Genomic DNA, 60,948 nt, shown 5'->3' with positions numbered 1-60,948 from the left:
ACTCAGGACTCAGGACACAGGATCAAGGAGCAACGCCCTCAGGCTCTTTCATTAATTAAGTTCAGATTTTTTCCTCCTTTTTCTGCGTTTGCTGGACGAGCAGAGTGCGTGGTCAATGGACAGTGGTGGGGAAAATATTTAATAAGGGGATCGAAAACTATGTAGAGATATCAGCATTACCAGCTAAAGCTTTAAAGAAATATAGGGATCTATATTATAATGTCAGCCGAATAACAGAAATATTATTAAATTTGTTATTTGGCATATAACATAGTCATATGCGTTTTAGATATTGACTTATATTTATATAATTATATATTATTTTATAGTTTTCTGTTAACATATTAAGTGTTATAAATTAAGCAATACAAAGTAATTAAAATTCCACCAAATTAATATCAAATGTATTACAAACCTTTGAAACCTATTTGGACATCTCTACAAAGGTTTACTATTATATTAAATCAGACCCCTTTCAATCACGTCTCTGTTCGAAAAGCAGGATAGCAGCGATGACGATGCCGATGACAGCGAAACACGAGCCACTCAATCTTGTTGAGTAAGCGCCACTAATTTGTTTTTAAGGTCAGCATGGTCACCATGATCCACCTTCTCCACCCACCAATGAACTGCCACCACTTTGCATACTTTATTGACCGCATCGAGAGTATGTGTGTGTGTGTGTGTATGTGTGTGGCGGCCAGGAGCACAACCACAAATACGCTTTTAAGAGGCATTTCCAGGACGAAGGCAGCTGCGACCTGGTCTTGCTCTTGCAATTTGGCTATTAAAAATCATTAGCAGTGGGGAATTTCCTACCCTTTGATCCAAATTTGAGGTGTGTGCCCTCTGACGAGCAGAATCTCCGGTGCATGCCACATTGTTGCAGCTGCATACTTTGTGGCACTCTGAACAGGTATTTTCATTAAAACGCCAAAGGCGAAAATGACAAAATTGGAAACAAAGATCTTAACATCTCTGTCATAAGATATTTGTTCTTGCTTCTGGCGATTAAAAAAATGGAGTAACATTTTTGAGGGGACGTTAAAAAACCTCTCTTGTCAACTTCAATTACATTATATTTTTGTATATATTTGATTAAGAGACTAAACAAGAAAGGAAACAAACTTCAGCAAGTCGAAGTTTATATACATAATTAAATATTAAATACTTGCATGTCGATATTTTTACTTTTTTTCAAAAACTTTTTGTTTACTTAGTTTTAAGATCGAAAATGTTACACACATAAAGTTTTTCTATCAAAGTAGACTATTTCTTTATCGTTCCCATCAACTATACTACATTTTTACACATATTACACAGAACATTAACTCAGCCAGCTGCAAAAACTATAAGAAACCATGGACTGCAAGGCTCCCGGATTGCCAGAAAGTGTAAGTGGCTCGGAGGTGACCCACTGCAGCATCTCCGCGTTGGATGACATCCCGGTGCAATACGAGGGCACTTCCTCCGAATTAGAACTGCCGAAGGCCTTCGAGAAACTGGAGAAGATGAAGCAGCGGGTGCTGCATTTGCGAGGTCTACTAATTCGCCCATTGCAGTCGAATAAAACCGATTGTGCCCCAGACTTCGACCACATGCAGCTGGATATCGAGAAGACCGGCTCGAATAATGTTAAATTAAGGTCTATTCAGCAGGAAACTGCTAAGGCCTACGAACAGATCGCCGAAGTGAGTCGGCGACTCAAGGAGTCCAAAGTATTTCTAACCAGACTGGACAAAAAGGTCCAGCGAAACATTCAATGCACCAGGAAATTGTCGAAGAAGCTGCTCGAGGTGCCCAAATGGCAGGAGGAGCTAAAGCACAACACTGGATTGTGCCTGGAGCGATACCACGACCTGGACATTTCCAGGGGCAACTATCTCGAGTACAGCGACAATTACGTGCGACCCACTCAAACCAACTTAAAAGTCAGTTTTGCCTCCAAGGTTGGTTTTTAAATTGTTGAACACCTTTTAAAAATAGATAGGAAATAATAGGAAATAATATATTGATACCTCTTTTCATGTTTTTGGATTCCAATACTAGTTTATTAATATATACTGATACTATTTTGATATTTTTGGGTTTAAATACTAGTTTTATTGGTATACTTTACATAGTCAATAGATAAAAGAGACTTTATCGGTCATATAAACTTCATTCACATATTTTTTTGAATTTATAGTTCTAGCTGATAAAAAATCTATCAGGGACCATAAGGGACTTCTGTGAATTTAATTTATAAGACTGACAAAGTCTCAAATACCTATTTTTGTTCGTCCTTTCAAAACTCTTACTTGCAGTTTTAGATCGAAAAAAAATATTTTTCAAATTTGTATAGCCATGCTGCATAAGTTTAAACTTAATTAATTAAACCAAATATTGCTAAAACTGGTTTGTAAATAAAATATGTTTCTAGGAACTAAACCATTTGGATGCTTATTTCGTGTGTAATGTTTTTTTTTAATTTTCAACAATTTTTTTCAAAGGTTCCCATTATTTGCTACAGGCAAGATCACATCGAACTGTCCAGCGCGTTGAGTAGAGCGCGGAAGCTGCTCCTCAAGTGCTACGACCACCTGATGAAGTTCACCCAGAACCTGGACGACGCCCTAAATCCGGAATACGATAACACCAAACTACTGCCATCGGTCTCGGAGCTTTCGCTGATTGTCCAGCAGAACAACAATCTGCCCAAGACCAGGAGATCCAGCATAAAGATGCGGCGATCCTTCAAGTTCGCCTGGGCTGCTCCTTTGCCCAAGCAGGAGAAGCACTGGCTCTACGTCCCGGATTCCGATGATGATAATTGAAAGTGCAGGCGACCGCAAAAACATAGCATATATTGTGTAATTTGAAGTCCCGTCCAGTTCCGATGGTTTGCGGGGCAATAATGCGCATAATGAATATGCACACGGACAGGCGGAATAAAACACACACTGACTGGGGCTAATTGTGCAAAAATGTTTTAGCAAATATTTTGTTAACAAATTTTGTGGCCATTTAAGCCACAGAAATGCAATTAGCCGTGAACGTAATTAACCAAACAAAATGTGAATGCGAGTGCACTCCGAAAACCGACAGTAAAAAATTAGAAATTGGAAATGGGAAAACCAGCTGACGGGCGGATGTGCACAAAATTAGAATTTGAGTTTGAATTTGAATTTATTTTAGAGAATATTACGCAGCCGACAGGGGTTGCGATCTGTGGGAAATTGATGGCCGGCATGTCTTTGACACCTCGGCGGAGCTTCATTTCAGGTTGACGAGGGTTCAGTGGGTTCGGTGGGGATTTCCCCGGGGAGGAGCAACAGGTTTGTCATGTCCTGGCGTAGAGTAGAACGGAACTCCGGCCATTTCGGTTATCAAATTGAGCAAACAACGGCACGACCGACCAAAGTTTCTTGCCAAATTAATTGAACGGACTCTGTCCGCAGGAATCGCAAGGCAACCTTTCACCTTTCACCTTTTGGCAGAACACTTAATTTATCGGGCGAATGCGAAACCGAAAATTTAATTTAATTAGTGGTCTCGGAGTATTCGAGTCGCTTTAAGGCCTCCTCGGAGTAAAACTTTTATGGCAGCTGTTGAGCAAGGATGTGCCGTGTTCGGCCCTTTATGCCTGTAATTGCGCATTGACTGCACATGTCCTGGTTGCCAACTTCCCGGGTCCATTGTCCTTTTGTGCGAATACCTGGAATACTTGTGCCCGACTTGCTCTGACCCTGCCACCCATTCATATAGTTTAATTTGCATTCATGTGCCAAGTGGGGGGCAACCGAAGTCTAAGGAAACTTGTTCCGTTTTAATGGGAAAAGCTAAGCGTTCTCAGATGGGAAACTTACCCATTCATAACTCGCCCATCATTCCCATTTCCTGATTGAGAACTGCGCCAAACTTCTACTATTTCTAATATCCATCCATCAATCAATCAGTCAACTCATTGCGGCTGCTAAAAAGTTTATCTGCAAACAAATTGAAAATTTTAATAAAAATTCTTACGCTAAATTACGCTCAACAATCAAGTCCCCACCTTCCCCTATTGGAATTCCCAATCCTCAGTCATTGTCATTGTCCAACTGTTCGCTTAAGTGGTGTTAAGTATTTGAAAATCTCTGCTTCGGTTTTCCGCCCCAGTCACCCCCATTCCCGCTCGCATGCCTTCCGTTTTATTGTTTTACGACAGTTGGCCAAATACTTTGGCTAGCTGAAAGTTTTGCCCTCATGGTCATCCAATTGTCTGTGATTTACGGAGGCTTCTTCTCCAAGGATCCTGCGGCGGACGTCCAGTCAGTCAACGGAGCGAAGCGGAACCCACAACAGAAACTGGAGACCAGCATTAATGGATATTGATTTATTGCTCCTCAACTGGCGAGACAAGTGGGTTCCAAACTATGTACTGTTATTTTTATATGGGAAAATTCGATTTAAGTAAGAATGTAAAATATATATTTCACAACTTTTAAAATAGGTTTAAAAAAATATCGACTCAACTTGTAAGCACGATCCTAAAATAACCATTATTTAAGACTTTAATTTTTAAAAGATTGTTTTGTTTGTTTTTTTCAAACATGTCTTTTTGTACACCTTGAGGGCAATATTATATTTGTGACGTTTATAAATGAAAATGTCAGGAGACATTAAAAAAAGCATAAGCTAATTGTTATTAAGACAAGTTTTTTAAAAATATCGAATCTAAATTATATTTCATTCAGAATTAAATTTGATATTAATTTTGTTTTTTTAAAAGTGTCCTCTTAGGAAACTTTCTAAAAACAGAAACCAAGGTGGCTTCAGAATAAAATATGTAATAAGGTGATATGTATATATGAAGTCTATATTTTCTCGTAGCTGTCGACGATTCCTTGTGCCCTCACGTCATCGAGGACCCGCAGGCACTTTTCCATGTTCGTCACCACGCAGAGGGGCTTCCTTCCACTGAAATAGGCACTGCTTGGTCGGGCGTAGCCCACCTGATGTCCATGCAACCATGTGGTGATCTCGTCCAGACACAAACACTGCCACGGATTTCCCTCCAGACTGATGTGTCCCAATTTCTGAAGACCTTCCGATGACTTTAAGTCCGGCAAATAAGTAAGACGATTGTTGTTTATTTCCAGGTGGGTGAGGCCTTTAAAGGTATTTAGAATCTCCGCCTCAATCTCCTCCAGCCGATTTTCACCAATCGTCAGCAACTGTAATCGTCTCAGGGGTGCAAACATGCGAAGATCCAGGCTGACTAATTTATTTCTCCTCAATCTAAGTTCCTTGATAAAAGGCAGTGAAGAAAGCGACAAAGGATGCAGCTCCGCAATATAGTTGTTGCTCAAATCCAAGTATGTCAGATTACGGAGAATAGTGTTCCCAAACACACTAATACCCAGCTTTTTGATATTATTCCTACTTAAATCCAATTTTTTCAAGGCCGTGAGATTGGCGAACACTTGCTCGGGAAGAATCGAGATTTTGTTGCCCTGCAGTTGAAGGGATTCCAAGGAACTCAGGCCAATAAAAGCCCTCGGATGGATCCTGTTGATCTGATTGAGCCATAGATTTAGGGTTCTCAGCTTGTTGAGTTTGCAGAATACCAAATCCTCTAGAACTTTTACATTATTTGAACTATAATCAAGCAGATCCAGAGGTGCTTCTTCGCCTGGACCCAAAAAAAGAGTTCGCTTGATCTCGTAAAGATTATTGTTGGAAACATTTAAGACTCTCAATTTCGGCAAGGCATAAAATATACCCATTTCCAGGTTCTCCAGCCAATTGCTGTGCAAGTGCAGTTCCTCCAACTTGGGTAATCCTCGCAGGCGACACCATTGGAACTGAGGGATTATATAAGGTTATATCATGTTTCATATAGTGGCATATGGATTACTTACATCCCTCACATTGTTGTTACTTATAGACAGGTATCGCAGGTTGGCATTCTCGCCCAGAGTCACATTCTCCTGTTCATTGGTGGTTAGATCCAGGAATCTCAGTTTCTTCAGATCCTTAAAGGCATCGGGCTCTATCTCGGCAATTAAATTGTTGGAAAAGTTGGCGTACTCCAAGTTGGCCAATCCACTCATCAGTTTGCCAGTGATAATCTGTATGTCATTATAGCTCACATCCAGACTGATCAATTGCGAGTTGTTGGGAAAGTTCTGCGCCTGCAGCTCTTCTAACTGACAATGGGTAAGATTCAGATCTTGGAGAGCCTCAAAGTCCTGTAATCCTCTGTCGCCCAGAGTCACTCCACCGGATTCAGATAAATCCAAGTGTAAAAGTTTGGACAGGCCTGGCAACTTCCCATCCTCCGCATTTTCGATGCCCGTGTGCTCATTTACAACCTTAACGCTTTGCCAGTTTTCCCCGATATATCGATTTAGTTGCTCGAAGCTTTCTATTTCCCGACAAAGGTGACTACCCTTTCCCAGATCCTCGCACTCCTGCAGATCCTTTCCGAACACTCCGCATACAAGCAGACCGATCAGAACTCGCAAAGCCTGCATTTTTGCAACTGAACTGAGCATCAACTTGCGCCAAGTGCATTGCCTTAACTTGTGTTTATTTTTAATCAGAATAAACTCGTTTCAGTTCTCTTGAGGAGCCGGTTTCAAGTCGAATTTAACGAGATCAGCTGATGAGTTAGTGATGGTCTCAGTCCAATCGAAAGAACATCTTTTCCCAGCCCAGTAGTAATTTAATAAGTTTCCAGAGATAATCACACTATTATAACAATATTCAAAAAAAATATTTACAAAAATTCGTCAGAATGTACAGTACAAAAGCTCCAAAGCCCATTTACAATACCTGAAAAACCTTAGTTAATAACCCTGATAAAAAATCTTTTGTCTGAGTTTGCCTCAGTTGATGTACGAACGAGTCAAAGTCTTCTAAGCCAAAAATTTAGCTGTAAACTCAGAGGAATTATATCCAGTTATATTTTATCACTTCTATAGCTGTCAAGTGCTAATTCTGGACTCTCTTTTTCATTTCGTTATTGAAAAAAAAAATAGAACATAAATCTTAAATGTTGTCATAAATGAATTAAATATTTTGTGACTTGGTACAGAGCATTGTGAAACTAACTGTTAACCTTTTTTTTTTAACTTTTTCATATATTTTTAAAATAAAGTATAATCAGAACCAAACAGTTGTTTAAAATAAAATCACAAACCAGAGTCTGCATGAATATGCGACATTTAAACTAATATCGGACACGATAATATAATTTTCAAGATTTATTTGACCATTATACATAAAAAGAAAACATAGATTTCGTCTATTATAAATTTCCTGACAGCTTAACAATAAACACTGGTATATATATGTTTCTATATATAAGAAAATACAGTTTAAAGTACATGGTTTAATAACGAGCAATCCGTTAGTTAGTTTTTGCTTCAGTGTGCATCGTTGTAAATTCATGAGTGAATCAGATTTGTCGTTGAATACAATTCGTTGATGAGGCGAAATAGCAAAAATGCTTAATAACTTAACAATATACTGGCGATGTCCTATAAAGGAAGCCTGAGTTGAATAGGTTTGATTATCAAAAATAACAAAGGGTTCAATAAGCATTTGGTACAGAAGACTAGTTCGCGACAGTTCACAGGGAAGATATTTGGATAAAGCGGCAAATCAAAAAAAAGGCACAACATTTAGTCCTCCGTACAGCACCCGGCTTCGCAAAGAAGGCCAGCCACCTCGCATAAACATTCGCAGAACAAGCCACCACAAGATTCCTAGAGCATTCCGGGTCTATCGGTCTCCCTGTTGCCGGACTTCTCAAAGAACATGGCATCCTGTGGATCAAAAGGAAAGCACTTAATTAGTCGGATTTAATTTAACAGATGTAGGAACTATAGCATGGCTAGCCTACTCAAACTAAGCTGGAGGATTTGATGGGCTGGGGGATAATATGTTACCTCAGCACCAACGAAATCTGCGCTGCAGACGCCTCAACAGCTTGAATCGATAGAAATGAACGCTATACAACTGATTGGCAGGGGCCAACGTTGGGTTACTAGATAAATCTAAGCGAAGGGAAGCACTTACAATGAGGAATGTGGCACCCAGCAAAACGGCCTTCATGCGCACATCCAGGTCCATTGGGAAACTTATGCCGAAGAAGTCCGCATCCGTGAAAATCTCTCGCGCCAGTCCAGACCATTGCTTCGAGATCTTGCCGACCTTCTCGCCAGTAAGCGACACAACCTGGATAACAAAAGATATTATTAAAAGAGTGTAATAAATATATAACAAATGCAAGACATACATTGAACTCAACGTCGCCGCAGAGCGAAAAGGTGCAGAAGGGTCCTTCGATGCGCATCACCGTGTCGCCGAGGTGATTGAGGATCCGGAACGAGGGCGAGCAGATGGACCACTCCTGCTCGATGGAGCCGATGACGTTGCCGGGCGGTGCCGAGACCTCGATGCTCTGCAGGCAGCAGGGGAACAGACAGGAGGAGCAGGCCAGCGGCCGGTGCATGTGGATCACTTCCTGCTGGAAGTTGTCGAAGATCCGCATGTCGAAAGGACGCGAAGGACCGCAAATGTTGCGCGTACAGCAATCGTTATCCTCCGCCGCGAAATAGACCTTCTGGCCCAGAGCGTTCTTGATCGAGAACTTGTTGTTGGTCTCGAAACCGGTGAAGGCCTCGAGCAGCTCGACCTTCTGCTTAACTAAAAGCTGGTCGATAGTCGTAAGGTACTCCAATCCGCGCGGACAGTTCGGAATTCCGCTGGGTATACTCATCCAGTCTCCTGCAAAAATAAAAGTTATTAGCTATCATAACAATTTAACAATAATTTTAAAGTATATTTTAGATAAGAAAACTTCACAAGAATGTGATGTTCTTTTCTATTAGTCTTCGTGTAATCTTGATGGATAAATTCAATTAGTCCGCACAAAAGGGCATCTTTTTCTGCTCGTTTAGTGGGCAGTGTGTCAATTGGTCAATGTCGCCGGCACAATTGCTCGGTCGCTCTAATTGGGGGCATTACAGTGGAGCACACCCCTCCTGAATATCCCATAGACAACCCCCCAGCCACAAGCTATTATGCTAGCTAATGCATCTCGGTTCTTGTATCTAATCTAAGCGATTAAGATGGACTTTATTGCCGGCTGTAAAGATCCCAATAAATCTTTAATTTCACAACGTAAGGCAACCTTGAAATGATTTCCATAATTGGGATATTTTTAGATAACAACAGATTGGACTTAAATTTTTCGCACCTAACTACAGTGGATATTGTTTATCTGAGTCTTTAACAATAAAAAAAGTTTACTGGCTCTGCAATAATAATGATTTGACTGTATTATTTTGTTTTTCCTATGAAATTCAATAATGACGTAATTTTATTTGAATAGCTCTTGAAACACCTATTGTCTGAATTTTAACGAGATCCCTTTATATTTTTGATACAATTTCTAAACAAATTACTTTATACTTTGATTCATTAACATGATTACATTCGTTAGGGTAATTTTACGGTTCTTTTAGCTAATTATAAAATGCTGTATCAAATTGAAAGAATATCGCAGAGAACGTGGAGAAATAGATATAAAAAATTTCTGGCCATTCAACATTATAAGCTAATACAGAAACATTCTTTTCTCTTGTCCTGATTTTTAATGGAATTGGTTAAAAGCAGGAAGTTGTCACTAGATCAATTAAGTTCCTAACCAAGACTTCATTCTAACCTCCTACCGTCACCATTTTTTTTAATATGTCACTACTTAAATCCCTTGTTTAAAATAGGATCCTGTCTCTATATCTATATAGTTCCTAGACGAGACCTCCTCACCTCTTGTCCTCGTCGCTGATGTAGAACTCGTAGCCCTTTCGCTTGGCCGACTTGTTCAGCCTCATGGAATGTCGTAATTTCTTGGGCAGCGGTTTGTTGGCCTCTCGGCAGACCAGTTGCCTCAGAGTCTGTGACCTCGAGCAGAGCTGATTGTACTGGCTGTATAGCGAGTGCCAGATGAAACGCAACACTTTCGAGCCGCTCTTGACACCTCTGCCGTGGGACTCCTCCGAGTTGCCCCGATTCTCGGCATTTAGGTCCAGCATGGAAACACCATTGCAGCCGCCACTTAGTGGATTTTCAGTGGACATTTTCTAGACTTTGAGACACGACCGCCTGCTCAGCTGCACAGAGATGAACTAACTGGAGCGCAGCTCTTGGTCGTCGGGGAAAAATCAACGCCATCCATGACGACGGACGTTTTAAATGGCGCTTTGTATTATTTTATTGGTTCAATTAAGGCAGACGCTCCGCTTTCCGATAAGCGCCAAAGATCTGACGGGGTTTTGGCACGTGTAAACAAAAACACAGATAATAACAGACGGTCTAAAACCTCGAAATCTCTAACACTCTCCGAAGTGCCTAGATAAATGTGTGCACCCCACTTTGCTTTTGGGTTCTATGTTCTAGGCGAGCAAAACGTATTCGGAATGATGGGTTCAGTGTTTGCACTCCTGGAACTCTTAAGACAACTGATTGGACATTATCTCAGGCGCAGGGCAATGACACGTCGAGCACACAGAGATGCGCTTTTGTTTTGATTCGATGAACCAAACTGAATATAACGTCACTAGATTATATAAGAAGTAAAGCCAGATATGATTATCATGGATATCTTTGAAGGCAACAAAATTCGAACGCGGAAGCCGAAAATATAAAAGGTTTCCCTTGATAGATAAGAAAATTTTGAAGAAAATGTCTTAATAAGTCTAAATAAAAATGTTAAAACAAATTTAAATCCAAAAAATAAAAACATACGTTTAGGTATAATGACCTAAAAAACAAAGTACAAGGTACTACTATAATGTCTTTACTTATTTTGTAGGTTATTCCCCCTAGAATTCATGAGCTTTTATCATTTTGCCTAAAATGTAGGTTATTTTGCTTTGTGGGTATTTCAACAATATTTTTTTTAAGTTTTTGTGGAAACTAATAAAATGGAACTGAGACGCCAACAATTTTTGAACTGAATTATGTATTTTAAAATTAATTGTTCCCTTTTTTTGACTTTCAAGTAATCTAATCTAATCAAAAACAACTATATTTTTTGTCTTCCGTGTTTAGATTAGTAAAAATTCTGTTTTTATATGTCCAGAATAATTCTAAAAACTTAGGTTTTAAATATAGTTTTTGATAACTTGCCTGCTGGTCCGCCTGGTGCCACTCCAGGTTGCATTCCGGGACCCATTCCCGGACCCATTCCTGGACCCATTCCCGGCTGCGTGATAATGGGCTGTTGCGGCTGTCCCGGTGGATATCCTCCGAATGCGTGACCAGGTCCTGCCGGTCCAGGGGGATATCCTCCGAAAGCCTGCGGAGGTGGTCCGCCGTAGGGCGGTTGACCACCTCCACCACCCACGTAAGGTGGTTGACCTCCTCCACCACCTACGTAGGGTGGTTGACCTCCTCCCCCACCCACATAAGGTGGTTGTCCGGCTCCATAAGGCGGTGTCTCTCCGTACGGCGGCATCTGAGGAACTGGAGCGTAACCGGCTTGCTGGGGACCTGGCGAAAAGCCCTGAAACGATCGAGTGTTGAGTGGTAAATGAGTAATGTACTTGTGTATTTATCGGGGGCGTTGTGGTGATGTGGACTTTTAAATGCTCTACTTATCAACAAAATTGCTCCCAAGGGAGTTCTAAGTGGTTTTTAGATATATAAAGCACAAAGGCAGACCACATTTCATTATACGCACAGTTTCATTTATTCTCACCAGGGCTTTTGTAAATATTTTTTAAAAATTCGATCTTGTACTCAGAAAAAACAAAATTACGTTGATAATTCAATATGTAATTGTGTTAGAAAAAACCATATTGTTAAAAAAAAAAATTGTTTATAAATAATAATACAAAAAATAAAAAACGTAAATTTTTAAAGAAAATAAAAATGTTGAGCCTGCTCTTAAAACATTTTACTATCATTTTAGGTAATGTTTATATATAGTTTTGCTGTGAGAGGCGGATAAAAAATTGTCGGAGTTTCAGAGTCAAACGGATATGACTGTTAAAGCAGATAAATAATTTATATATATTTAAATGGATTTCTTATTTAAAACCCCCTATTTGCTTAGCGAGTAAAGTAGCATACAAATATTGAACTTTGATAATAGGTAAAAAGCGTATTTATTTACGAAGAGCATTAAAGTTGTTACTTGCTTATGTATCCTGCATTACTGGTTTTAAAATACATTGTTTGCACGATTGTTTTGCCCGGGCAAAAAAAAAACATTTGTTGATATTTGCATGTGTATCTGTTCGGTGATTCCGCGAAATCGCGTGTAAATCGAATGAATCTCTTCTGTTATGTGGATATGGTTTAAAAATAAGCAAATACGAACTGGCATGACGTCATGGTTGTTGGGGTGCGTGTATAAGGAGCGCCCTATGGCACATCGCCCACTTCCCTCCCACTTATATGAATCGCGGGGAAAGTGACACTTTTGGAACTCACGTAATTCACGGGCGGCGGCTGCTGTTGGTGACCCGAAACCGGAGGATAGGGAACGGAGTGGATGCCACTGGGCGTCGGTGGGTATCCGAATCCCTCGGCGGGCGGAGCATTTGGCTGATATCCGGATCCAAAGCCGGGTGGGGCGTAACCGCCCTGGTTAACGTTGCTCTTCATTTCGTTCGATTTTCCTGGCTTTTCCCACTTTTCCTCTTCTTTGGCTGATCTCCGAGTGCTGCGTTGTTGTTGCACTGTAGCGGAGTTGTTGCGGCCACGCCCCCAACGAAATCGCAACAATGTTGTTTATATTTTGGACCCACTATCTTTTAAATAGTTTTGGAAGAGTGAATTTCGCTCAATCAGGTGGCTTTTAAAGTGTTACCCTTCGCTTGACAGCAAAAAAATACCATACCTTCACTAAAATATACTTCTTAAATATTTTTTTGTAAAATGAGGATATTCCTGAAAATGTTTATACAACATTTTTGTTTTTCCTTAAATTTTAATTTATAGTTTAGAAATAATAAGTTAATAATAATATTAACGCAGTTTATTTGTACCACGAATTTTTACAGGGCTATGTATAACAGTATGTAAACTTTTTTGACATACAGATGGCGCCTCAATTTATTATAACAGCTTTCAAACTAACATAGGAAAAACCATGTACTGCCTAAATAATATTCAAATTTAAATTGAAAATAAAAACGCAAACAAATTAAAAATTGGAATTAATCGTTTTAGAGGATTGGAATTAATCGTTTTAGAGGATAAATAAACTAAATATGTGAGAGCAGCACCAAATCTAATTTTAAACAGAGCTCTGTTATTAGCAGAGAACCAAAACCCGAGACCCCTTCCTTGGCAGAGACCTAAAAGCAAAGACACACACCACAGCTGTGCTTCATGGTATCAGAGTTTTAGTACATTTTTAAATAAAATTTGACTTTTGGCCGTTGTTAAATATTATAAACTGTTGCGAATCGTATTTCTTTTTGTGATTGGTGGAATGCTTATCTTTCAGTTTTAAAATATTTGTATGCAATGCATTAAAAAATATTAACTTCACCAATATAGTTTATCATCATCAACGAGTTATGGTTAATTGCATGACCATATCGTTTTTAACGAGTATAGTAAATTGTTTATACAAGCTTTAAAATCTTTTATGCTGAATATAATTTTAATTCGAATCGAAAGTAAAATGTCTGAGGTGACCACAATTTGGTTTAAAAAGGCAAATTTGTATTGGATTTCTGTAAGCAAGATATCAATTAATGTAACTGGTAAATATATTATGTTTAGTTTTGGTACACCACTATTGACCATTATTAAACAGAATTAATATAAGAAAATAATACAAAAATCTTAAAAAACCATTTTGTATGCCACAAACCTATAGACACACACACACACACACCACTACCACAGAGCACAGCCCACATTTTTTTCTAATGCGCAAATTTCCATTGTGAGGGTGCGTCTCCCTTACACTTACAAAGTGCGACAGAGAGGGGTTGCGAGGGAGGGAGGGAGAGAGGGATAGAGAGGGCGGCGTAGTTAGCGCGCATAAAAAATGGCGGTTTCCGACGCAAGCAAAACGCAAAAAACAAATGAGAAAAAATGAGAAAAAAAAAACGTAGGCAGGGTGAGGTTTTGTCGTTGGAGCGAAAGAGACAGACTGCTGAACTGCTGGAAAAAAACGCTAAAAACTGTGTATATAGAAAAAAACTGCGAGCAGAATTCCACCCCATGACCACCGACATTCAGGACATCCAGCAGACGTCCCTCACTCACACACACCACTGTAATTACCCATACAAATGCAGCGGGAAATGGAGGAATCGTCATCAACATCATCGTCCTGGAGGGAGGACCTTCCGCCCATACACAGAACAAAATCACAAATATATCCTTGATATCCCGAAAAAACACCTAGCTCAGAAATATAATTTTTAAAATATAAAAAAGTAAATATCTTTAATATTTATATTGCTAAAAAGAAAAATATAAGATTTAGTTTGTTAATTATTAAAATAAAATTCAATATTTTATTATATTTATTTATTTTATAATATTAAAATTATTTCATGACTTAACGATATTAAAATCAACTTAACATTCATAATGGGTTAGTATTAGTCGAGCTGTACATAATTATAATAAAATTCAAAAGTTGTTACTTTAATTGTTATTAATAAAACACATTTACTATATTAAAATCGATAGGTTTTTAAAGTGACGATATTAAGTCTTGCTGTGACTTATTAATATGTCATTAATTTCTATTTCTTATTACACTCTAAAAGATGTATTGAGATTCTTTATAATGACTTAAAACATCAGTCAACAATAAAAACTGGTGAAATAGTTAACAATGTATTCGCCTGCAATTTATTAAAATTACACCCTTAAATTGATTAAAAATAATTGAGCAGGCCCTAAAAAATGTAGTTTCTTTCCGTGTAGTGCGGGTTCGGTGGATCTAGAGGGGTCCTGCAGATGGATTCATCAGGGTCAGGGAAGAAATCCAGAAATGAGCGCTTAATGCGCCATATAACGCGATATTTGTGCCTGTGTGGGTGAGTTTAGCACATTCAATTAGTTGACTTTGCAATGGCAGCAAATGCAGAATGCGAAAATAAAACAACCGACTGAGAATGGGAATGGGAATAAGAATGGGAAACGGGAACGAGAACATATTTGCGGTTGGCAACCGACCAAAGGCACAAAAGCCTGGCTCAGCAGTGCCGCAATTGTTGCTAAGCCACCGCCCCCCCTTGTCGCCACCCACCCACCACCCCCTGGGGGCCCCACCCATGACCTTTGGCAGGGACGCCGTCGGTGAACGGTTCAGTGCAGGAGAGGCTCTCAAAAAATCAGGCAAGCGGCAAGCAGCGAGCATAATGCAACGGTAAACAGCAATGCGGGTCCCTGCCCTTGGCCCCTACACTGATAAAAATAGTACAAATAAACAAAAGTACAGTAAATAAAAATAAAATTAGTTCCTCTTCATTAACCAATTATTTGAGCAAATACTAAACTGAACAAATGTAATCAAACCCATTTAAATTGATATTTGTGATACCCCGTGAAGGATTTCGCTGGTTATAAAATAAAGACGATAAAATAAATATAAAATAAATTATTAAAGAAACATTTTAGTTACTTAAGCTAAGAAACTTAACTATAACTTTATTTTATAAATAACCCTACGCTTCTATTTGATTCACTGCAAAGTGACTTGCAATATATATGTGAAAATAATATTCGTTTGACACAAACACAAAACGTGTACCATCTGGATATTGAATAATATAATAATACAAATTTTAAATCCCATAAAAAAAGAATATTTTTCACTGTGCAGCAAAAACCCCTCAAAGTCCTGAATCGGGTTTCGTTTGTGCCTTGCAAAGCCTCATTAGCCGTCGCTTCGTCCTTAAAGCTGCTGGAAAGGAACAAATTCCGGCTTTAGTCTGGTCGACTATCACAAATGCGATCTAATTTATGGCCCTGTCCCTCGCAAGAAATCGAAAGGATCGGAGCCTGCGACCATAAATCAAGTTTCAGAGATGCGATCAACTGGACTTCTAATGTCCCGATCGATCAAAGCTCCTTTTGTCACGAGGCCAAAAATAAGAGACCAAATGCAGCTGCTGCCGAGGAACCAATCAATCAATCATTGTTTATAAGAAGATGAGGAAGATTAAAATTAATACAAATTGTATAAAGCGATTATCTTGTGAATAAGATAGATAGAATGGAATTAAATTACATACAATTCGTTAAGTTAATTAAAATGCAATAAAATCTTATTTATATATATGATACAAATATCCAAAATAAATAAAGAAAATAAAAGTACATTTAAAAGACATAACAATAAATATAAATTCATCTTTATTTTAAGAATTGAGTTATATTTAAATGTTAATAAAATGTATTTAGCTAACTTACCAGATTTATGCTTTCATTGCTTCGCCTTATTGATTTAACAGGAAATAAATACAAAATACGTAAACAATATTGCTTTACAAATTGTATTCCTTTTTCTAAACAACATAGTCAAAACTACAATTTATTTCCTTTAATATTATAAAATAAAAACCACAACCTGGTTAAAAATGAGCATGCAGTGATCTAGAAAAATATATGGTTTCCGAAATCCGGCAGATCTTGACCATTTAACAGAATCCACATTGCGTTGGGTCAGTGAAGCGTGGGAACACACACATCACCATCACGAGAAATGAAACGAAAAAATGTGTCAATGCCGCGAAGGGGGAATTGCAACTGCCACTGCCACTGCCACCGCCGCTGCATTTGGCCAATGGCCAGTTGTTGGCCGTCCTTTTGGCCAGCTGCATCATCGAGTCCACATGTGCATATGCCAAATGCAATCACGATGTCGCGATTTCCAAAACGAATGACAGGAAGTGCAGAGCCGCAGATACAAAAGAGTTAAAAGAGTTGAAAGGATGGGGAGAGAGTGGGGCCTTCACCTTTACACACCTGGCCCAAAGCACTTCACCTTGCCGTGGGTCAGTTAACAATTTCACAAATGGAATGGCAAAAAGGGCGAAAGTGTTGCCCAGCTAATTGCTTAATTACGATCCACGGACAAGAAGGTCAGCCGACTGGCTGGCTGAGGAAAACTGGGTCAGGAAAGCCGGCGGAAAAAAGGGTTGTGCGGAAATCTTAATGAGTTTTCATTCTGGCCGCGCCCCGCCTTCGGAATGTTTTCCAATTAAAAGCACAATGACCCTTTTTCCCCACGGCCCTATGCTAATGAGCCAGGCACGCACTTTACTTTTAGCCCGGTCCTGGCAAATTAATTACCCAGCGTTGAACTTGAACTTGTCTGTCCGTTTTTAAAGCTGGCTAAAAATCAATAAAAAGATTTTTAGCAGCCAGCAGTAGAAGCAGCAGAAATACTTTAATGGAGGAAAGGGTTGCAGGGTGGACCTTGTCTGGTCGCCACATGTCATGGCCAAAGATTTAAATCAGAGCCGACAGCCGGGCGAACTGTGTGTTTTTTGCCCGATTTTTCTTCCCCTTTTTTGAACCCTTTTCTACGGCGCTTTGTCCTGGCCGAGTGGCTCAACCCTTTCTGCTTTTTTTTTTTGTTTTTTGATATTTTTTCGGCAGGACGCTGGGCAGGACTTTGACAGGATGCTGGTCGCTGGCACACGGTAATTGCTTATTTAAGCGCGCGCCTTTATCCTTCAACGGGATGGCGGGATATGCAAACACAGGGGCAGCGGCGAGGAGCGGAAAATAAATTTGAAAAAAAGCGGAACGCGAAACAAAGGCCAAGTAAATGCCCCGTGTAATTACAGGCCCGGGGAAAGGCGGGGGGCGGGGCAGCTGTCTAGCCGGACCATCCAGAAATATCCTGGATTCAGGACTCTGCTTCCAGGAGCATCTCGAAATGAACTGCGAATCAAGCTCGAGGGTAGCGGCAAGCCACGGGTCACCGTGCGTGCATATTAAAAATGCTTTGGAATGATTTTTCGGCTGCCTGTTTGCGGCGATGAGGTAGAGGGACACACTCAGAAAATTAAGGTAGTACTACACATTGAAAGTGAAAATTAGACGAAAGAATCACTTGCCTTTCTCTATTTTCTATATAGCACAAAATATATAGAACAATCTATATGTTTTGGTTATTTACAAATATTTCTTAATATAAATTTAAGATTGGTATGTTAATCTGTAATTACATATTATTTGATCTTTTAATTATTTGATCTATTTTTTTACTGGCAAATTCTTTAATTCAAGAACTATTATTTTTTTGGTGTAAAACGTTGAAAATTGTATGTTTACGAAGTCCTAAGAGCTTATATCTAATTAAATATAATCCGACCCTTAACAAAATTAAAAAAAATTTCTGGAGAACATAAATTGTTTAATTTATTTGCCAAAACTCGTGAAAATATAATATATTGGGGACTTTAATAATAGTTTTGGCTTGACAACTTGTATTTTATTATTCCGCTGCTTATGTTATATGAAGTTCTCTTTAAATAGGTATAATAAATACAAATAAAATCAGCGTTAAATATTGTGATCATAACCTAGAGATCACTGGTTCTTCTCAGTGTAAAAAAGGATTAGGACCCACTCGCGGGCAGCTTTCGTTGTGCAGTCGAGTGTGAGGTCCTAACTTGCCTCACTCCCGATATTGAGCAGCTGTCGCTATCTATTCAGGCCTATCGCCATCTAGAAATCTGAACGGGTCAGGGGTCAACCGGAATTCAAGGGGTGGCTGCGATCGATCTGCCTGCCCTTCTGGGGTTTTCACAGACTATCGCGCTTCGGACTTCGATGCTAGATTAGATGGATAAATGGAGAGGTACAAACAAACCAGCAGACGGACAGCTGTTCCGCAATCGTAACAACTTTTGTTAACAACTCAATAAGCATGGTAACAATTGCAGAAAAAGCTGACACAAGACTGTCTGTCCATAAATTATATCAAGTTGTCTTTGATTGCTGAACATGAAAAAACACATTCAACTACTTTGGCCTTAGCTTGTCAAACTTTACTAAAATAAAAGAGTGATCAAATTTGGTATAAATACAAATCACTAATTTGAAATCAAAACTTTAGATATTAAAAATAATTATAGTCATTTTACAAATACAATTTTGATTAATAGAGAAAAATTCTTAATTTATTTGATATTTGTTCACAGTGTAATTATCTTGATTGGCTAGGGACCAGCAAGAAAACCTGCATGTTGGGGCATTTTTTAGCCTTAATGACACTAAACGAAGGTGGACGACGACATGAACTGAATATATATATTTATTTATATCTATATATAACCTGATGGCCAGAGAAGGAAAATCTCCATACGACACAAGAAATAACTGAAATTATTGTCAATTAATTACAAGCGACTGGGGCTGGTCTTTGACGCGTTTGACAGACGGTAGGAGTTGTCCATAAAAAGCAGGCGTGCGACGTTCTTTTTGCGGTTCTCAGGTGCTGATTTTGTCATGGGAGTAGATTTTGGGGGGCTTAAAGTTTAAGATTAAATTTAAGATTTTTTAATACATTTTAAATTATTTAAATATGATATTTGGTGACCAGCTTTTTTATTAAGAATTAAATGGTCAACTTATAACAACAATAAAGACAAGGGTAATTTGAATAGTTTTCGGGCTTGTAATATTTTGTTTTAATATTTATTTTTTAAATATAGTCCTATTATCTATTTAAAAAAATGTACCTATATAAATATTTTAAATTTATTAATATAACCAAAGCGATTGTGTATTTATATAAGTAATGGCATACATGTACATATTTCTGTTTTATAATTTGATGTGTTTGCTATGTAAAAATATATTTTATTAGGTAATAAAAAAACTTTAGCTTCCTCCTTTTGATCTGCCTAAATCCCCTTGAAGGCACTGCCTCTGGTTTTTCTGCACTTGATTCTGCCTGTGGCCTTTACCAATGTGGCTAAGCTGCCTAAATGGCTAAAAGCGATTTCGCCAGGCATTTGCATAGACCAAGAGCCGCTTTCCAGCCACAACAAATGCTGGCATGTGAGCGGCGATTGAAGTAATAAACGTGTGTAATAATAATGAATTTTAATGTCGCGCATTAACAATTCTTGCATTTTAATTGGTCCACCCAAACGATAGCGACTGGCTCTCAGTCTGGATCCCAATCCGAATCGGAGTCTGTATCTGAATCCAAAGCCGTGTGGGCTGGCATAAATTGTGGCTGTTGATATGATTTAGTGACATGGAACAATGCACTGGAATTTATGGCAAAAGCTCTCCAATGCATTTAAGCGGATTATGTCAGAGTTCTGCGGTTTGGCGTGTAAATAAAGTTCAGCTGTAATTTGTCAGCAAACATGACAAAATCGGCTAACTCATTTTTTTTTTAGCTTGCCGCGGCCATTCGAATGTTCGCAAAATGTTAATGAATGCACAAATCATTTGAGAATGTTGCTCTCCGAATGAAAAAAAAAGGGGGCGTATCCACACCAATCGATAAGCAACAAACTGGGGGCGTTTCGGATCGCAATGTGAGGGGATTTATGTAAGAGATCTATAAAATAGGTCCAAGGCGGTGGCCAGCACTTCCATTAGGGAATCTGCTCAATCAGTGTCAACGATAAACTAATTTTTATTGCCTCACAGTGGGCCGATCTGAATTGGAATACTCTTTGGTGGAGTTCTATTGAAAAACTATTTATTTTATCATTAATTTTGTAACATCAAACAACAAAAACCTTGACCAGCAAATTAAAGAACCTAAGTATTAAAATTGCAACCTTTTCTCTCTAAATAAATACCTGAGGCTAAATGTGTATATTTTTATAATTTTGGATTTAATTAAATGTAAATTCTGTTAGGTATTCCTTCGAAAAGTCGTAAGATTGAATCATTCATCAAGTTTAGTGTTAAAATAAATGTTATTTTAAATTATGATCACGAGCGAAGATAAAAAATTAACTATTTAGTACTTTAGTTCCTTTTTATTGGTTGGAACAGTAAGGCAGTGTATTTTAAAGGTGTTTTTCATTAAAGCCAATACCACATGCTTTTGCATCGCCCTCGATTTTGCAATCCTTTGCCTTGTGGCCAGGTCGTAAAAGTTTTTTATTTGTGATGGCGCTTCAAGCAATGGGTGGATCTTCATTAGCGCTAAAATGGTTTTCCAATTTGTACCCACCGGCATAACTTACGTACACCTAGCACCGCCCAAACCACTGGTCTCTCGACCACCACCACCGACCACCGGCTTTGCTTTAGCACCACTGCAAAAATAGAGATGCCTAAGGTAGCTTAATTATGCAAATGTAAAAAAGTTAACAATAATATGGAGATTTTATTGACAATCAAAAGTCTTATAATCTGCTTGCATTTCTGCCATACAATAACAGATTATATAATTGTGCTTTGTATAGAGTTTTTTAAATAAAAAAGTATACAATAAAATATTTTAAAACATTAATAAGTTTTTATAAATCCTTTTAATATATATTAAATATTAAAAAATATTAAAATGTGTGAGAGCTCTTGCTAACATATTAAAATTTTTAAATTAGCTCTTAATCTTTTTAAATAGCAAATTCTCAGTAATAAATACATGAATATAATAAAGTGAAATTGGGAACTATTGATTGTTAAAATTTAATAAATTTAGAAAAACATTAAATGTTAATTCTTTTTATTTAAAAACCGACCAATAGCCAGAAAATAGCTGGGCAGTTGTCACTACTGGCAATCTTCAATGGAATTATGGACTTCAGGGCGATCGCCCTGGCCGGACTTGGTTTATGAAGTCGTAAAGAGCACTCCCCTGCTGCTTTTCCCCAGGTTTTTCCCCCGCAGGTAAGACGAGGCCTTCGTTGAGCGGCAAGTGCATCAGCATCTGTCACATGCAATTAGAAGTGCGCACCACACACTAATTAACTGCAAGGCGGCCTCCGCTCACCTTTTGAAGTGGAAGTCCCCCCGCTTTTAAGCATCCTTATAATGTCGCAGCGCCACTCGAGGATTTCCCCGAGGCAGGGACACAGCAGTTTGTCAACAGGAGACACGCGAAATGAAAAGAAATTGCCACTGTCTGCCGCTGGTTTGCTTTTTACGCCTGGCAGCGGCATCAACGGAAAATAACCGGGGAAAAAAGGGGCAGAAATTGCGAGGGAAAATGGAGAAAAAGAAACGCCAAGGAAACGCAGCCATCTGCACGAATTGTAATTGAAAAGATTTCCCTTGAAGGAATTACAAGAGCGTGGCGAGGATCCCTCCCGGTTTTTCCTGCCATTCGCTCCTCCTTTTTTCCCCGGCAAAAGCTACGAATTTAATAAGGACACCCGCGGCGAGTTTATATTGTACTTTGTGTGAAAAATAATAGTTTTGCTAACCAGACGGAATTGGCCAGCGGCGATAGGAGAATTTTTGGCGGTGGGTTGCCCAAGTTAGCATGGAAATAATTTTATTAACCGGAAAATATTCACCAAGGCGGCGGCCCGAAATGCCCTCAAATATGCGGCTTAATGAAGAAATATCAGTGAGCCAAAGCCAAATGGAATTTAACATCCCAGCTTAAAGGCATTTTCATTTGGCCCTTTCCCACCCACAGACTCCATTTTCCCGTTCGCTTCGCCTTTCTCTGACTTAATGCGGTTTGCAAATGTGGCAATGGCAAATGGAAAAGCTGAGGCATTTTTTAATGAAATCCCTGAAGGGGAGTCAGCCACAAGAACTCTCAGATGAGCTGCAAGTGAAATTGATGGCCAAGGAGAGGTGCAAAAAGTGCAGTTTTTAGGAATCTGCCACACTGATAAAAAGATATGCCCATAACTAATAGTTTAATTTCTATTTAATATTGTGATAATTTGTACTATAAAGTAAATTTCTACTTAGTAAGTTAGTAAGTTAAACAATTTAAATTATACATCACTTTTTAATAAAGTATCATGACTTTTAATCCTGAATTCTTAAAGGCAATATTTGTTTTTGGTGATTTACTTATCTACACAAATTAATTCTTTTGAATCTTGTTTGCTTATACTTATTTAGTTATATCTTTTCTCCATTTAATTTATAATATTAAACTATGAGCACATTTATAAAAAGGGTATGAAAATTAATTAAAAATGTATCCTTTTTCTCTTTCCACAAAGGATGTATTTATACTGTTATTAATAAAAGACAATCAAAACAAAATATTATGGTCAAATACATTTGATTTTTTAATAAGCAAATGCAACAGTATTTCAAATGTCATAAAAGTCAAGAATTAATTTGGTAATTTTAGTAGATTTCTCGGGAAATTAAAAGAAGGGGTCGACTGACTGTACATTTATTTCTATTTCTGCCGGTTTTCCCGGTTGAGCTTTTTGGCTGAAACGAACTTCTTCTGGTTGGTTTGGCTGCGTCTGCGGCATTTCCATTTGGCATCCGTGCCTCGGGAGGCGGAGACACACAAAAGGGTCAGCAGGGGTGGTGGGAAAACCCTCGGGAGGCGCCAATGAACTCAGGTGGCAAATTAAAGTATTAAAATAATTACTTGGCCGCCACAGACAATGCAATTATGAGCAGCAAATTGTGGCGATAGGCGGGGAAAGCCCTAGGGGTGTTAATTTCCCTAAACCCCAGCCCTTTTTCGTCCTAATGAGAGTATCAACAATCAATACAATCGATATTCCAATCAATGAGAACCGCACAATCGATCAGTGCAACAACAGTAGCCGAAATGTCAGCAGCAACAACAGCAGCTAAGTGAGCATTGATCGAACCCCGAACTGTGACCCCTGAACCCTTAACCCTTACTTTTGTGCGAGGGGTGAGATTCAGCAGGGGTGCAACCCCTGACGTTTTTTTTCCATTTTTGGCGGAGGAGAAAAAGGTTAATAGGCTTACTTTTTTGTCGTCCACTTTTGTTTATTGTGAAATTTGCTCAAGCACTTGAAACTGACAATTTTGTGACTCTGCTTTATTGACTTGCTGGCGGTACCGTCAAAATCCCATTTGTTTGTCAATAAAGTTGCAAAAAAAAAGAGCACATGAATATTTGTGAAACGAGAGGGAGGGAAAAAGATATAGATGCCATCCTCCTGTTGCTATTTTTCCGTTTTTTTCCCACTCTGGTTGATTGATGTTCTCACATTGCAAAACAGATTAATGTGGTTTCAAGTTAGTGGAAGGTTTTGATGGATGCTGATGAAGTTGTCTAAGCGAGGAAATCTACCGGAAAATGTACTCCTAATTGGAGGATAGTTGATGGCTGCCAGGGTCTATTAATCAAAGGAATTGAGAGACAGATAAATGAGGTCTACGTTTTTGTAGATGAAGATGAACATTAAATTATTTATATATTTATTAGTAAACTCTTAGTTAATTATTTTGTTGGGGATTTTATACTTTATAAAAATGTGGTTTTAAATAATGTTATATTCAAATATGAACTGACAGATTGGTTTCATGACAGAGTAAGCCCAAATAAGTATTTAGATTTAAAGTCTGCAATTAAAAAAATTACGTTTACGGCAAACTGACAATCCCACAATAATTCAAAATAAACACTACTAATAGTTATCTTTCCTAGAATACTTTCTATCATAAGTTTTTTTATATCATATGAAACATAACTTGACTGTCGTTTCCCAGATTTATATTACATGTTCTATATGCTTAGTCTGATATATAAAAATCCTTTAAGGTTTGTTTCTTTAATTTAATGTAAAAATTAGGTTATTGGCAAACTGACAAGTCCACAATAAACCAAAATAAACATTACTAATAGTTGTTTTTCTAGAATAAATTCAATTATATGTCTTTTATATTTACAATTTATTTTCTTTTAAAACATAACATGACCATCGTTTCCTATCCTTGAGATTTATATTATCGGTGCTTTGCTATATCCTTAACCAGCTTTTATTCTAACTATAAAACATTTTCTCTTTTCGCCTTTAATCTAACTTGATCCCTGAGCATTCAACCAAATTCGATTCGCCTGATTTGGAATTCCACTCGACAAGAGCGGGCATTAAAATCCGATATTTTGCCTGCTGCTTTGAGTCAAAATTTATAACACTAAATGCAGTCGACAGCTTGTCAGTGGCAATGCGCTTTTAAGCTAACAAGCGTGAGCAAAGCGAAACAACACAGACAACAACAGCCCAAAATCCATTTACATTAAAATTTATAGAGCATAAAGTGAGCGCTTTTTTATTTTAATTTCATTTCCAGTGAACAGGGCACCCCATAAGGAGGACACAAAAAATTGTTACAGTTTGACTATAAAATTACAAATTTTCTGTTTTTTTTTTTGCTTCCTTTTCGGGTCCTTTATTGTTAAAAGAGAATATGTCAGCATGTGATTCCAAAGAGGAAAAAAAAACAAATGACAAAAAAAAATGTGAAAAAAAAGATTTTAATAAAAACCGACCGGAAATTATGTGCGTTAGGAAGAGGGAGGGGGTGAAGGGGAGGAAACCGTTGCCATGAGGTACATATATACACCTATATAGACCATAAGTACGCAGCACAATATTGTTGTCAGGGAGAACGGAATTTTTTTTTTCCGAATTTTCTCTTGTTTTTTTTGTATTTTTGTATGGTGTTGTGTTCCGCACTATTTTAATTTTTCCGCGTCCCTTTCTGTGCGGCACGAACAATTGAATTATTTCAGTACGTGGAAGCTGCGAGGGGTGGGCATTTGGCCATTAGCCGAGTGCCACCCCACAATCATCGGCAGAATCCAGGAGGTATTCCCCGTCCTCATCAACGCCTCACCGAAAACGAAAAAAAATCCTCAAAAAAATATGAATAAACGGATTCTGGAAAAAAATTTGTAGCAAAAGTTGTACGACGTGACTGTTGGCAAGTTTCTCGTTTTTTTTCCCTACATTCTATTATAATCTTTTTTTTTAATTTTTAGACGACTTGATTGGAATGTCAGATAAAGTCAAATGGATTTCAGCGTAAATTAAGCTGCCACAAAAATGGAGGATTTCACCCAGCTGGCATAGAAAAAAAGTTTACTTGATTTTTGTGACGCAGACATGTAACAGCAAAAATAACAAATTAAATAGATTTAGTAATTCATTTTAATAAAAATGAAGAATTAAAATATGGCTTAGCATAAGCTTAAAATAGGCTTTATTCAAACTTTTCTACTTTGATAACTTAAAAAATGATTTTATTATTGTTTGGTGACTGCACAACTATTATTATAGGAATGCAAAAAAAATAGTACCTTCTTAAAACCATTCCCTTACAGAATTCGGTTTCTTTTATTTGGTAATTTTATCACAATACTTTTAAGAAAAATATAAAACAACAAAATTCAACGAAGGTCCTTCTTTTAATCCTTGATCCTTTACCTTTAAGCTTTAACTTTGTTTATGTGTATGGATGCTTGCACAAAAAAGGATAACAGTAAATGATATGTAACCGGTTCGACCGGTTTCCTTGACGAATTATTGTGGTATTTTTTATGAAAATATTTGAGCCATTTCGCATATGAATATCCCGCGAGTAGGAATAAATTAAACCCCTTTTCGGTATGCAGCTGGACATGTTTCGGGTGAATTCAGGTAGGAATTCAATTAAAATTGGTAGGGAAGTAGGGGAAGTAGAGCAGCATCCTCTGGACCCTTGACACAATCGCAATCGCAGTCCCAAACAGGGAAAAAATAGAAAACATAGATGATCGCCACATTGTGAGAACACAATCGGCGAACGCCAGTCACCAAACTCCGATCTGCGATCTCCATTCATTACGCGGCATTCATCTTTCACCTTTATGTTTCACCCTTTCACCGAACCGCGTTGACAAAACTGTTGCCTTAGTTCCTAATGCCGCATTATCCTTCGGCTCGGATTGTGTCCTGTGAAGTGACATTCCATCTAATTTGAATATTTTACCGCCGTCGTCGTCGTCGTCGTTTCCCACGATTTATGCTTATGATTTGCCAGCGGTCCTTTTCTTGGGCCTCTCCACTCGACAATCCTTAACCCTGCTCATTCTATGCTAATGCAGTTGCCATAAATTCGCTTCCTTCGGTGGTCCTGGCTACAGGTTCGCCTTTCTTGCGAGTGTGTGTGTGTTCCCCTCGAAACCCATATTCGAATGAAGTCCTTTGTCTGGCCCGTAATTGTCGCTGAAATTATTTACACATTTTTAATTGGCACTCAAGTGGTCGGGCACCTCCTGCTGATATTTCTCGTTTTCTTCTCAAATCGATTGCCTAGACTTCCTCATTAGTGACAAAAGCATGTGGAGGTTGTTTCATTATTCTATTCTTTAGGATGCTTGAAAGGGAAATATTTAAGTAACATTTAAAAGCTTTCAACAATAAAGCACTTTCTTCAATTAGTTTTGTTTTTAATCATTTAATTAATTTGTATTATTTAGTTATTCAGGGCTTATTTAGCTTTAAGTTTTGAGAGATTAATCACTATCATAGCTAAGTTAAAAGATGTTCTACACATTGCATCTCAGTTTAATGATTATTTTAAAAATTTATATAAAATAGAAATGTTAATTGAACTATATTTTTCAAATATATGAACAAGAAAGTCCACAAAAAAATAGAAACAATATTTTTAAGACAGTTTATAATCAGTTTTGAATAGTTACTTTCATAAATCGAACCACTATCTGTCACTAAGTAAAAATCAAGCAATAGAGACTACGAGTTAGAATAAACTTGTCGAGATTTTATATCCGACTTCGAGTTAGGGAAGTTAGAGATACGAAACTAATCTTTAAAAATAGAACAGAATATCCTAGCCTCATAATTATTACTTTGCTGTGACACTGAAATGATCTGCCTTTGATTCCTTTGAGTGCCACTTTGAGGCGGCACTTTTGACCTAGTCCTTTAATTTGGAACCGCCTCCGATTGATTGTCCCGTCATTCGAGGGGCACTTGTGGGGTCTGAGGTGGCCCAGAGGAAACCCTATAGAGTATCATTTGCTTTGCTGACTCGAGGGAAGCGAGTGCAAAAACGTTAAAAAAAAAGTAATTATGCCGACTAAGAGCTTCATCAGACATCCCATTATGCGGCCTGCACTCGACACAAACACACATGCCACCGTGGTGGAAACAAAAGCTGGGCGGGCTACCTTTGTGCCAGCCACAGTGGCCTCGCCCCCTCAACGCCCATCGCCCATCGCCCCACGCCCACAGCTCACCGCCCAACGCCCAACGCCCCTTTTCAACGTCATCATAAATGTTTGCATATGAAGTGCAGGGCGACGGAAAAGGGGGTGTGGCATGCACTTGAGTTGAGGCATTGAAAAGAGGAGAAAAACCTTGCGTTGGGATTAAAAATGCAGCGCATTGAATTTGCACAGCCTTCGCAACACCCTTTCCCCTTTTCTTTTTTTCCACCGCCAGCCTCCATTTGCAACAAATAATGATGCACTTGAAAAACCCTGTGTGTGTGTGTGTGTGTGTGCAAAACAACAGCGGTAGAAGTTGCAAAAAAAAGAAAAAATATATCATTAAAAGCTTTCCCTGCTCTATGCTGAATCCCTCGCTCCTTCGTCCTGGAACATCGCTTTATTAGAGCCAAAGAACCGAGCCGCTACTTGCCGACATCCATGCCATTAATATTTCATTTAACGCTGCAATTGTCCCAAGAGCAATACCGCCCCCTCCCCACTCCCCGCTCCATGGACCACGCCCCCTGCTTACACCTACCTACGCCCCTAAATAGCCTTAAAATGTTTAATTCATTTTATGCGATTTCATTCAGCTCGGGTTTTAATTATGAGCAGAGACCAGTGCTGACGCCGCCTCGAGTGGATAGTCAGCCGCAGAGGGAGCCGAGTTCAGCGGGGAGGTGCACTGAGAAAAATGGCATCTTTATTCACTAAAATAATAAATAAAAGGCTGGGATATCAAACACCATTTTATATAATAAGAGTTAGATGTAGAGGTCTACACCAACCTTAAAATAAAGAAGGAAAACTTCGTTTTGACACAAGAAAAATGTTGATGGCTAGTTTATAAATTATACCCATATTTTAAAACTAATCAAATGAAACTTTCCTAATTTTATATTACTTGAAAGTAAGAATTTAGAGTTCATTATTATATTTAAAATATGTTGTTAATTTATTTTTTTTGCTTTACTTATTACTATTATGTTTAGTTAAAGTGCAAAAAAGATAAGATAAGATAAGTAACTGAAATATAGTTTAACAACATATTAAAATACAATTTTGATTTTTAATGAATAAAAGTAACAATTTAGAAATAAGTAGAAATACATGGACAGTAGTCATTTTAAGATGTCATATTAATAACCATTATAAATTAAAAAAATGTTAATTCATCTGCAAAGAAACCGTACCAATGCGTATATAAATTTTTTTTCAGTGCAATTGTGTAGATGCCAGTCAACTGACTTGTGTAATTTGTGCATAAGTTTCATTTACTTTGGGGGCGACATAATCTTCAGTTGCTTACTCCGCCCCACGGCTAATGTCAGCCATGGTTGCTGCTCCTCCTCCAGCTCCTTCTGATCCTGCGACTACTCCTGGTCCTGCTGCTCCTTCTGCCCCCTCCTCCTGACCCCCCCCCTCTCCATCACCATCTGCGTCGCCAGCTCCTTGGGCATCCACTTTTCCAGGCTGTGTCAGCCGCATGGGGCGTTGGCAACTCTTGGCGCTCGAAAAAAATTGTCTCAATGGCCTTGCCCGGTCTGGTTTGGTCTGTGATTATGCACTTGATGTGATGTGCATAAAGCTGAATTTTAATTACGAGTAAATATTTAAACCATTAAGCTCGAAAAGTATGCTGCAGGCTAGGCAGTAGACTTTGGTGTGCCAGAATGAGGAGGAGGTGTCCAAGTGGATGTCGTTGGCTTTTCGCAAGCAGTTATGTTACAACCAAGAAAATTAGAACGCACTTGAGGACAAGTAACAAGAAGCCAAAAAACTTAATTATTTCCCTAATGACAGGTGGAAAACTGTTCAGTAAGGCATGAGATTTAAATAAATAAATTCCCTAATTGGGTTCAAATTAAAGAAATTAAAATGTTTTAAAGATTAATCAAATGTTGCCTTCTTTTGAATAGTATTCTTCTTATTGCAAATTTTGTTTCTTTACGTATACATTTTTTTTAATTTAGAAACTAAAATTTTTACAGGTCTGCTTAATCTTTAGCAATAAATGAAATACGAAGGATCGGCCGAATATATCCTATAGCTGCAATATCCGCTTTTCTCGCCAATATTCTCTTACCTGGGAGATAAGAACTCGTTACCTACCGATAAGCTGGAATCAGTTAATATGTAATCATGTAACAACTGTAAGTGCCCAACTGTCCGGTCATCGTTATCAGACCTTGTCGAGTGACTAAGGCACCTCATCATTCCCCCTAACCACTGGAAATAATACCTATAAACTCTGATTTATGGAGCCCCGAACTTCCAGTTGGGTTCGAGTGAGAAGTGTTTTCTTTCGCCGTATCCAGTGTTCAACGCGTTGCTGGGTGGTGAGGTTGGGTCGGTTGATTATTTACTGGTACTATGAAGATACATGTGGCTATCCTGCTCGCCATCACCATGGTCGTCCAAATATTCAGATTGATGTTGTTCCCGGCTGGGGTGGCGCATATTATCCTCCGCCGCCTGCGCCTCGGCCCGCGGAGGTAGTCTACATGACGCGGAACTCAGGTGATGATGCCGCAGCCCGATGGCGGAATCAAGGTGGCCACCAACCGATATTAACCCCAACAGCAGCCGGGATACGAATATCAGTTCCAGTACCAGTATCAGCAGCCCTACAACAATCCACCCTATCCAGGGATATAGTCGGCCGATCCTTATGAAATTTGGTAGGTCGAATTGATTGTCCAAAAATAATACTCATAAAAAATCCCAACTTCCGAACTTATTATCGCATTTTCGATCAATCAGTTATTTTTATTTTTTTTTTTTTCGCGCGGAGTCCCACGGCCCACTTAACCGCCCAACCGACCGAGGGGCGCAGCCGTGTATCGTACGGCACGATTCGCGATAGGATAGACGCGAGATAGGAAAATAAAGGTAAAGGTCCGGGGAAAAAAGTAATAGTTAGATCAATCTTGTGCCAATGAAGCAAGTATTAATCGTTTTAGGAGCGGCAGAGAGTCAAGATTTGATATTACAGGAAAAAGTCTATTATAGTCAGAACATAATACTCTGAAAGGCTCATGCAAGGCATAGTTAGATCTACAATGATTTAAAATTAGGGGAATATAATTTCTAGTTAATCTACTTGGCACAGAAAAGTTTAGCCGACTTAACAAGTCGGGGCAGTCAATATCACCATGTATAAGGTTATAAATAAAGATAGTACCAAGCATCGTTCTACGGTTGGCTAGGGATGGTAAATTAATCAAAAGAAGTCTACTAGAATAAGAAGGTAAGATAAGATTTGCATCCCAGTTTAGGCGCCGTAAAGCAAAAAGAAGGAAGTTTTTTTTTTTTTTACTGTAAATTTTTTTTATATGGCGGCTATGAGATATAGTCGGCCGATCCCGGGCGTTCCGACATATATACAGCGGGCAAAGGTAAGAAGGGTGTGTGGAAAGTTTCAATTCGATATTTTTAAAACTGAGAGACTAGTTTGCGTAGAAACAGACAGACGGACATGGCTATATCAACTCAGGAGGTGATCCTGATCAAGAATATATATACTTTAAGGGTCCGAGATGTCTCCTTCACTGCGTTGCACACTTTTGACCAAAATTATAATACCCTCTGCAAGGGTATAAATATACTAAAATGAAAATGAAATTTGAAAACATCGATTAAAGTTAACATCGCAGTAGGCTACGTATTTTAGAGCAACTTACACATATTGAATAGAGCTAATAATTTCAACCAATTTAGTCGTTAAGGACACAGAATGCCGCCAAATCGATTAAATATTTACCGCCGACGCAGCAAGAATCTGATTGAGCAGTTTCATAGGGACTTGGACTCGAATCCAGATGGAATAGAACCTGCGCCGCCATCTAAAAATCTGATTAATATCATTCAGAAGGCGGGCGATGCCAGTAGGCCGGTGCAGCAATTGTCCGCCGTTCAGGACATCCGCCAGTTGCTCTCCTCCAAGAGTCCGCCCATCAAGGACCTGATCCAAGGCGGCATTCTGCCCATCCTGGTGGAGTGCCTCAAGAAAACTAGCCCCAAGAGTCAGCAATTCGAGGCAGCCTGGGCCTTGACCAACATAGCCTCTGGAAACTCAGAACAAACCACTCAGGTGGGATAAGGATTTTAGTACCCTATATTTTATATTATTTTATATTAATTTAATCTAATCAATTTTTAGGTAGTAGCTGCTGGCGCCGTTCCACTTTTTCTGGAACTCCTCAAATCTCCAGATTTGGATCTCTGCGAACAGGCCATTTGGGCTTTGGCCAACATTATAGGCGATGGTCCTTTGCTGCGGGACTTTGTCATCAGACTGGGCGTGGTTCCGCCCCTGCTCTCCCTCATCCAACCGGATATGCCCGGCCAATTCCTGGCCAATGTAACAATGGCCATTGGGAATCTATGCCGGCACCACGATCCACCGATATCGGCCGAAACAATTGGTCAGATCCTGCCGACACTCGATGTACTGATTCATCACGAGGACACGGAAATACTGGTGTCCACTTTGTGGGCAATCAGCTTTTTGGCCGGCGGCGGTCAGGATCAGATCCAAATGGTGATTGAGAGTGGAGTGCTGGGCAAGTTGATATCCCTGATGGGACACAAGGACATCGAAGTGGGAAGGGCAGCAATGCGAGCCGTGGGTAATATCCTGACCGGAACGGATGAGCAGTGCCAGAAAGTTCTTAACCACCATCCACTCTCGTACTTCCCGTCCGTGGTCCTCTTTTCCAATACGGATGAGGTGCACTTCCTCTGGAGAGCCACTGCACGGAATGAGCACTGGGTGCAGGCCTTCATAAACGGGGGAATGTTGCACAAAATCATTGGGATTTTGAAGAAGGGAGGAATGCACGAGAAAGCAGTGGCTGCCAGGGCCATAAGTAATCTCACAGTCGGTTGCAATGAGGAGCAGTTGCTGATTTTCATTAGAAAGGACGTCCTTCAGCCGTTCTGTGATCTCCTCATCGGCCAGTTTGAACAGATCACCCTCGCTGTGTTGAATGGCCTGAACAATATGCTCAATGTATCCAATTCCCATGAGGAAGAGGTGGCCCAAGCCATAGATGAATGTGGCGGTCTGGCCAAAATCGAGGATCTGCAGACCCACGAAAACGTGTATATCTACAAACAGGCTCAGGAAATTATCGAACGATATTATGGCTATGAAAATAGCGCAGCTTAAATTGTTAACGGCATTATTTAATTTTTTATTTACCTTTCTACTTGAGACCTTTTGAATAAAAATGCCAGTCAATACCATTTATTCATTTCAAACTTTTCCCATAAATATACATTTTTTGCTTTGTTAATTCTCTGATTAATTTGAACAAGAACAACGGGAAAATATTTTATTAATTGTTAAGCCCTTGGTTGGGGGCACTCAATTAAAAGTTTCAACATCGACCATCAGACGAATGTCGATAACAGTGGCGGTCGAAAGTGTGTGTACATGGGTAATCAATGCAAATAAACGGGAATCACTCATCGATCGATGTTAATAAAAAAATGGGAGAAACAAACGAAAAAACTTTTCAACAAAGCCATAAAAATGGCGGAGTGTACAAATGGGGAAAAAAAATTTAATTTTAAGGGAGGAGGAACCTCTGTTTTTGTTGCTTGTTGTTAGCTGTTTGCCTGCTGCCTGCTGATTATGTGTATTTGCATGCTAAAGCAGTTGTCCTGCGGTCCCCGCCCCTCCCCCTTCGTCCTTGTCCGGTAATGGTCGAAAGTGCCACCCACTAACCACCCACCCAAACCCCCACCCATTGCCCATCTAGTCCACCCGTCACCCTCTTGTCTACGCGTTGTTAACGTAATTTCCATAAAACATTTTGTTACTTATTTATCTTAATTAAAATAAATTTACATTTTTCTAATTTAAGAGCGCGACGGAGGAAAAACAACAACGACAACTAGTCAGTCGTGGCCCCCTTCTCTCCACCACCCCTCGAATTTTCCCTCGCTTGTCAAGCTTTAGAGAGCGACGTTTTCTTAACAAGCCAAAGGACATTTTGCTGTCCTATGGGGAAAATGGCGAGCCATCGCACAAAGGTTCAGGACGAAACACAACAAGAAGCAATAGAAGGAAAAGCGAGGCATAAAAAAAAGCTGGAAAAACTCAGCGTAATGGAAAGTTGCCTGGGCTCTTCGTTTGGATCTCATTAGCGCCGGTTGCCACGAGACTGAGTCTTAAACTCAGTGCTGATGTCCCGGAGTCCAGGACTCTTCTGAGAAATCCCGGGTCCTGGGACACCGGGAAGAGCATAAAATTAAAAGCTGATGAGCTTGAATGCTGCACAAAATAAAAAGATTTTTTCACGTATTTGCGTAGTTTGTGTCCGGCGATTTTTTCCACTCCTCTTTTGCCTGGAAAAATACAAAACGAAATGTTTGCCTGAATGCATGGGGGAAAATGCGACAGGAAATATGAGCAGCAAATGGAGTGGACGCAATGGGCAGAGAAGAATGTTCGATAAAAGGACATCAGGCAGTGACTTTGCTGACTGGGAACACAGGCATAGATAAAGGAAAAACACAATAGATAATTCGCATAATTGATTGAAATTAAAATCTTGAGAGGAAAGTCTAGGAACTGCATAACATTGTTAAAAGTAATGTGAGAAATTAGGTTATTGACAAAATGCAGCGGCCATGGTTTCTTTTTATAATGATTAACTTTGTATGTAAATATTTCTATATTTTTATTGTTAGGAAAGGCCAGCAGTATTGCTACAATGGTTTTGAAATGTCTATTTCATTGCAATATTAATGTTTAATTAGATTGCCAACTTTGATTGGAAACAAATTCCAAGCCACATGATTAATTAAACTTAAGTCTAATTAAGAATTTAAGAGAAAAGATGTGTTTTTAAGGAACGTTTGCTTACAATTTAATGTTCTGCACTTAATCTAATGTCCTAGTAAAAGGCATTGCCACATTATAAATGAATATCAAATCGTATCTATCAAATCTTATCGTAAGATCCTTCTGCCTCTTAGTATATCAAGTACAGTTGCCTAGTGGATGACTAATCATTAGCCCAACATTAGCCGCCTTGTTGGTCCTGTACCGTTAGCCCGCGATCCGGGCATAAACAAGGCAAATCGCCAATAAATCAAAAATCAATACAGTCAACGCCATTTTGCATTCGCTGGTGGGAGATGAAAAGCGTCAACTGAAACCAATACAAAGGCCATAAGTAAATCCGAGTTTGGCCCTCTCTCTCTCTCTTACTCCCCGTCAGTCCGTCTCTGTCTGTCTCCGCTGGCTGACAAGAAATGTTAGAAAAGAAACAAGCCGAAGAAAAGTGGGCTGGAGGGGGAGGCGGGGGAAAGCATCCACCCGCCAGGACAAAGTCCTGAAAGAAGGGGAGGAGTCAAGCCAAGGGAAGCTTGAAAAGAAACTGCGCGGCATTGGGAAAAAAAGGAAAATAAAAAGTAAATTCAAAGCAAACGAGACTAAAATTATAAAAATTGCCCTCCTGGTGGTTCAGAGTGCGCCCCCATCCAAAGTTTCGTCCTGTCGCTCCTGCTGCTCCTGCTCCTGCTCCTTATCCTGCTCCTGATGATGATGATGATGGCGATGGCGGTGAGGAGGACAAGGACCAAGAGCAGGACCAAAACGAAACGAACGCGATTCCAATACGGGACATCAACGTCACTGAGGGTGGATGGTCCGAGTTCGAGTTCGAGTTTGAGTCCATATCCTGGGGGTGGTATATAAGGACACCCCCTCCCCGCCGTCCCTTCCCTCTATATGCAGGAGCCATTCTATATACACAGCACTCGCTTCTTCGCCTTGTGTATACACTATATAGCAATGGCCCGCAGCGTCAATGGACCAAAATAATAACGACTAACGGCCTGTTAAGGGAAAATGCAACGGTATAAAAGGGAGGGGCTGTGAGGGGGAGGGAGTGCGAAGGAGCGGTGAGTGGAGGGGGACTGGGGGGGCAAGGTTTTTTAAGTGGTCGCGCGTGACGTGAACATCGGAGTCATACACCTAGAAAATATTAAAATATTTTAAATTTGGAATTAATTATATTATATTTAAATATTTTAAGGGTCCTTTCAGAACATTTCTTCTTATATACTTCTGTTTTTTTTTTTAAATTTATTAATTATAATGTTTTAAAATTTGCCCGTGCTTGTATTAGTTGATCTTATTGCCAATTGAATAAATGTATTGAAAAAGTTTGAGGATCTCAAACTATTTTAATTATTCAATTTAAAATAATTACGCATAATTTATAATTTTCGTTTTTGAGTGTCATATTTCCATATTTTTTTAAAAAATGTAATATAAAACCAACAAAAAAACACGAAGGATTGTTTTATTCGTGCACCAGAAATAAAAAAGAAATGTTTACCTATTTCAGTTAATTGTTTGTAACTATTTTTGGTTGAGAAGGCAGCTAAGTACGACAATGATGTTTGTAAGTGAATTTATTAATTTTAAATGGGATTTTCGGGATTACAGATCGAATTCAGATCTAAGCACCATTCCTTTTTCTCAGTGTATAGGGCTGTGGAGACGGAGGACATCTCCTGCTGACGTGGTATTTGCCAGCTCCGACTCTGATCGGTTGGCCGCCATGGCAAAACAAATTTTCATACCACCCTCGCCCACTTATTTGCACACAAAACTCTTGTTACTAGCTGCCATTATGATTTTGAAAAGCCATTGCCATTCCACCCCCCTCCCCGCACTCTCGACCATTTTTTACACCCCCTCCGTTTCGTTTTTGCTCATTGAAAAACTGTGAAATTTTATAATAAGCATTTTTTTGTTGGTTGTTGCTGCCAGATTATTGTCGATGATTGTGATTGCGTTTTATGTTGTTCCTTTTATTACCAGGTCAGAACGGGGAGTTTTTTTTTATGTTTTTTGGGGATGGGTCCCCATTTTCTGCTTTTATATACGCCCCCATTCTGGGAACATTTTTTGTGGACGGTGCTGTAATATTCCTTTTGAAAAAAAAATATTATTTTGTTTGCCTCGTGCGCCTCTACTGCCATCGGATTTTTGTGCTCGGCCAGGCGCTATTGGTCTCCATTTAAGCTTATTAATTTTAAATGCGATTTTTAATTAAATATTATCAAAGCGTGTCGAGGGCGTCATTAAGTTCGAATGCTTCAGATGTAGCGATTGGCGTTTAATTGCAGGGCAGAGCGATGCTGGGGAGATTATTGAAGAGATGTTTGAAAATCCCTATTAACGAATCGATTTCCACTAAGTGGATATTTTTAGAAGCGCGGAGAGAGGCGCTTTTCCTATTCAATTAACGCTGTATGTGGTTCTCAGTAGAGCAAAGAATTGATACGACATGCTGATGACCTAAGAACAAATTTAGATGTTATTAAAAAGTATTTATATGTATTTATGTCACACCTTCATATAGGTAACCAAAGATATAGGTGGCAGAGTCGGCGGTCTAATTGAAGCCTGCTTCTGACTTCTCAAAATGAGTAACTTCAGCATACTGCAATAGGATTTGCTGCACTGAAACCACTTCTGATTGTAGGCAGCATCGCCCACTCGCAGGCTCTAAAAAGGTTATTAAGTTGAGTGGCTTGACTTCTATATATTTTATGTTCCTCTTACAGCGGCAATCAAAGTGTCTCCATAGTAGCACACTAAAAACACCTGCACCAATGAGGTCATCAAGAATATGCAGTAGATAATGATAACTTCCACGGTGGACTCGGTAACTTGAAAGGCTATAAAGCAAATCTGCATGGAGGCCATCAAGAAATTTAAGAGCAGCGAGAAGCTGTACAGATCATTTACACTTTCGCAAAGTCTGAAAAATAGAAATATGGAATAGGTTTGGAAAATAAAGGAGCATGTTTTCCACTTACTTCAGGCACTTATCGTGGTACCTGATTATCCCAATGAGGAACTCTATATTTTCTCTATCCTCCTCCGATTTACATGGATGCTGCTCCAATCGCATGGATATGTAATTGAAGTGCATGCAGATCTGTGTAATCACCACGACGAGTAGAAGATCAGCGCAGAGAAAGGCAATTCCCGCCAAATAAGCTCCATGAGCTATATCCCAGTACATGATCCAGTAAACCCAATTACTACTTGTGGCATCAAAGGGAAACCAGATGAGGAAACCGAAATTACGATCGAAGGTATCGTAGCCCAGTAAGTTGAACTTCACCGAAGCCTTTATGGCCGGATCAAATGAAAATGTGGTCGTATAGGCCAAACAGAGAAAGGTGAAAATGTTGATCACCCGTTTCATGGTCTTTTCAAAATCCGACAATTTGTATTCCTTCTGTTTCTCCAGGGTCTTCGGATGCATATCCTCCAGGTCATCGAGCAGCATAATCATGGTTTTTCGACCATTCACCATGGCAACTTGTTTGAAATCAGCCACCAAGGAAAATCCAATACAGGGAGCCACGGCAATGGCCAAACGAATGGTGTCAAAGTCCTGCAATGAGTTATAGAAAAACACCAGTTCGCCGATAACTAGCAGATTGAAATTTATAAATCCCGCATATAGGTAGATCTTGAGCAGAAGCGATTTCAATGGATTCGTGGAGCGATGAGCGTAGATATCCTCTCCAATGCTCCTGTAGAACAACACTGGCATTCGCATCATGTCCATAAAGGTCCTGGCTGAATTATCCACTGCCTTTTCCATTTTATTTTTAGGTAACTTTTCCAAGAGATTTTGAACAGGAACTGTTTGTGGTCAGTCCACCGCATTGGTTTTATATAGCGGACGACTGTGGGCGTTTCTGGCAAGTTTTTTGTGCCCCATCATGTCGCGCCTTGAAAAGTGTTGATAATTGTGCCTAAACTTTTAACTAACCAATGTAATTAGCTGTGAACTTTTCTCACTCTTCTCGAACAGCTGAGAAGGTTCCCAAAAAGGAGGAGGTTAGGGGGCTTGGGGAAACAGGACTCGACCTTCACCGGCCGTTAATCAACGTGAATTGCAACAAAAGATGTCCCCATCCTGACACCTGGGAAAATTGTGTGCCACACTGTACAAAAAAAAAACTAATTTTAACTTAATAAAAAGTAAATGGGTCTAAAATAAGTTTTGGGTACTTATTTAAAATTCTAAATTTACCATAAAATTTACTTTTATCTTGGGAAAATATTTAAGTTTACAGAGCACTAAATAAAATTGGTAATTTTAAAATTTAAATTCATTGTCCTTTATTTCCTTTGTATTTTGTAAGACCTTTTACCTACTCATTGTAAACATATAAAATAATGTATTATAAATTCAGCTTAAGTTTTTTGTTTAAGCATCGAAAAAGTAGTCTATTTAATCATCACCAATTAACAATTAAATCGGAATTCGGTAGTCCTTTTGGAAGGAAAGCCGAGAAAGGTGTGGCAATGGACACGCTACTCTGGACCATAATGAATGTGTTGAATGAAATGAAAATAATTTTTCTTGTTATCCTGCCTCCCCAGGAGCACAAATTGAGCGGAAAATAACTAATAAAGTCGGACGTGGACGGAGGCCATGAATAAAATGCAAGGCTCCCAGGCATTTGCCAAGATTACCGAAGAACGGGTGGCGGTATTGTGGGTGGGGAAAATGGTGAAATGGGGAAAATTCAACCAGCCATAGACCATTAGAGGGAAAGAAGGGAAAGGGAAGGTTCTGGGTCAGAAGGAAGCCCTCTCCGGGCACGTGCAAAATGGCAGCTCAAATTGAAATGCTGCCGATGCCACAATGGGTAATTTTCATTTCAATTTTCACAGTTTTCCTCCACTCCGTTGGTCTGACAATTTTTTGCTCATTTGCAGTTTGCATTTGAGAATTGAACTTGTGCCCGGAGCGAACAATGATGTTTCAGATGATGATGGAGAATCTCTACAGGATTTTTTTTCATTCGCTCGCCATCCAAAGGAAAACTTTATCCCGGCAGCTGCGTGTGGCAAGAAAAAGTTTGGGAAATGTAGAAAATGTTTGCATCATATTGAAAACTCTTAACATTCTTCGCCGCTTACGTTGCCATGGCCCCTCGAAACTTTCAGCTAGTTTCTGTATTTAATAATAAGGGGGAAACAGGAAAGAATTTCTTGGTTGTCACATTGAAAACATTGCAAAAGTTTGTATAGAAAAATATATTGTCAGTATAGACGTATTTACATGAAAATAAATTTAAAAAAAGTCGTGGCACAATCGATTCAGTGAAATTGATTTTCCATTGTCTTAAAGCTATAATTGATTTCGTTCTAAAAATAAACAAATAGAAAAAACATTTTGTAAAGAAATAAATTCTAAAGTACATATCCATATCAATTACCATTTATTTTTTAATATGAATATTTTTAAATTAATGACAACTTAATGAGTTAGTAACAAGAAACAATCTTATAATTGGACATTTTTAAATTGACTAATTTAAATTTGTATAGCGTTCGATTAAATAATTTTAATTTTTAATAAGAAATAAAATTACTGGACAACCGGAATACATTTGATCATTGTTTGCTCATACATTTTTCCCTATTCCAAGTATATAAACACGTTTTCAATTATTCTGTTCAATTACTAGCTTCGATTAATTAGCACAGCTGCCAGAATTGGTAAATACATAGAAGTAATGCCTATATACGAATTTTGACAGGGGCTGTTTCACTCAACTCCCTTCTACTCAATTATATTCCCCTCAATTCCTTTTTGAGTTGAGCTCCTTTTTGTTTTGAGTCATTTGTTTTGAGGGGTAATTTTGAGTTTGAGGGGTATTTTTGAGTGGGGGTTGGATTTGAGTTTGAGTTCGAGTGCATTTGATTCCATGTTTTTTCTTTCGCGATGTCATGCTATGTTTTCAACCCCTTTCAGATGATTTCCATGTTTTCCCCTCGCTCAAACCATTCCCACTCAAAATGTGTCTGTGCTAAAGCAGTGGGAACAGTTTGCCCCGCCAACAGAGGGCGCTGGTAAGCTCTGCAAGGATATGCAAATTATTTCCAGTACTTTTTTTCTTTTTCTATTTATTCAGATTTATTTGTTAGTTTACCTAAACCTGTCGCCAGGTGGTGTCTTTTAGTAATAGAAAAATATTTACTATTTCTGTCCGATTTAAGGACCTCAGTCAGGCCATTCAAATCGCCTTTCTTTCATTTTTCTGCAACTCAATTTTGCACTTTTTTGTTTCACAGCAGCATTTTGAAGAGATGCACTTAGGCGCAGATTTTAATTACTTTCCGGCCGACTGGCAACGGAAGAAGCACACACAAAGATCCTTGGGCATGGGGGTATCCATTTGTTCACCAGAGAAGGGTGTGTGCGGGGGTGTGTATCCTTTTTGCAACATTTAGAGAATGCATTTATCTGACGGACCCTCGCTGCCGAGAATCTGGCATCTGAATTAGCCGCTCGCCTTTGTCGCACTCAGAGGAAGGCAGAAAGAAAAGAGTCCGCCTCAAGTGCAGGGCATTATGTATTCATGGCTAAAAGAAAAACCTACGACACACACATGTGTGCGTGTGTGTGGCAAAAAGTATGGGGGGGAGGGGTGAATTCAAGGGGGCTGGGGAGGGGCCAAAGAAATGCCGGGCAAGTGCACTTAGCAGCTTGTAGACGCCCCAGTTGACATTGCCACACGCACACCAGCGTGTCTGCCACTTGGGGGTTGTTTTCTTCGAGCCATAAAAAATTCGCACATGAGCAAGACACACTTACACACACACACACACACACCCGCAAAAAGCGAGACAATGGCGCTGGCAAAAAAAGTGAAGAGGGGGAGGGGGCGGGTAGGAAATGGAGGGGGAGATCCTGGCTCGAAGTGGTTGCTTGCAACCCTGCTGCAATTTTCAAATGGCCCAAACGCTCAAGGCGCAACAACGGCAACGACATGTCCATGTTGTCCTGGCCGCCTTTGTTACAGTCCTCGCTCGCAGGACCCCCTCTCCCATTTCCTACCCCCTCCCCATCCCCCCTTGCCACGTCCATGCGAGTCCCCACTCGTGTAATCACAAACATGCTACAAAAGCCAGAAACAGGCTCAAGTTAATGACTTGGCAACATGTTGAGAACGCTGCGAGAGCAGAACTCGGATGCACTTCGCAAAGGACATGCACTGAAAGCCTACTGATGCTATCGTTAAATAAATAAATAGGTGTACAGAAAACTGTCAATTCAATGGTTTTTTAAATTTATTTTTCGAAAATAAAACATCATCACCTAAAATTAAACAAGAAAACTTTATGTAACAGCATATTTTAAAGTCTACTAAATTTTAATATCAAATTGAATTTAAATTTTTGTTTTTGTCTCATCAGTTATTTTATATTTATTAAGATCCTTTAGCTTAAAATAAATATAAAGCTTTAATACAACAGTGTTAACTAAATATGCAATTTTTTTGTTTTCAAAACAAAATATTTTATAAAACTATTAATCAAGATACATTTTGTCGTAACAGAGAGGTTTTGTCTATTAATAAGTCACTTTAATGACTATTTTAAGATCCGTAAAATGTAAATATAAATACTTCCTTTATAATACTAACCTATTTTTATAATAGCCCTAAAGAAAACAAAAAATGTAATCGTTTCTGCAAGTGCAACTGCAGATGAAGTTGAATTCAAAGCTGTGGCTGGAGATGGATGTGGGATATGCACCTGCATTTTATTGCATCCTGTCGGAGGGCCAAACAATGGTTCTTTGTCTAGGCCCGTCTATCCAGCTTTCCATCGTTTTCAGCCATCCAGCTGTTGGCCGCGAACAATTCCCATCGCTCGGAGTCAAAGTCGCGATGATCTTGATAGCTAATTGAGCTGGGACAGCTGGCTGGAATTTGTCCCATGTCTTGTGGGCCAGAGAATTGTTTACCATATCGGATGGCGAAGTTTTCCTTTGGTTCGATTCATCCCGACCCAACAGTCCCCCCCCTTCCCCCTCCTGTATTAATCCATCTCCTGGGGGTGTCACGCATGCGCCTTTGTCACCCGTCTGAGCCATGTCAACACTTCGAATGTTCCTGGCCATTTTTGGGCAAATAACTTGCTCAGTTGCTCAGTTTGCTGCGTTGCCCAGTTGGCCAGCTGAAATCCCGTTAGCGCGGACGGCCTAAAGAGTTGTCATTCAGTTGTCGCCGCAGACCACCGTTGGAGATGATGTCGCGTCTCCATCTGTCTTTGCCTTTTTTTTATTAACTTTTTTTTTGTTTTTAGTTTTTCAGCCAAGGAGCAGCTCCAAGTTTGTCTCCTCAGTTTTGCGGCGTGTTGTCGTCTGCAAATTGTTCGCGTCGCTATTATCCAGGGGCATCAATCTCCCGGCAATTGACAGGCCTGCTCCACTGAAAAACAGCCTTTTTATGGCCAAGACGAAATTATTTACTCAGCCACAAACCACCGCCACCGCCACCGCAATTGTCAACCCGGGAATTGGCCCCCTTTCGTTTCTTCGGCTGCCCCTGGTTTTATGGCAATTTGATTTGTTGGCAGTTTTTCTGTAAATTGCTGCAAGTCTGCCTTTTGTCTCGTCGCTTAATTTAATTTGTTTTTCGGCTCTGGCGTATTTATGGTTAGTTGGCGGTCTTGACTTGATTTTTCCCCCCTCCTCTCGGTTGATTGACGGAATTGAGAGGTGGCCAGTGACAGGATGGTCAGGAGTGTCGGCACAAGCTGATTGGATGTAAATGATTGTAGGGCTTATTGTGGATCATTTTGAAAGGGAATCAGCCAAATTTGGAAACCAGTCTGAAGAAATACTATACTTCAAGGATGCTTTATGTTATTTTGTAAGAAAAAAATTGTTTTAGAAATAAACATGATACAAAGAGTTGACTTTTAAAACTGGAGGAAAATTATACTGTTTCCTAATTTAATTTCTAAACAAGAATATATTATTGTAAGTACCCTAAGATCAAATAAAATAACTTAGTTGACTTTGCATAGCAAATAAATTATACTGTTTTCCAAATGAAAATTGAATTCTTATCTTAAAAATGTAAATATAAGTATGCTTCTCTTAAATCCGATACCCAAACAAAGGCAATATAAATTCAAAACTTTAAAGAAAACATAAATATTAAGGTTTATTGTTCCTTAAAAACAACTCACATTATTCAGTAGGGTTCGGGGAAAAGCTCTTACCTTTTCCAGTGGTCTTTTCATAGCCAACTCACAGTTCGCTGGCTTTTTCAGCTCCATCGGGCTATACAACTTTAAGCTGATTTTGCGGTCATAACTGCCCAAACCCAAGGCACCGAAACAACGGCAATCCAACAACTTTTGCCATATCAATGCCAGGCAAAATAAAAACCAAAAGCGAAATGCACAAAAACCGAGCAAAAGGAAAGGGCTGTGACTGAGGCAGTATGGAAAATGGGGAAAATGGGGAAAAATGGGGGGAAAAACTGAGACTGGGCGCGGATTCGTTCCATTGCATTTCCGTTGCTTTTGACGCGGTTTTTTCCCACACAGTCGACGCTGCATGCAACAAAAGCGATGAAAATAAAAAAACAAAACTTTTGCCATTTTTAATTACAGCTCTGAAAAGCGCCGAAAAAAATTCGCAGTTTGCTTTAATTACCGCGCGAAAAGCGAGACAGAGACCGGGATAGATAGAGTGGGATGAAAAAAGTGGCAGGGTTATGTTTTTTTTTTTTTTTTTTTTTGTATTTTTTTCGCTGATGAGGCGCACTTTGATGAAAGAATTGCAGCGACGTCGACGACTACCTCGCAATTATGGCAACATGGAAATAAAGAAAAGCGAAATAATTCTCGTACTTGAAGGTATCGCAGCAACTCCATTTTCGCGGCTGCCCCTCGAGCTCTTGGTTGGCTGCTCGGCAAGTGGAAGTGCATTGAGGCATGCAACAGGAACAGTGCCTCTGAAAAGTCCCCAGCTGCACTTAAACTTTGCCGCGCAATGAGGGGATAAGGCGGGTAAGAAATGTATTTAGCATGGCCGCTGACACGCCCACTTTGCATGTATTTCCATTCTAAAATTAGTGAAATTTGAAAGCCATACATGCAGCCTGTGCTCCTGATTACTATTATTTATTTGGCTTATAATTTGGTTAATCTTAGAAGCCACTTAAAGGTTTACCATACTTTCACACAATAACATTGCCTAAGTGTTATAATTTAGCTTGTATATTAGCTTGTACTTCACTCCAAAAAATGATTTACTGTTGGTTCACAAAAAATTTTATGTTGCACATGTACACACAAAGTTCAAAAGTATTATTATAATAATATATAATATAAGCCAAAGACAATTCAATAAGTTTTTTAAATTTAAATTTATTATATTTAATCAACTTAAAGGTTTAAATTTTATGGCAGGTTTATAACTTAAAAATTATATAAATACAATTTTGTGTTTAAACTTTATTCAAGCCGAGACTTTTAACTAATTTAAGTTCTAAGAAATAATTTTTACCAGTTCGGTTGTAATATTGAAAAAAATTTAAATTACAGTATCAGAGTGTTGCAATATTTTTCAATGGTTCAGCAGCATATGGAAAATATCCCGAGATAAAAAAAAACCAAATGAAAAACAGCAAGAAATAATGAAAGCACTGAAAAATGGAAAAAAAAACTGTGAGTAAAAGCAGGAGACGCGTAGATAGTCCTAGACTTTCCATTCGCAGAGGGGGGAGAACATAGCTCATAATTACGCTGACAAGAGTTTTCTGGCTGGGCTTCTTTGGGCTCCACACCGCCAAATGCAATAGAAATGTCATTAATATTCGCGCCCATTAAAATCGACGCCAAGCGGAAAACTCCCAAAGGACGGGATCGAAAAGTGTGAAGGGATTTCGAGGGAGATTGGTACATCATTGCACTTTGAATGGGCTTCATTAGTGCGGTTTATTGAAACGACGACTGCTGCATAGATACAATTACAAGTGGATGGCTATATGGCTAGATGGCTGGATGCATAGATAGATGGCTGCGGATGCCATAGATCCCGTAGATACAATTGCAAAAAATTAGTAACCAACTTGCCCGCTGAAGTGGGAGTCCATTGAGAATGGCCACAATGGAACTGATCGGATCTGAAGTGGCCCGAAGTGTAGATAGATGGAGCTGAATGGAGCCAATAAACGAGCCAATAAGCGAAATTGGATTCACTGAAACGAGTTACGCAACGAGGAAATGAAGTGTTGAAGTAAACATTGTTGGACCTCTAATGAGAGTTGAGGTGGTGTCAATAAGGGAATTAATTAAAATGAAAAAATAGATAATTGTAGATTAACCTTTGAAGAGCTATCAATTAATGTAACATCAAACATGATGATTAAAATTGAAATTATAGTGACCAATCATGGTTAATATATTATACTATTCAGTTTTATAGCTCATAAGTTTAAAGTACGAAGGCACGATTCTTCATATTGTTGTATCCTTCATATCGTCATATCATAAAGATCCCAAGAGTTGCTCCAATTATAATAATAATTAAATTGGCGCCAATTAAGTAAGCCCAGAAGCATTTAGTTTTAATTATTTTCCAGCTAAATTGTAATTATCCAGCCAAGAGTTCAGTTTCGAGGTAATGAAATTTATTCGTTTCTTTAACTGGCACTTAATTGAAACCTTCCAGCCATTAGCCTTTAGACCTTATTGGTTTTATAGATTTTCCAAAACCCCCGCCGATGGTTTAACTATTTCCATTACCACACTTCGCTTCCAATTTCAATCAACGGTTTTTATCCACCGCTTTTCCCCTCCGGCCATTCAATTTAAAATGAGCTCACATCAATTTTAATTACCATCTAAATACGAAGTCAGCTCCCTTCTCCATTTCTCGGCTCTCGATACGCCCATTGGCGTATTATCTTGGCCATCATTTGCAGTGTGCGCTGAAATAATTTGCGTTAATTTTTTGGTATTAACAAGTGAAGTTTTAGTACCCCTGTGTTTTTTTGTTGGCTTCAAATGGTTATTTTTCTGTTCGAGGAGGTTGGACCGGCGCCTGCAAGGGGCAATTAATCATAAGCTGGCTACCAAAAAAAAAAAGTGGAAGCGAAACGGCTTCCCTTATAGCCGGGTCTCTCGTTTTTTGGCCCGCAAATGTAAACAAAATGCACGCCCCGTCGTCATTCGGATCGTCATCGCTGTCTGCCGCAGACAAATGGTTGGCCAAATGGCCAAATGGCCAATGGGCCAATGTGACTGCCAACTGCAGTGCCTCTAAAACCCCCTCCCTCCATAAAGACTGTTTTTGCCTTGGCAAGAAATGTGCATGTGGAATAAAGTCTGTGGCTGAGTTGGCTTTCACATGGGGGTTGCGCTGGTCAGATGCGAACGAGTGTTTTGACATGCTCGAGTGGGGAAATTTATGGGCCAGGCACTAAGAAAAAGTCAGATTCAAAAACATGCTTATGCTAGCTAAGAAAATGGCTAAATGAAATATTTGTTAATTCATATTTAAAATCACTGTATAAAAATGTACTTAAGTGTTCAAAATATTTGATTTTATTTTACAGCAATTTATTAATAAATAAATAGTTAAAAGTAATAGAATTGTCAACAATTTTTTGTAGATACCATTAACAGTAACTGAAGCTTCGATCTAATGAACATAATTTGTCTTGCAAAAAATTAGCTAGAATTTTAATGAACTTACATACAAATATAATCCTTCTTAGCAATGGCTTATAAATAATAATTCATAAAATAATCCAAAAGCCTGACTAAAATTTAAGACGTTTTTAAATTTAAAATAACATATTTAAATACTTTGTCAAAACTTTTATTTACGTGTAGAAAATAACTAAATTAAAAATCTAATTTTTTTGGGAAGTTACTCGGACTGTAAGCATCAACGGTCGTTAATTACTCCCCCAAAAGTTTTTTTTGTAATTAAATTCTTTTCAAAGTGCATAGATATTTTACTTGGGGAAATTGGTTCCTTGGTAGCCTTTATCAAAAGCATCAGGCTTAGGTGATTGTTTGCTAGCCTTGTTTTTTAAGCCTGGCTGCTTAGCAGTCGCCTTGTTTTTCAGCCACAGCTTAATGCGCTTTTAAACATGCAAATTGGCTCATTACAGGCCACGTTTTCAGCTCCTATTCATGGGTGCGACTTAATTAGCCCGGTTAATTGCAAGGCGCTACTGTTTGCCGCGCGTTCTCGTTCCCAGTTTTATGGCCTGTTAATTGGACCAGACCACTCAAAAGCCAACAGTCACCGCCGATGCGCCTTTGTTTTCCTCTCGATTTCGGGTTATTTCGCGGCGAGTTTATGATCCCTGAAATTGATTTCGTCTCCGAAAGTGCAGGTTGCATTTATTCAGTTGGCTTTGCCGTTGAACAAACACTTAAATCTTGATGGAAAGGGAAAGAGAGTATTAAAAGTTACTGTTAATTTCGTTGTAGGTTCTTTTGTGCATGAACTTAATACACTTAAAAGTTCACTGACCATTAATTATTTAGGGCATGTGCTAATGAGCTTTTATTAATTCGCATTAACATATTATATTATTTTTATGATACTATTCCCTTCAGAAGATTGCATTATTTGAAAACTCTAAATATTTTATACAAGATCTGAAGATTAAATTTCAAAAATGAATTTTTAATTTCCACTTTTTTTTGTATTTTTTAAGGCTTAATTATTTTTAATGATTTAATTGCATACTAATATTTGCATTATTTGTGAACTTAAGGTATTTAACATGAGCTGAAGATACAAATTTAATAATGTATTTTAATTTTAATCTAGTTACAATTTTTTTAATGCTAATATTTTTATGATTTCAGTTAATAGTTTACTTTTGCTGACTGTCTTATTTCGCAATGCATATTTAATTCCTTGTCGTTTACATATTCATTCTTGTTGCTTACATTCATTTTTATGAAGTAATTCATAACTAGTATCGTTTTCAAGGTGAAAGGCAGTCGTTTAATTCAACCATCGAGCCCTGTAATAAGCCACCACTTGACTGACTGAATGTAACACGTATTTACGATTCATGAGAGTCAATTGCAAGGCATAATTAAAATGGCAATCCCCCCGACAGGCTGACAAACTGACAATGCAAATTAGCACTTATGCCATTGATTATTGCCGATTGCCAATTGCCAATCGATTCGCACAAAAAAGGGGTCTGCTATTGAAAGGAGGCACAGTGCCACAACAATGGCAAACATAACCGATGTCCTGTTGCAAAATGAACAAAGGATGCTGTTGCCTTCGAAACGTTGCAATTAAATTCCTGGTTGTCTATGGGTGTATTACACTCTACCCCCGAGGTTTTCGAGGATATCCCTCGACTGCATTTGCATAATTTCCATATAATTCTCTGTCGCCCGTTTGGGAGAATACAAAGAAAGGGTTTCGATCTGAGCGGGGAATATTTCCCTATGCAAATTTCTGGCGGCGTGTGAAAATGCTATGCCGCTTACAGAGTCAAGACAGCTGCTATTGCTCCGCAGATACTGTTGATGCCTCACACCTTGGATATCCTCTCACCTCTATTCCCACTGCAGTCTATAAATATTTAGGGCCTGCATTGACAGGACCCTGGCAAAAGTTTTTCCTAACGAAAGTTTTTACGCTGGACGGCTTAAAACAATAAAAATGGCTTGGAAAAAATACGCAAAAGCAAACCAAGTTAACTTAATGGAAGAAGGGGAAAAACGGTGCCTGAAAAGTTAGCGAATCATTTGGCGTTTTATGTTACGCTGATTTGCGTGGCCACACAAAGTTGCAACAACTTGCCGAAGCATTTAAAGTTTGAGCTCCACAAAATGAACTGCGTGGCAGCAACTGGAGTCCCGAAACAGAACTACCATGAAAATGTAGAAAAATATGGAGGTATTGGAAGAGTTTGGGAAGTTTGAAGTGGTGGAAGTATGGGAACTGAACGTTTCATTAAAGAATAAAAAGTTTTCTATATTGAAAAATATTTATTTTAATTATTAAGAAGTGTAAAAAATGAAAATATTACTTTTACCTAAATGTTTACTTAATAAATCAAACTGGATTTGTAGACAATGTTGTCTCATCTTAAATATAATAAATGTCTTTTTTTTAAGAAATATATTTGAATGAATTTATACTTATACTTATACTTATATCAAAAAATATATCTTACATTTTTCTCAATCTAAAATGATTATGGAAATTATATAAAATCAAATAATGCCTTTACAAATTTCTTCTAACTAAATTTCCCTTGTCCACTTTATCACATTTAACCCGTTGAAACCATTGTTGATTCCTCAGCTCTCTTTCTCCGCATTTTCCTTTAACCTGGAATCCCTCAATCCTGCTTCAAGTCCTCAGTTTTCCGTTTCTGTTCGCCCAGTTCCTTTTTGGCAGCCAACTCGATGTCCTTTTACACCTACGTCAAGGACACGCACACAGGCACAACAGTGCCAGACGTACACACACACACACAAAGGCTCGAGGGAAAATGGAAAACTTCGGGCCACGCCCACCGTTTGCAGAGCTAAATTAATTAAAAACTTAGCCTTCCGTTTCTGTTTGCCCGATACAAGTGACGGCAAATTGCTCCGCCAGCAGATGAGTGAGCGAGAGAGAAACACTGGGAAGAGAGAGAGATAGAGATAGAGAGCAGTTGAAGGAGAATTTTCCGAGAGAGTGTTAATTGCATTAGCGCCTGTGAACTTTGACCTCCGCTTCAATTTGCGGTCAGCTGGATTTTCTCAACACTTTCGTAACGAGGTCAACGAAGCGCCACCTGCTGGATATTTTCCGCAGACACTTCCTTCCCATTTTCCCACCAAAAATAAATTGAGTAAATATTTTCGCGGCGTTAATAAAAGTTTTTTTTCCTTTTTGGTCGCTTAATGCGACAGTTTTCCTCCTTCTCCATTTCCATCTTCAGTTTCATCTTTGGGTCTCGACCTTCGCGGGGTGGTGGGTGGGTTTTTCCCGCCCAACTGCGTTTCCTTGGCTCTCCTTGCGCCTTGCTCTTCGCCCGTGACAGTGAAAATGATAGCCAGGACAAGAAAAGTGGCTAATTAGGTTTTTGCCCCGGATTCCTTACGCTCTGACGTCATCGCTGTGGGTGTAATTTGGTATGAAATGAAATTAGTTGGGTGGTTTTTTGGGTGGTTTTAGGAAGGCCAATGCCTTATAATGAGTTTTTGTTTTTATTTTGTTTGGGTCTGGGTCTCCGGGTTCCACTAATTTGCATTTCCCGTATTCTGGTCAAGGTCAATGTCAATATAAATTCACAGTCGGGTCAGGGTCGCGGAAGTTGGGATGTTGAGCGGTGGGAGAGGTTGGTTCAAGGATGTTTATAAAAAGATTTTAATGAGGGTCAGTTCCTGTGCAAAAGGGTAAGAAAAAAAGTTAAAAGGGTGGGTAATGGTTCATGAAAATAACGAATTTGTTTCCCAACCAGTTGAACATTTCTTGCTTGGATTTCCCTATTACAAAGTCATTATAAGTAAAACTAGTTATAGAGAATAATTACTTTTTAGTTAAATAAACATTTTTCTGTATCTGATTTATCAGGGCTAAACTAACTTAGTATGCTTTTATGCTTAAAAAAGCTAAAGTAAATACATAAAAATCAAAACAGATTTTTATTAGAACAATCAATTAAAATGAACCAAAATATTTCTACCATATTTATTTTAATAGCTTCCACGGACTTTAACGTTTTATTAAATTTTAATTTTAATCTTTAAAACTCATTCCTTTGCAACCCCAATTATACCTTTATTTTCATATTTAAATGGGACTTTTTGTTCGCTTTCTTCCCTCTATAAATCTCAACCACTCGAAATGCTTTCAATTTTGAGATCCCCCAGTTCAAAGAATATTTTCGTTCCTTTCAAGCCGTAACTTAACCAAAACTGTACTCACATCTGTCTCCTTACATTGATTTTCTTGTACTTTTCCACTTTCCACTTTTCCTCTGCCTATATGTGTGCACGCATATTTGCACAGTACCGCCCCCCGTTGAAATCTCACAAGTTTCCGCCCACCATTTTCAGTTGTTACTGCCCCAAACCCACTTTACAAACATTTTCGCAAATCAACGGCAGACAAAAATCTTTTATTCAAATTTTATTTGATTGCTTTGCGATTTTCGCTGTTGTTCAGAGTGAATAAGAAAAGGTATGCCGAAAAAAAGAGAGACGGAGGGATCTCCACAGAAAGAGACGCATGAGGAATCAACATTGGAGGGTACATAAAATATTATTTCGAGGACGACAACTTAGGGTTATTGTTCAATTTAAGCACGCAGACAGTGGCTGCAAAAGAGTGGAAAAATTTCACGTCGCTGGACGGGACAGCCGAAAAAGAAAAGCTGCTAAAAGTTCAGCATCAGCAGGATAAGAGCAGGACAAGAGCGGCAGGGCGAAAGGCCAGTCTGATGGAAAGACAGAAGGACCAAAGGACGAAGCGACGGACGGGCAGTCACTTGCAGTCATAGACAAATTTGGCAGGAAAATAGTTGCAGGACTTCACTTTAAGACAGGAAAAAGGAGTCAAGAGTTCAGGTGAATTTTTTGAAATATTTATAGGCTAAAAAGGTATCAAGTTAAAGAATTTTTATTGAAAATAAAGCAATTTAAATGAATTTAAGAAGAAACTACAAATTGTCAATCAAAAATAATAAAGTATTTATTTATATTAGAAAAGTGTATAATAAAATTAAGATATAAAATAAAGTAAAGAAATAATTTGAATTAGGAAAAATACCTTCTTCGAAAAATTATTAAGGATATTTCATTTTTTGAACACGATAAAGTGAATGCAAGAAGTAAAATCTTGCTACATTATTTAGCTTTAAGTGCTAAAAACATTTTTAGAGCCTAAACTGAAGCCCCCAAAGATGAAAAGTGGGATCAGCTGCATTTTCGCTGCATTTGCTACAAAATAGTGTTTGCATTAAACTCTTTACCGTCGTCCCGTAATACTTGATTATTAAATTTTGCACATTAACAACGTTAGTGGAGGCGGTCTGGGCCGAAACAAAATCTAGATAAATATGCCGGCCAGATAGGGGCGGTCGTTCCAGAAGGGGGGCGTGGCAGGGGCAGGGGGCAGGTGTAGGGAGGCAGTGAAGCGCAAGGTTCAATTTTGAGGCAGAGTCGGGTCTCTCATAAGCGGGGAGCGCCAGTCAGTCGTCTATAAATTATATCCGTTCCAAATTGAAATGCGCGTTAAAATGCAGTTAACTTGGTCGTTCTGCTGTCTCTGGTCCCTGGTTCTGGCCATGTTGTTATGGCCACGGTGGCAGAACTGCCGTTTTATGGCGCCTTCCATCCTCATCGCCTTTATGCTCCCGCTCCTGTTTTACAGTTTGTGCGCACATAAAAATAGAAAATGGCTCTGAGCACTGCCGGTCGCATGGACACGAGCACATTAGAGACCAGCTCCGCTTTTTCCCATTTTCCATTTTCCCATTCCCGGCCAAATTGTCCACCTGTTTGCCCCAAATGTTGATGGTCCAACCGAAAAAAGAAAAGGGCAAAATAGGAGTTCATGCCAAGTAAGGACAAAGACAATAGCTGATGGGAAAATAAAGCGGAAGTTTGTTAAAGGATAGCAGTGAACATCGATCGATTTTGTAGTATTCAAATTTAGTTAAATTTATGAAATAACAAAGTCAAGAATTTTGTATAAAGATTTTACCCTTTAACACAACTATAAGTAAAGAAAGAAAACAACATTAAAAAGCTAAGATAATTTAAGAGATAATCATTTAAAATAAATAGAAAAGTTGATTCTCAAATGATTATTTATATATCAATAAGACAAAGATAGATACATTTATATATTAATAATATCAATAAGACAGAGATATAAACATTTACATATATAATATTATATTAATATGAGTAGTATTAAAAGCCTTAAAGGGATTATTCGAAATTGTTTTTAAATAACTTGTTGAAGATACGCAATAGTAATTCCCTTTATTCCCTACCAACCTTTAACCTTTCCCCACGATTTAAGGGACCCTCGGGTGTGACCTGTTCCCAATCCTCCGCTGAATCGCTATCAAAGCCATTGGAAACCCATTGATGCTCCTTCTCTGCTGCGTGTGGCGCTCAAGTGTTAAGCTTATGTCATCATTGAGGCATGAACGAGCTTTAGACACGCTGCCTGATTAAGCATACGCCATGTGCACCAAGCGAGTTTAATTTTAAAGAGCAGAAGAGCTACGGAAGCAATTGGCAAATAATACTAAAAGCAAATGCCACAGCAGACGGATGGGGGAAAACTATTCAAGGCTTTTCAAAGGCAAAAAGTTTCCCAGCAAGAAGATGAAAATGCCACGCAATTTGGAGAAAATGCGTGCAAAGTTTTGAGGTTACGAGCGAACAAACATGGCGGCCCAAAATAGAGTTGCTTGTAAATACATTTGCAGAAATTGCTGAATAAATGCGAATACATTTTCGAGGGTGGGGTTGCGAAAAACCATTTCGCATGGGTGGAAAAACTAACAAAGGCCACATAAAGAAAATTTTCCATTTTATATGGAAAATAGGAAAAACCCAACAGCACCACACGCACAAAGATACAGGGCGGATACAGACAAATCCACCACCACATGCATGTGTGTATTGCTTTAATAGAAAATTGCAAAAGTTTTGCAAAAGAAAATGCCTCAGCCAAGTCAGTTGGGCCAACCCAAGTGAGCCACCCCTCCCGACCGCTTTTCCTTTTTCCTTTTGGCCCCTTTCCACCTTGCGTCGCCGTTGAAATTGAAAAGAATGTGCAAAAGTAGCAAACCAGAGCGAAAACGACTGGGGTCAGGGGTTGGGTATTGGGTCGGAAAAGGGGGAAAGGGGAAGGGGATGTTTGGCGGATCGGGGCTTAGCGTTTGGGGGCTGGCAAGAAAGCCAAAGTAAGCTCGAAATAAACCCTCATCGTCCACGCAGGCAGCGCAAATGTTGTCTGCGAAGGCAAACAAGGTCCAATCTGCGGGAAAAGCCCAACGAAATTGAGATATGCTCTATCTTCTCAAAAGTGAGGGTACAGTAGTATCCCATAAGAAATATTTTAAAATATTTTCGATGCACTGCACATATAACATATTTTAAACACCGATCTTAAATATTTTTATAACAACATATCAAAAGAAAATTCAAATCTTATTGTGATCTAATAATATTTATTTTTTTATTTTAATAAGCATTTTTCAATAAATTAGTGATTAAAAATCACATTTTTACAGATGCTAATTTACTCTTAAGGTTTTATAAAAATTAATGTGATTGGGTCTTGACTTGTATTATAAGAATATATATATATTTCAATGACTTAACAATAGTTCTCCTTGACTTTCAGAGGTAGCTGAGGTAGGATGGACAACCTCATACCTTGTCTCATATTTTAAGTATATATTAAAAATGTAATTTATATAAAGAAATAAATAAAATCTAAAGTATTGCTTATGCTTATAAGTCAGCTTCAAGGATTTTAAAAATAAGTTAAATTATATTCAGACTACATCTTAATTATTTTCACTATTAAATCAAAGGAAATTTTCAGCAATCTTGTTTGGCAAACCCAATCAAAATACGCACCATACTCCTGACTTTTCTTCTGGGTCCTGGTTAAGTTCAGGAAAAACATCGCAGGCCAACATACGCAGCGGACTCTATGAAGATTTACCGGTTTTAACGTTGCCAGTCAGCAGTTCACTTCCAATGTGTGTATGTGTGTGTGGGAGTGAGTGGGCGGTGGGTGGTAAAGTGGGAGTGGCAGGGGGTGGGGCCTGTACTGGGTTCAGTGTCGCGTCTGGCATTATTCGTCGCATGCCCCATGCTCGGTTTCCTGTGCGCCCTGCCATGTCGTCATGCTATCGGAGGTTGGAAGTCCGGAGATGGGAATGGAAATGGGCTGGAGGATGCGGGCATTCGAGGATACGAGCTGCAGGATGAGGATGAGGATAAGGATGTGGCCGGGCCTCATGCAAAACGCATATCGATTTGTTGAGTCACGAAGGAAGCTACGAGGAAAGTATCTCAGGTGTAGCGACTTCACCACATGTTGAGTTTCTTCGCAGGATTTATTCGAATATAAAGATTATTAAATAAATATATTATTAAATAAAAAAGTTATTCAACATTATAAGAGAAATAATAAACCTGCACAAAAAATATCAAACAAAAGTTTGTTAGTTAGTAATATTACAGAATTAAAGAAAAATCATATTAATATGTTGGCTAAGTCAAAAAGAAAATAGCTTTTAGTGCAGTCCGAAAATATATCCGCTTAAATGAATGTTATAAATGTTTTGAAATCTAAAGTACTAAATAAAAAACAAGCAATAAAAACGTTGTTGCAACTTAAACATGAATTTCCAAAATATAACGACAATATTTTTTGAGTTTCCCTTGGATTATTATAGTTTAAAAGAGCACTGTTAAACCCGCAAAGCAAATTAAAATTATTATATGGGGCATACAATGTGTTAATTGCCGCAGGCGACACAATAAGTTTCATGAATTGGAGTCATATATCTCCCAGAGCTGCATACATATTTGATGAGCGATAGTCCGCCCATAATTAGGCGCTACCACCTGAACCGATCTCCATCTTTATATATTTTTGCGCTGACATGTGCGTGCAACATTGTGGCAAGTGCTATCGGACTAGATACCCTGGGATCTGGGATCTGGCCCTTATCATCGACCACTATCTGCAACTCGACAAGTGCGTGCGACCTGGTAATAAACGGAGCATAAAACGGGGACCTGTTCTGGAATGGAAAATAATTAAGTTAATGCAAAATGCATTTTCAAATTGTCGGCCCCGGCATAATTGCCACTGGGTAGTATGCCATTTTTAATGTGAACCTGACAGCGGGCTAAAAGCAGAAATCTATCATTTTTAATAACCACCTTTGCCACCCGGAAATCTAAATTGAATTTTAAAATAAAATGAGGTGCACCTTCTTCTGTCTAAAAAGAAAATAGCAGTTGTAGTTAATCATCTTCTGCCATGAATTTCTAATTGATATTAAAACAAATTATGCCTTCATAAAGTGTTTGAAGGTGGAGTTTCGTTTCTTTATAATTATCGAAGGTGGTTTTTTTATTTAATGGAATAATTACATCAGTAGTTGTGATATTCTAATGCAAAAGACAATATTGTGATGTTGAGAATTAACAGAATACAAAATGTAATAAATTTTTTTGCAGTCTTTTGTTACTGGATATCATTGGGAGCAAATCGACAATATAATTATCTTAGTAATAGTTTTATTATCGCCAATCGCCCTTCTCTTTTTTTCCCCAACGAGATCCTGCAATTGAAATTCAAAGTGCGTACTCGTGAGCCAAATTGAGATGACCCAACCGCTTGTTAAGCAGCTTTCGTTGTGAAAGGCGATCGCGATCCTTTCATCGCTTTATTTTCGGAAAGGATCTGGAAGAGGGCTTCTTGCCTGCTTATCCACAGCTCCATTAAATTCATTAAAAGTGCATCAAAATGTATCAGCAGCGGTCCGCGTAATTTGCCTGTAATCCATCAGCGTGTCGCCATTGACACCCGAGGGGCCCTTCACTCGCCTGGTCATTTTTAAAGGTTTTATATAAAAATATGAATTACAATGTGCGCCGCAACATGTTAATAAGATGAAGTACGTGAATATGCACTTCGGACATGGGACTTACCGACTGACTGACTGGCAAATTCAATTAGGCGAAACGAACCGAGACATTGCAGTGCGATAAGTGGCCGCCACAAAAGCCGCAAAAGGCAGACGAGGCCTATATCCTAGCTTATCCTGATCCCGATCTGCGGTTGAAGTTCCTGCCGCAGTTGCACTTGCAGTTGCAGTTGCTGTTGCAGCTGCAGATTCATTGTGTGCGAAACGAGCCGAGTGCGTAATTTAATAAACTCACAAGGGCAACTAGGAGCAGGTTCAGGACATTTGCGACAACGCCTGCCAGCAATTCGGGCGAAAACTAGTCGGAGCAACTTTAATCCCGCATCGCATTTGCGTAATAAAGGTTTCAACTTTATTGTTAATTAAATGGCCGGGACATGTCGTGGTCGAGGTCCTTTTCTCCTTTAGCTCCTTTTCCAGCTCTTGGCCCAAAGGCCCTTTTGAGTTCGCAGCTGCCTTGTCTTCAGACCACGTCTATCAATGTAAACGTGATCTGGCCATAGCCCGAAAGTGTGGAAATTATAATAAATTTAGCCGCATTTGGCCCGCAGTTTCTGCCGGCCGTAATTATGCAGACACCTTGCCAGCATTTCGATCTCCAGCGAACTGCAATTGCATACTGCCATATTGACAGCATGATGGATGTTTGGATCCCAAGTAGTCTTGCACCGAATCAATATCGATTGGGCTGCTCGTGCTACAAAAGGAGCCTTTTGCATATATGGAGGGGCATACACTACAACAAAAATAGGTTTTTTATAAAATTGTCTGATTCACTAACTAATAGCAAAGTTTTCTTTAAAAAAGTTGGAATAATTTTACTATTTTACTTAATTATTTATTGATACTATGTCAAATTTTATAAATTGATCTTATATTAATTTTCAATAGCTATAAAATACTGCTCTTTTCAAATCTCTTATTTTTATATATTTTTTTTATGAAAATTGATGTATACTGCAGGATATGCATGGTTTATTTTGAACAATTTTATTTTCATATATAAAAGCTTTTTAAAAATGATTGTACAAATAGGTATTCAAAGGCCCATCAAAAATAAATTATTAAAAACATGTTAAGAGATAAAGCTTTTAGTAAATAAGTTTCTAAAATATTAGCTAAGAAGTCCGCTATATTTGACATTTTCTAAGGATTCATTTATTTAAAAATATATATATATTACAGCTTTAAATATTTAAGAGGGCTCATTAATTTATGGAGGAACTTTTAAGGATACTTTTTGTGGAGTGCAAGTATTGCCACGGGTGGTCTGCCGTCAAGTGGCTGGACATTAAGATTCGTCCGGCGACTACCGTTGGCCATTTAAGACAATAAATTTCATAAATAGCTTATGCATAAAATGCAGTCCCTGCCGCCCCTCCTTGGCCCCCTTCCCCTCCTCCGGGCCCATCCATTTGGACCCGGCTCTGAACTCCCGCTGCGATGATATTAATTGGACGACATAATTGCGCGGCCACGTTGGCCATATTAATGCGGAGAGCGGTCCGTGGGGTAATTGCACTGGAAACACGTTCCACTGGCAGCACTCCCCAATCGAAGACGGCGAACTACTACTGGAGTTGGAATTTGTATAAATTTGGCTAACTTCGGCTGGCCAGTCCATTGAGGGTCTTCTTCCGTAATTATAGGTTTGTGGCACTTCGTTTTTTTTTTATTCGCCGCTGCTTTTTGGCGGCACATACTTACACACACACACACACACTCGGCGTGGCCGCAATTATCGGTGTGTGTCCGCCTTTAATTTATTGTCTTTGGCGCTGCCCTAAATCCAATTGTAATACAATACGCGGCATTTATCATATTTAAGTACCGGCTCCAAACGCACACACATCCTGTATTTACGGCCTGCTAATACGCGGTTTAAGTTTAATGAGTGCAACGAGGGTAGCTTTCGCTCTCCAACTTATAGTTCTTCATAAAAGGATGCAGCAATTCATAAAATTATTATATATGGCTGCAATTTCATCAATTTTTAGCATCTGCAGCATAATATTCATAAAACTTCTGTTCATATAAAAAAATGTTCATTAGACTTTTATTAACATAATATATAAAACCAACTATATAAAAACATACGGTTGGGAAATTATTTTATGACAGTGCTGGTTTCAGTTTTATATTAAATACTCATAATTCTAAAAATAATTACTCATAATTTTAAAATTTATTTTTCTGAATACTTGTTGCTTTTTACATAATAATTTATATTATCATATTTTTTCGAGCCAATTTTAAATTAGTAAACTAATTTTTTCTTTTGTCAAATTTTAATATTTTTATCATTTGATCAAATACCATGTTTTCACGTATTTTTTCTCTGAAGTCTCCATATTTTGTCCTTGTTTGTTCATCATCAGGCTGAGATTGATTCGAAACCAGCCAGGACATTGTTATGATTATAAATAGTTATTTTATGCGCAGCTTCGCTCGGCTCGGGGCTTTTCTCTTCTCTCCAGAACGTAAAAATCGGTTAAATGGACTGTGCTGTTTATTTTTTCGTAGTCCCTTAATAAGCCCCATGAATAATGGGCAAATAAAAGAAGGCGTCTGAGGGAGGTTGATCCTTGGAGGACATTGAACATGTGTGCGAATGTGAGTGTGGCATGTGTGGAGGGGTGGGCCCAGAAAGAAAATGGCGCTGGGCCAAAGATGTGGCAGGAGATAAAGACGGAGTCGAAGGAACAGTGAACAGAAAACATGTCCAGGCGAAATTGCGCACAATTACGGGGCAGAAACGGACTGTACTTCACTCACCCCCCAACCCCCCCGCGCCTTATCCAAGCGGAAAAGAATTATTACGTTGAATTTTCCCCCAAAAAAGCAAAGGAAAAGAAAACGAAGCGAAAGAATTCTCATTTTTTGATAGCCCACCAGGACGATGCCGCAAGGATACACGGAGAACAAATTATTCAAAATGTTATTAAAGCATTTAAACTAACAACCATTTTTTAATAATATTTATAGGAACTTCTTTTTATAAAATAAATAACATCCACTTCAAGGTAAGACAAAATATTGTAATTATTTTGTAAACATTAAATGATATGATTTTCTAGGATAGTATAAACAATGTCTTAGCCGGAGGTTAACATTATAATAACAAATCAATATGTACATATTTGAAGCGTTTTTCCGGTGTTTTAAAATACAAGTAATTTGTGAATAATAAATAAAATATAAACAAAATAAAAAACAGTGTGATACGTTTATAAGCATTTAAAATGTTTTTAATAAAC

General features: G+C 38.7%; 5 protein-coding genes and 1 pseudogene across 8 annotated transcripts; 3 read left to right on the top strand and 3 right to left on the bottom strand.

Annotated features, from left to right (window-relative positions):
- The first annotated feature begins 1,293 nt into the window (after positions 1-1,293).
- LOC108051803 lies at positions 1,294-2,956 on the top strand. 2 transcript variants are annotated; one of them, XM_017134022.1, is made up of 2 exons: positions 1,294-1,949; positions 2,493-2,956. In XM_017134022.1, exons 1-2 carry the CDS (start codon positions 1,362-1,364, stop codon positions 2,814-2,816), a joined length of 912 nt encoding a protein of 303 aa, XP_016989511.1. In that variant the 5' UTR covers positions 1,294-1,361; the 3' UTR covers positions 2,817-2,956. The 2 variants fall into 2 exon arrangements, with proteins under 2 accessions (XP_016989511.1, XP_016989512.1); XM_017134023.2 differs by having other exon boundaries at positions 2,513-2,653.
- A 1,882-nt stretch (positions 2,957-4,838) lies between these two features.
- LOC108051805 (protein artichoke) lies at positions 4,839-6,500 on the bottom strand. Its single transcript, XM_017134025.1, has 2 exons — positions 5,886-6,500; positions 4,839-5,828 (listed from the first exon to the last, which is right to left on the bottom strand). The coding sequence occupies exons 1-2, from the start codon at positions 6,498-6,500 to the stop codon at positions 4,839-4,841; spliced, it is 1,605 nt and encodes a 534-aa protein (XP_016989514.1).
- Positions 6,501-7,214: 714 nt separating this feature from the next.
- LOC108051811 (phospholipid scramblase 1) lies at positions 7,215-12,847 on the bottom strand. Of its 3 annotated transcripts, XM_017134036.2 has the most exons (5): positions 12,475-12,847; positions 11,167-11,542; positions 8,270-8,760; positions 8,050-8,208; positions 7,215-7,796 (listed from the first exon to the last, which is right to left on the bottom strand). In XM_017134036.2, the coding sequence occupies exons 1-5, from the start codon at positions 12,646-12,648 to the stop codon at positions 7,737-7,739; spliced, it is 1,260 nt and encodes a 419-aa protein (XP_016989525.1). In that variant the 5' UTR covers positions 12,649-12,847; the 3' UTR covers positions 7,215-7,736. The 3 variants fall into 3 exon arrangements, with proteins under 3 accessions (XP_016989525.1, XP_016989527.1, XP_016989526.1); XM_017134038.2 differs by lacking the exons at positions 11,167-11,542; positions 12,475-12,847 and adding an exon at positions 9,805-10,162 and having other exon boundaries at positions 8,270-8,747; XM_017134037.2 differs by lacking the exons at positions 11,167-11,542; positions 12,475-12,847 and adding an exon at positions 9,805-9,916.
- Positions 12,848-15,290: 2,443 nt separating this feature from the next.
- LOC123037394 lies at positions 15,291-30,793 on the top strand (annotated as a pseudogene).
- A 936-nt stretch (positions 30,794-31,729) lies between these two features.
- Positions 31,730-33,385, top strand: LOC108051802 (importin subunit alpha-3-like). Its single transcript, XM_017134021.2, has 2 exons — positions 31,730-32,228; positions 32,298-33,385. The coding sequence occupies exons 1-2, from the start codon at positions 31,872-31,874 to the stop codon at positions 33,306-33,308; spliced, it is 1,368 nt and encodes a 455-aa protein (XP_016989510.1). The 5' UTR covers positions 31,730-31,871; the 3' UTR covers positions 33,309-33,385.
- A 4,018-nt stretch (positions 33,386-37,403) lies between these two features.
- LOC108051799 (odorant receptor 67c) lies at positions 37,404-38,787 on the bottom strand. Its single transcript, XM_017134017.1, has 4 exons — positions 37,988-38,787; positions 37,731-37,929; positions 37,518-37,673; positions 37,404-37,463 (listed from the first exon to the last, which is right to left on the bottom strand). The coding sequence occupies exons 1-4, from the start codon at positions 38,785-38,787 to the stop codon at positions 37,404-37,406; spliced, it is 1,215 nt and encodes a 404-aa protein (XP_016989506.1).
- Between the last annotated feature and the right edge of the window lie 22,161 nt (positions 38,788-60,948).

This window comes from Drosophila rhopaloa, unplaced genomic scaffold (assembly GCF_018152115.1).
Source record: "Drosophila rhopaloa isolate 14029-0021.01 unplaced genomic scaffold, ASM1815211v1 contig_163, whole genome shotgun sequence".
NCBI classification, from domain to species: Eukaryota; Metazoa; Arthropoda; class Insecta; order Diptera; family Drosophilidae; genus Drosophila; species Drosophila rhopaloa.
This window is presented reverse-complemented; position numbering and strand designations above follow the sequence as displayed.

Excerpts from the sequence above, each read along its gene's own strand:
- LOC108051799 (XM_017134017.1), bottom strand. The coding sequence starts at position 38,787 with ATGGAAAAGGCAGTGGATAATTCAGCCAGGACCTTTATGGACATGATG. Across the intron at positions 37,930-37,987 it reads TACCACGATAAGTGCCTGAA|ACTTTGCGAAAGTGTAAATG; the intron begins GTAAGTGGAAAA and ends TCTATTTTTCAG. Across the intron at positions 37,464-37,517 it reads CTTTGGTTACCTATATGAAG|GTCATCAGCATGTCGTATCA; the intron begins GTGTGACATAAA and ends ATTTGTTCTTAG.
- LOC108051802 (XM_017134021.2), top strand. The coding sequence starts at position 31,872 with ATGCCGCCAAATCGATTAAATATTTACCGCCGACGCAGCAAGAATCTG. Across the intron at positions 32,229-32,297 it reads ACTCAGAACAAACCACTCAG|GTAGTAGCTGCTGGCGCCGT; the intron begins GTGGGATAAGGA and ends ATCAATTTTTAG.
- LOC108051803 (XM_017134022.1), top strand. The coding sequence starts at position 1,362 with ATGGACTGCAAGGCTCCCGGATTGCCAGAAAGTGTAAGTGGCTCGGAG. Across the intron at positions 1,950-2,492 it reads AAGTCAGTTTTGCCTCCAAG|GTTCCCATTATTTGCTACAG; the intron begins GTTGGTTTTTAA and ends TTTTTTTCAAAG.
- LOC108051811 (XM_017134036.2), bottom strand. The coding sequence starts at position 12,648 with ATGAAGAGCAACGTTAACCAGGGCGGTTACGCCCCACCCGGCTTTGGA. Across the intron at positions 11,543-12,474 it reads AGCCGCCGCCCGTGAATTAC|GGCTTTTCGCCAGGTCCCCA; the intron begins GTGAGTTCCAAA and ends CGATCGTTTCAG. Across the intron at positions 8,209-8,269 it reads GCGGCGACGTTGAGTTCAAT|GTTGTGTCGCTTACTGGCGA; the intron begins GTATGTCTTGCA and ends TTTGTTATCCAG.
- LOC108051805 (XM_017134025.1), bottom strand. The coding sequence starts at position 6,500 with ATGCAGGCTTTGCGAGTTCTGATCGGTCTGCTTGTATGCGGAGTGTTC. Across the intron at positions 5,829-5,885 it reads GTAACAACAATGTGAGGGAT|TTCCAATGGTGTCGCCTGCG; the intron begins GTAAGTAATCCA and ends ATAATCCCTCAG.